This window comes from Sarcophilus harrisii, chromosome 4, assembly GCF_902635505.1.
Source record: "Sarcophilus harrisii chromosome 4, mSarHar1.11, whole genome shotgun sequence".
Classification (NCBI taxonomy): Eukaryota; Metazoa; Chordata; class Mammalia; order Dasyuromorphia; family Dasyuridae; genus Sarcophilus; species Sarcophilus harrisii.
Genome location: NC_045429.1, coordinates 279,076,663 through 279,147,507, shown reverse-complemented (window position 1 = coordinate 279,147,507; position 70,845 = coordinate 279,076,663). Strand labels below are relative to the sequence as shown.

Sequence of the window (70,845 nt, the reverse complement as noted above, 5' to 3'; positions counted from 1 at the left end):
CAACATGAAGAATATGGTAAGCTGAGGAAGACCCTTCATCCATTTAGAATGCAAAACTCCCAAGGAGACTAATGAGGATGACAGATATTCTCCTCAGGGGCTGCAAGGTGCTGGGGGATAATACAATTAATGACTTAGAATCTATATATGTATAATTAATATATTGCTTGTCTTTTCAGTGGGAGTGGGAGAAAGCAGAAAGGAGGGAGAGAATTGGAATTCAAAATTTTAAAAGAAAAGTGCTAAAAATAGCAAATTAAAATATTAAAAATTTAATAAATTAAAATATCTAAAAATCAAAAACACAATAAAAGCTAAACTCCAGCCTTAGATCTGCTGCTTATTAGCTATATTACTTTGAATAAGTCTTTTAACCTCATGAGCCTGAATTTCCAGCTGTAAAATGGGGATAAGACTTTTGGCCTGGCCTAAGTCACAGGGTTTGGGTTGCATACATGGCAGAGGGGGTCGAACTGGAGTCAGGAAGATTTGAGTACAAACTTGGCCTCAGCTACTTACAAACTGCATGACCATAGGCAAGTTATTTAAGCACTGTTTGCCTCAGTTTCCCCATCTGTAAAATGAAGATAAGAATAATATCTACCTCTCAAGTTTGTTGTGGGGATCAAATGAGATAATAATTATTGCACAATGTCTGATACATAGTAGGTGCTCTGTAAATGTTATCTATTGTTAGCTATTACTATGGATAAATGGACTTGTTGCTTGGGGACTTGAAGGCAGATTATTTCTACTGATTATAAGGCCTGTGACTCAGGCAAACTGTTCTGTGTTCTGAGTCATGCAGGAGGCTTTTTTCCTAGTCACTCATCTGAGAAGTAACTTCTCCTCTCTGGGTCTCAGTTTTTTTCATTTGCAAAATGATCTCTCAGGATTGTGAATCTGACAGTGAAGAACACACACCACTATGAGCCTTGGGGAGTCTCTTCGGCCTAGCCTCTGTGGAGTTCATGAACACAGAGGGTGATGGAGAGGGGCAGTTCCACTTCCAGTGGAATAGAAGGAATCCCAGACTAGAAGTCAAGAAACATGAGTTCTTCCAGGGACATGCTATGAGATCTTGGATAATTCTCTGGGTCTGGTTTTTTCACTTTTAAAATAACAACTACGAGTTCCCTAAGGCCATTTCCTGTTCTGATGTTATTTGGTTCTCTGGACCTTACAGGCCTGTTGTGAGAGATGTACTTTGTAAAATAAAGCAATATGGAATTGTGATGTGCTATGGTCCTCTCTTTGATGGACCATGGAGTTGGAACCACGGCCTGTTGGGTAGATTTGAATCTTCAGGGACCCAAAGATATTGGAGAAATCTTTGCTAGACTTTAGTGAAGTTGTGTTGGACTCCTTGTTGGCTCTATTTTGGGCTTCTCTTGGCAAAGATACTGGAATGATTTGCCATTTCCTTCTCCAGCTCATTTTTCAAATGAGGAAACTGAGATGAACAGAGTTAGTGACTTGCCCAGGATCACTATAACTAGTAAGTGTATAAGGCCAGATTGAACTCATGAAGATGACTCTTCCTGAGTCCAGGCCTGACCTTCTATCCACTAAGTTACCTAGTTGCCTCCTGTTGTTAGTACTCTCCCATCACCCCCAAAATTCACCTTATAATTTTTATATTTGCATCATTTGTATGTATTTTGTATGGAATTATCTGTGAACATCTTTCCCTGGTAGAATGTAAGCTTCTTGCTTGCCACTTAATTTTTGAATATCTTTAAATCTCTAGTGCCTAAACATAGCCCATATTTAATAAATGATTAATTAATTGCATAATAGGAGGTAAGTACAAAAAATGGAGGGCAGCTAGGTGGCTCACTGCATAGGCCAGGCATAGGGGGAAAAAAACCCTCATCTTCCTGAGCTCAAATCCAGCCTCAGGCACTTACTAGCTGTTTGATCTTGGGCAAGTCACCTCACCCTGTTTGCCTCAGTTTCCTCATCTGTAAAATAAACTGGAGAAGGAAATGGTAAATCATTCCACTATCTTTGTCGAGAAAATCTCAAAAGGGGTCATGAAGAGTAGAATATAACTGAAAAACTACTGAACTGAACAACAAAATGGAAACCAAAATTCTAATTCCCAGAACAGATCTCTCAACCCGCTGTCCAAATTGAACTGTGTGCTAGGATTAAGAAACGGGTGTTCAATATGGATCCCTTTCCCCCATCCCCCAAAATAATAATTTAGTAACTAGATTAAATAGTATTGTCAATTGGACTATGTGCCTTGTAAATGTATTTCTATACACAGAAAATTTGAACAACTTGAAAGACTCAAGGACATTCAGTTAGGAAAAATACTATACATCAATCTATGCATAAATGGCAGCTTATTTCTTGAGCCACTCACTGTCTAGTTTGTTTTTGTAGAAAATCTGATATTGATTGGTTCACAGAGGAATGGTTGCTTTAACAAAACAGAATGAATAATACAATACAGCATTTTGCCAAAAAAACAATTGTAGCATTGCTTACACATGTGTACTAATACCAGTTTTTGTATGGGGGAGAGGGGTCTGGTATATTTTGCAGTTCTTGAAAATGTACTGGTCTTTACCTGTCAATAAATAAAATGTCTTTTGTTTCAAAAACAAACAAACAAAACAGATGTTCCTTACCTAGGGCCAAGGACAGTCCTGGGCAAAGTTGTGAAGAACAGGAAATATGTTTTCATACCTTTCTTTCTACCTCTTTTAACTCTAACTTTGTCCTCTGGATTTTCTCCTTCCCCTCCCCTCTCCCCCTCTTCTATCTCCTGCCCAAAGTCACTCCATGCTAGCCACAATGGGCTTGGAATATCTAAAAGAAAGGTAATGTATATGTGTGTAAGACATGTAATTTATTTTGTCTATAGAAGGTATACCGGATACCCAGTAAAATGTCAGTTTTTTGAGCCCAGGAACCATTGCATATTTATTTCTCTTTTAATTCCCCAGTGCCTGACCCAAAGTAGGCTCTTAATAAACACTTGTTTAGTTGAATTGCATGCTGGTTAAGTCCTTGCTAAGTCCTTGCTACCTGCAAATTGTTATTATTTAGTTGGGAAGAAGACTGGTTTTGGAGGCAAAAAGATCTGGGTTTGCATTCTGCCCAGATTTTCTACTTTCTGTCTGGGGTGGAGGGTGAGAGGTGTCCAGGGTCGGAGAGAGGGGAGCTTGGGCAGTTATTTCCCCTCTTTCCCCCTCAATCTTCTCATCTATTAAGATCAGGATGCTAATGATGTTTGCACTAATGACCTTCTAAGATTATTGTGAGGATCAAAAAAATAATATTTGGGAAAGACTGTGTCAATGGCAATGATAGTTAAGAACTGATTAAGAAGAAATATGGTATTAGGGCTCCCAGTGAAGTTTGCATTTTAATAAAAGGTTCTGGGAAACCCAAATGTCTTAACTTTCAAAGTAATGACTCTTTAATGGTGGGATTTCAGGCAGAGGGGACAAGCATTTGGTAGAGAATGGATGCCATCCCGTAGAGTCCCATCTTCCTTTCTCCACACTCCTTTCCTCAGAGGGTTCCAGATCCCTTCTCAGCAATTCCCTGAAAACATGTCTGACTCTCTGACTGCTTGGTCAGTGGCCAGAGCAGCGGGAGATGGCTCCACGAGGGTGGAGTTGAGGACAAGGAGCCAGAAGAACCATTTTCCAGGACCATCAGGCGAAGCCAGAGGATCGTGGAGCTTAATTGGATCCAGTTTTCCCAGAGCTCTGGGCTGGGAGGTCTTATTAATTCCTTTACTGGCTCAGTTGAATCCACCCACTCCCTGACCAGCTGCAGTCAATCTGGCCTCTTCCAGTTCCTCAGTCTGGCCTTCAATACAAGCACAATGGACAGTTACTTAAAATCATGTGATTCAAAGCCTACGCAGCTTCCCCCACACCTTGAAACAAACCACAGCTGTAAAGTGTTAATAGCACAGAATTTAAACTCAGGGAACATGGATTTGAATCCTATTTCTGCTTCTTATTACCTGTGTGAACTTAAGCAAATTATTTCTCCTTTTGGGACTTATTTAGTTTTCTGAAAATTAGGCACTGGACAAAGACCCATTTCAGTTTCAAAACCTCTGATCCTGTATTCCTAGAGTCCCTATTCCCATTTTATTTCCCCCATCTGCTGTTATAGGGGCTAAAATTCCACCATTACAGAGTAATTTCTTTGGATTTTTAAGGCTTTTCCATGTTCCCATGCCCTAGGGGATTAGCTAACATTGAATTGGGCAAGATGTTTGCAGGAGTAACATGAGATAGGTTCTTACAGCAATAAAGGAGAGGCTTGTGAAGGACCAGGATAGAAAGGAAAAGAAACCGATGGTAAGTGGGAAAGCAGAAACACAATTAGTTTGGCTTTTTGCTCTGAAATGGGAAGTGGGGAAATTTGGGAGAGGAGGGAAGAAGTACCATGGTTATTCCCAGGGAACAAGGATGGGATGTTCAGTTAATTACCTTGTATAACCACAAGATGGTGCAGTGACTGCATACTACCCACGAGGAAAAAAAAATCCCAAGAGCCTGGAGTTTTTAGGAATTTTTGGATGATCCTTGGTAACTCTGGAGGTCCTAGCAATGCCAAGACCACGTGAACCCACCAACGAGAGCCTGTTAGAACTATTGGCAAGCTTTCTGCACATGACAATTGATCCAAGTGCAGATCTCTATTGCTCAAGGGCCTACCCAAGTTCATATCCATTATGGGGCAAAAACACGCATAGTTCATAGTTTCCAAACTTTTTGAGTTTAAGGACCCCTTTATAACAGTGAAAAAATTCATCAGCTCCTATACAACACCAGTTGTACTATTAGTATCCACTGATTGAGAAAACACAAGACAACAAAAAACTATTATGAATTCTGTAATCCTTAAATGAATTAGTATTTATTAATCATGATAGTAAATTTAAAACATGGTAGCACATATATGTTTAAGATATACTTTAATCAATTTACAAAAGATTTATTTTCCCTCTCCCCTACTGAAGACTTTATTGGTTGAAGGAACTCCCAGTGAGAGAACTCTCTCTATCAGTAGGATCATAGATTTAAAACTGAAAGAGGATGTTATGGGAGGGTAGAGGAGGGACCATGCTGCAATTTACAATCTCTGCAAAAGTCACAAAGACCCTAGGTATCAGAAGCAGTTCCTATACCCAGGTCTTCCTGATTCTGAGGCTGGTTCCCCATCTACTAACCCACAACTTCTTTAGAAGGTTTACTTATGGATTTGCATAAGGATTCTCCTACCCTATTTGTACAACTCCTGAGCTTCTCAAAGATCCAAGGTTCACAGGTTGCGATCACTGATTTAGTAGGAAAAGCATTGTTCTGGGAATAGAAAGACATGGCTGATTGAGTGCCAGCTGTTTTACTATCTGAGCTCTGTGACTTTGAGAGAAAGTATGGCTCTGGGTAGTTAGGTATTCATAGAGCTCTGGGTCTATAGTCAGGAAGATTCATCTTTGTGAATTCAAATCCAGCCTCAGATATTTCCTGGCTATATGACCTTGATCTAGGCACTTCATTCTGTTTGCCTCAGTTTCCTCATCTGTAAAATGAATTGGAGAAGAAAATGGCAAAACACTCTGGTATCTTTGCCAAGAAAATCCCCAAAAAGGACATGAAGAATTGGACAGAATTGAACAACAATAACATGGTAGAAGAAGTAGATTATAAACTCTGGGCTAACTCTCTGGAGGACCTCAGGATCAGTCAGAGTCTGGATCAACTAAAGTCCTTGGTCTTTAGGGGGAGAAGTGAAGGAGGCAGGCAAGCTTGCCACTCGGCTTGCCAAAGATGTATCCCGGATTCTGGATTCCGGAGTCTCCAGCCACTCATCCTGCAGTCAAGTGACTCTGACCTTTCTCCCCCAGCCCTCCAATCCTTGCCACCACACATTCAGCAAGCACCAATGGTGAGGAGAGTCATCACATCACCATCTCATCTAAATATATGTATATAGATCCATTATCTCATAATGAATAGTTAATTAGTCTTAAGTGCTCTGCTGTCTGATTCAAGTACACCTTTTCAGAGTTTCAGCCCTTTACTGTCATTGGATGTTGGGAAAACCTAGGCTCATATACTCCTTCATACACTTATCAGTTTTGTGCTATAGAATAAATTACTTTTCTGTTACTCAGTTTCCCCATAAAAACATTGGGAGGAGAGATTTGACTCATTGACATCTGAAGGTCTTATGAGCACTTTCTGGACTCCATTAAGCCTCATTCACCTGTAAAATAGGAGGAACTAGATGTTTTCTAGGGTTGCTTCCACTTCTGCCATTCTTATAATCTGTGACTGGCCCCTTCTGGGGGCAGACAGATCTAACTGGTAGCCATATAGGAGGCTGTTCCAACCTCAAAGGCTAAGCCACAAGGAGGCTTCTCATCAGAAGAAGTGACTTCAGCAAAGTCCTGGAAGAGGATTAATTTTCAGCTAGACAGCTCCTTGCTGCCTCAGTGGGTGCTAAAGCATCTCCCACGTGCCAGGTGTTTCAGAGGGCATGAAGGGATGCCACCCGATGTCTGCTCTCAAGAAATTAGTGGGAAAGATAATACCCCTTCCTCCATACAGGAAGATAACAGGACTTAGGAGGATGGAGCAGTACAGCTGTATTGAGGCAGGCTCTACAGAAGTGCTTTGGGTTTCTGAGGATTGGTGGGTCACAGCTCAGAGGACCTTCATGGTAGGATGGGATTCCAATTCAATGGTTTGCCAAGCATTTATTAAACCTTCTGTGGGCAAAGTACTTCACTAGGCAGTGGAGGGGATAAAAAAGGTTTAGATTGGACACCATTCCTGCTTTCAGGTTTGTATGCAATATGTTCCTTTTTATCCCCATTCAATTTTCCCCAAAGGTCTATCATACCTAACTTTTCAAAAGTCCTATTTACCTTCTTAACTTCTTGTTTATTTATGGCTTGATTTACCTAGTTCTGATAAGAGTGAGATTGAGATCCCCAGTAGTATAGTTTTGCTTTCTATGTCTTCTTGCAACTCTCTTAACTTTTCCTCTAAGAATTTGTATGCTATACCCCTTGGTACAGATATGTTTAGTATTGATATTACTGCATTATCTTATGCTACCCTTTAGCGAGATATAGTTTCCTTCCTTATCTCTTTTAATTAGATCTATTTTTTGCTTTTGCTTGATCTGAGATCAAGATCACTATCCCTGTTTTTTTTTTTTAACTTCAGCTGAAGGTCCAGCTTTTTACCTATATTCTTCATGTATCTCTCTGCTTCAAATGTGTTTCTTGTAAATAACCTGTTATAGAATTCCAGCTTTTAATCCACCCTGGTATCTGCTTTTGTTTTATGAAAGAGTTCATCTCATTCACATTCACAGGTAAAATGACTAACTCTCTATTTCCCACTATCCTATTTTTCCAAAGTTATAGTTTTCTTTCTTCTTTTCCCCTTTCCTTCCTCACCAGTGTTTTGCTTCTGACTACCACCTCCCTCAAATTGCCCTCCCTTTTCATTCCTACTTTCAGGGAGGCTTAGTCTAAATGTAATAAATAACTCACCTTTTATCATTTACAAAGTATAACAATAGGTGGCAAAAATTAGGGAAGATCTGAACTCAGATCTTGACTGGAGAGCCAGTGTCCTTTCTACTATATAATGTACTTGTACTCTATAGGACTAGGCTATGGAGGGCTTTAAATGTTAAAACGTGCATCTTCTTTAACAGAAGGGTGGATTGGGGGTCTTTCTTAGTGCCTGATCTGTTGTAATCACAAGGCTTCCATATTCACCCATGTCCTTTGTGCCAGCAGACTTGGAGAGGCCTGGGCACCTTGGCTTTCATTTCTTTATTTTTGAAAGAAAGAACAGCTTTCCCATAGTTCTGGGGAGGCCTGGAGCCAAGCTGTCCTCAGGCAATGGGGGAAAGCTGGTTGGATTCTGCCCTGAGCCACAGCCAAGCCTGGAACCATCCTTGCTATTGAACCCAGCAGATTAAACTATTAAATCTTTTCCAGATTTACAAAGGATGTTCCAAGGTACAGTGGATAGAGTGCTGAGTTTAGAATCAGGAAAACTCATCTTCACGAGTTCAAGTCAAGCCTCAGATACTTCCTACTTATGGGACTCTGGGCAAGTCACTTAACTCTGCCTCAGTTTCCTCATCTGTAAAAATAAGTTAGAGAAGGAAATGGCAAATCACTCCAGTATCTTTGACCAGAAAAGAACACATGGAGTCACAAACATCATACATGACTAAAACGATTGAAAAATAACAAATGGTGATAATCATAATACCTATCTCCCAGGTTTGTTGTGAATTTAAAATGAGACAATATTTAGTTCTTTCCTAGCTAGAAGTCTAGTGTAGTTTTAATGATTTTATGTTAAATTATGTAAGTCTAGATAACACAGAGACCTGTACAAAACTTTATAAAGTATACCATACAATATATTATCACACTGAAATTAGTTACTGAAACATGCCTATTTATTACTGAAGGAAATTTAAACTATGGGGGTTAAGTAAGGGTTAGAAAGACATTTTATTTAAAGGTTAACAGAAGTCTAAATTTATTGAGGCACACATTCCTCCTCTGTTTCCAGATTTTTTTTTAATGTTAAAGTTGACATGTACTATATTAGTTTATGCAATCCCCATATTATAAGATGAATTCCTAAAATGAGGTTTTTTTTTGAAAGAAAAGATATATAAGTAGCCAATGAAAATTAATACCATTTTTGTGATTCACATTGATTTTACATGAGACAGATTGGGGGGTGGAGGGATAAAGTATGCTTATGTTTAGACCAATACAGCAATTCAGATCATAATCAGCTGGTAGATTTTCATTAATTCAACATTTATTAAATATCTACTGTGTATAGAAAGGGCACTGTACAGACAATGGGAGAGATATAGTCTACTAGGGGGATAGAATGCAAACCAAGCTAACTATGGTACCTCTTTTGGACCATGGCATTGGAAAGTTGCTGATGTATGGAATGATCTCTTCCTACTAAGAGAAGTGCTGACCACAGCAATATCTACTTTCTGCCAAGTGTCATATACCTTCTTTACAAAGTGCTTGAACTCTCATTTAATTCTCACAGCAGCTTGAGGGACCAGAGGGACAGAGATAATTGTCCCCATTTTGTGGATGAGAAAACCGAGACAGACTAAGGGGGTCTTGGTTGGCCCAACACTAGATCTTGGGCTTTTCCCTTTTTTCCCTATTCCTCTCTGCCCTCTCAGAAATGGGATGAGGACCTGGCTGCCTTTGCCAAAGCCTACGCCAGCAAGTGCGTGTGGGGCCACAACAAGGATCGAGGCCGCCGGGGAGAGAACCTTTTCGCCATCACAGAAGGGGAGATGGACCTGCAGCTGGCTGTGGAGCAATGGTACAATGAGCACGAGCACTACAGCCTCAGCAATGCTACCTGTGCAGAAGGACAGATGTGTGGCCACTATACCCAGGTAGGCGAGGGATGGGAGCAGGGCCAGGTCCAAGGACTCTTCAGCTTCCTCTCCTTCCCACCCCATTTTATCACCCTGAGCTCTTCCAATTCAACAGTTAATCCCATCCTCACCTCTCAAGGAAAAGTAGCTCTTGAAGTAAAGGACAGGATCGCAGAATCCCAGGCTTTAGTCTTTGCCCAAGCCTAAGCCACATTGTGGGTTTCTAGGTGGTACAATGGATAGAGAAAATCATCTTCCCGAGTTCAACTCCAGCTCAGAGTCTTACTAGCTGTGTGACCCTGGGTGAGTCACTTAACTCTGGTTGCCCCATTTCTATATCAATAAAATGACCTGGAGAAAGAAATGATCAACCACTCCAGTATATCTGCCAAGAAAACCCCAAATAGGGTCATAAAGAATTAGACATGACTAAAAAAGGACTGAACACACCCCAGACAAAGAGATGATAATTTATTCTTTAAAAAAATTTTTAGTAATGCATTTTTATTAAAATTTTTTATTTTCAAAACATGTCCAAGGATAATTTTTCAACATTGACCCTTGAAAAATTTTGTGTTCCCATTCCCCCCTCCTTCCTCCATCCTCCTTCCCAAGATGGCATGTAATCCAGTATTATGTTAAATACAGTAAAAATATATGTTAAAGATGATAATTTATTCTTTATTATTTTTGTTATAATTATTATGACTATGCTGAATGAGTCCCATAAGTAGCTTTACTTTCTGGATGGCTGAAGCTTATTCCTTTCTTTAGGTACTCTTTGACTTTCTTTTTGTTTTAATCATATAGGATATAAATTATTTCTAAAAATTGTTCTAGAAATGTAATACACTTTTTTGCTTTTTCAACAAAATAGAAAACCAAAGAACCAGGACTATGATGCTCATGTGTTTATATCCCACACTCTTGTCTTTTTTTAATGTTGGGAGCTCCATAGCCTCTGACATAGACCAGTTGGGTAAACAAAAGAGTGTCATTCAGGATATAGCTGTCCCTGACTTTGTGACACAGCTTCATCACTGCCCAGCCCTTTGGCAATGTTTATGCCTAAGAACTTCTCAGGACACACCAGGAAATCAGACTCCCCAGATATCTAGTGCTCTCACATAATGATGTCTCACTTAATTCTTTTGCTGCTCTCTCTTTCCAATCAAGAAAATCACTCTGTAATCAAAGAGCAAGAGCCAGTTTATAAACACCAACCAAATATCTCCCTTATTATCTATTGCCTTCAGAAAGCTTTGGAGAAGGAGAGTGGCTGATGACCTCGTGAAGACCATGAGAAACCGCTTCTGCCTTTTTACTCCCCCCTCCCTGACTGTAGTCAGTCAATGACTCAAGGTCATCATTACAAACATCATTTATTGTGTTGTGTTATATATGATGCAGCAATGCAGAAGGCCCTTGGCTCTGACGCTGTGCTGGGATGTTCTACTTTTATAATTCTCCTTACATTACAAGTGCGGAAGTGTCATTAATACTACTGAATCATTGGCAGCAGCTGGGACTTAGTTTTGAAGTGGGAAGAGGAGAGACCTTTTTTTGACAAAGGGAGAAAAGGAGAAAGTGCTTTAGATAAAAGTCCATTGGCTCGGTGGATAGAGTGCTGGGCTTGGAGTAAGGAAGCCTCATCTTTTAATTTCAATCTCAGACAAGATTAGACTAGCAGTTTTACTTGGGCAAGTCACTTAACCTGTTTATCTTACTCCACTGGAGAAGGAAATGGCAACTCACTCCAGTATCTTTGCCAAGAAAACTCCATGATCAGTATGGTGCATGGGGTCACAAGAATTGGACATGACTGAACAACTCTCATGGGCTCCCACAGGGACCTTACATATTTCCAGGTCTCTAGCAAATTGACCATGTCTCCAGGTTGATTTTTAGGTTGTATTCCTTGACCTTCAGGCTTGCTCTCACCTGCTCTTGTCAGAAAGAAAGACCTTTTGTTCTGGCTTCTTTCAGGTGGTCTGGGCAAAAACAGAGAGGATTGGCTGCGGCTCTCAGTTCTGTGAGAAGCTTGAGGGAGTGACGGAGACTAATATTCATGTGCTGGTCTGCAACTATGAGCCTCCGTGAGTGCCCATCAGAGACTGTGGAAGGGATGGAGCTGAAAGAGGGAGAAGGAAGGGAGAGGGTGGCAGTCCAATTTGACCGAGGTTGGAGGGGAAAGTGAACTTGCTCAAGATCACACAGACCAGTGGGTGTCAGAGCCAAGTATGCCAACTCTCAGACTTGAGTATTTCCCACTTTCTCAGATTGCCTCCTGGGGTGGTTGGAAGGTGGGGGTGGGAAGGAGGAAGGAGAGAATTAATTAGGTTCCCTTTTCCATCTCCCCCTCTTTTCTTCTCCCAGAGGAAATGTGAAGGGCCAGAAGCCCTATCTGGAGGGGCCACAGTGTTCCCAATGTCAGGAGGGCTACGAGTGTAAGCACCTACTCTGTCGTAAGTAGTGGTGGGGCTAGAAGGGAAGATCTGGGGGGTAGATATCTTTTGTCAGTCAAGGAGTATTTAGAGAGTGCGTTTTGGTCCTGCCCAGTAGCCCTGGTCTTAACTGGAATTCTGTAGGCTAACAAAGAAGCTTCCTTCCACTTTACCCTCAGGAGAAACCTCAGATAAAAATGAAGATCTGATGGATCCTCTGCCCTTGGTCTTGGAGCTCACAATGAAGTGAGAGGTAGAGGAGATGAGGAAGCCTGAGAAAGTGTGACTGTACTTGAAGAGGTTCTGGGTGTGGTTAGAGAGAGAGAAAGCTAGAAAGGCAGAAATATGGGTGGAAAGGGAAGAAGAAAGGTGGTGGTGATGTAGCATGGAAAAGGGGGAAGTGGCTGATGTATGTTGGTTAGGAGGTACAATGACATTGAGATCCAGAAATGTCACAAAGTTGGAAGTTGGAAGCAGGCCAGCCCATACAGAAAAGAAGTTACATTATTATAATAATACACTCAAATGTCTACTAGCCTCCTCTTGAAGATCTATCTCTAAGCAGAAAGGTCCATCTTGCTGCCTCCCTAGCAGTCTGTTCCACTTCTGGACAAATCTAATGGGATTTGTTACTGACAAGTCTCAATTGTCCTCTTTGCAACTTTTACCCACTGTTCCCAATTCTCAAACAGAACGTGATGTCAAGTCCTTTTCCCTCATAAATATTTGGGAGACTTCCATTTTGCAAACATGTCCAGTTATTTCAATTAGTCCTTAGATGCACATCTTTCTAGTACATGCATTACATCTTTGCTAAAGTAGATAAAGGATTGAGGACCACTCAGACTGTTGTTAATGTTCTGCTCTGTCCATTTCTTTTCAGAACCGATCATAAGCCCAGAGGAGGCGGGGGTCTCCCCCTTTTTACCAACTACAACCCTGACAAGCCCTATGGCAAGTGAGACCTCGCCCAAATTGCCCACCTCTATGGCAAGTGAGACCTCGCCCAACTTGGCGACTGAGGTTCCTTCTTCTTTGGCAACCCAAACTTCAACCTCCCTGAGTGAGGGGACCTCCCTCTCCCCTAGGCTAAGTATTGAAGCCACCCTGAAATCATCAGAAATAGAGGCCAGCAAGACCGAGCCAGACAGAGACGAGCCCACCCAAGACAGACCTCAAGAGTTGCTTCCTTCCTCCTCCTCCTCCTCCTCCTCTTCTGAGACTCTGGCTACCACTTTCTTGGCTAAAGGTGAGCCAGAAGAGGTTCCAGGCACTGTGTGGCCAATAAAGCACAGCTCCAACAGTGTCCCCCCTGACTTCCCCCAAACTGGTGGGGCCAATGCCATCGGGGGACGCACCCTGGCCCTGCAGTCTTTGGAAGGTAAGACCCCCAGCTTCAGTCCTGCCTGATCAGGTCTCCAGGATCTTCATTCTCCTAGCCCTGCATCCCTAAGTCTGATGCCAAGGAATGGGGGTGGGACATCCCTGACCTCTGATATCTCTGCATTGTAACAGAAGCACTCCTAGCCCCCCTTTTCTCTGTTGTTGGCTCCTGGGGGCCTCCTGTGTATATTCCCTGGGGTTGGAAATATGTTTGGTGGAAGACTGATGGGGTGGGGAAGGGGCACAGCAGGAAATCTGCTGGGACTGAGCTTTCTCTCTCTCTTCTCTGGACACAGATGAGGTGACAGATATCTGGAATGCCTCCAGTCGTTCTGAGTTTTCTTACTTTGGGCTACTCAGCTGCCTAGTCCTGAGATACTTCTTCTGAGCGAGTCATCCTTTGTACAGTCCCACGCCCATACTCAAGTGTACATTTATGCAACCAAAAGGCTTTGTCTTCCCCCTGGCAGGAGAGCAGATGACTGGATGGAAGAATGGATGCCCTGATATGGGTCTGGACATACTCTGGATCTACCACCAAGGAATGTAGGGTCCTACATGTCCACTGATGTGTTCACACTGCCCCTCTCTTCAGCTGTATCCCTTCCTTGCACACATAACCCTTCAGGAGGCTCTACAAGGAGGTTTCCCCAAGGCCCCAACAGTAGTATATGGAGGCCATGAAACAAGTACATGCTCTAAGAACCACTGAATTCTCTTAATGGAAGTGACCTCAAGTCGTCATCTCCTTCACCTTTAAAAATACAGACTTAGTACATGTCCAGGGGAGGTGCCATGTCACCAAGAGCTCTGCTGCTGCCAGAATGGCTATGACTCTTCCTGCCCTGCAAGGCCCTCCAGAGATCAGAGATTTGCCCAGACCCTTTGTGCCCTTCCCTCTGCCCCTTTTTCATCCGGGGGTTCTCAGAGAGGTGATGTTTGCTTCTCTAGAATGAAGATGGATCTATCTGGTGAATGTTCTACCATATACCCAATGAGGCAAGACCTCAGTGTCTTTGCCAAACCCAAAAGGAATGGGAGATTCGGGGCAGAGAGCTGGGGGAGTGGGGTCGAGTTATTTGGGTCCATTAAGGTTTTCAGACTCCTGGTTACCTATAAGTATTGATCCTGATGACAACTCCTCAGCCTGATTCTACCCAGATATATTTCTGGTGTGTGATGCTGCAGGGATCTCTCCCTCATCTTTTGGAATGAGAATTATGTTAAGATGAAGGACAAGCTTCTCCCGGAGCCACAGAATTGGCAGGGACTCTGGAGAAAGCAGTCTCAAAGTCCTGAATAAAGTTTGGTCTGAAATAACTTTCCCTGAATGAGTGGTAGGGGTTGAAAAGGGAGGATATGGGTAGTGGCGCCAGACCTTGGAACAAAAATGAAGGATTCAGGCCATAGTGCTTCCATTGTCTAGTCTCAAGAAAAATTAAAATAGCATTGCCTTCTCTTCCCTATACTCACCTCAGACTACACCCCCCACACAGACCCATCACTACTCTATAAACCCTCTTTTTCATTAACTACTTCCCTTCCTTCAGATATTCTACTGTATTTTCTCTCTGTCAGTCTTTATTCCTCCCCTGAAAATTCCTCTCATTGGCTAGGTGGCACACTAGATAGTACTTTGGGCCTGGAGTTAAGAAGCCCTGATCTCGGATAATTACTAGTTGTGTGACCCTGAGAAAGATACTCAATCTATTTGCCAAAGTTTCCTCAGCTGTAAGATGTGGCCAATAGCATCTGCCTCCCGGGATTGTGAGGCTGTAAAGCCCCTAGTTCAGTGCCTGAGATATAGAGGCACCTAATGAATGCTTGTTCCCTTTCCATCCCCCAGCACCATCCTCTCTCTTGTTCCTCCTGATCTCCCTATTCCCCCCAGAGACCTTAGCATCCTAAACCCAGGATTGGCTTTACAGTGGCATGTGGAGGGGGTGAGAGGAATAGCACCAAAAAGCCCACGTGATCCCAAACATCACATCTATCACGTCCTGTTGCCTTAAATTCACAACTCAGCCAAACCATGTTTTCCAGGGGGCAGAGTGGGAGACAATCGGTTTACAATGGAGATATCGTGGTATAAGCCCATCACAGGGCTAGGACTAGAGAACAGATTCTAGCCATCATTTGGCAATTTGCCTTCCTGTGGCCCCTGTAGAAGGCAATGTTATGAGAAGGATGTTTGGCTGTCATTGAGGGATAATGCTTGGTCTACTACTAATTAGCAGTCACCTTGGATAGATCTAATCTGGGTCCCATCTTAAGGTCCTTCTTGTCCCGAAAAGGAGGAAGAGGGCAGACGGTTCCTGGTGGTCATCCAGCCCCAGCTGTGCCTCTGCCTTCTGAATCATAGAATCAACTCCTCATCGCCCATATGAGACCCAGAGATTAGCCTGGGGTCACATAGCTAGTGTCTAAGGTAGGATTAGAACTCTGGTGGTCTTGGCTCTGAGTTCTGTACTCTACATCCCCTCCCCTGCCCCCCTGCCTCCTAGCAATGGTGACACAATACAGTATGAAGAGCTTGAGAAACCTTTCATGTTGGAGAAAAAACTAAAGAAACTGAAGTTTTAAGAGTTTACTTCTATGGGGATTAACAGACACTGGGGAATCAAGGCCATGCAAGCTTGGCCACTTACTTTCAAACAGAAACTACTGATAGAAAGGGAAATTCAGAGGAACCATCCCAAATGGGAAAGGCCGTGCCATCAGAGTCCAGGCTGTTTGCATGGTCTTTTCCATCCCCACCAGTATGTCCAAAACCTCATTAGTTTTTCCCTGAACCTCCTAACCAGGGCCCCCCCTCTCTCATATTCTGTGGTCCCCTTTATACCAGTCCTTGCCAGTGAGAGACAGATCTTGACAGCCTTCCAAACAGTGTAGGTACCAGTCATTGGGCCTCCTTTCCACATGCTGTCCCTCTGCTTCAATGCCAATGAAACACCTGACTGACACTGTGGGCAGCTGCAGTTGCTGCTAGACAGTCATGATCTACCATCCCAACCTGCCTCCAGACAATTTTTATTGGTACCTGCCCAGTATACACATAAGAGTCATATTCAAAGAAGTTAAACTGGGCTTAGGACTATTGTGATAATTCCCCTTATGTTATTCCTGCTTCCAAATCTGCCTCTGTAATCCTCCCTTCACATAGGTGCCAAAATGTTTTTTCTAGAACAGAAGACAGAATCCTGTGGTTTCCTTGACCAAGAATCTTCAATGGCTCTCCATTCATTCTACTATAAAATGTAAACTCCCCTGTCTCATTCAAAGCACCAAACTTTTCAAGACATTTCATTTTGTTAGACAATATTCACTCTACCTTTTAGCCAGACTGGCCTTCTTGCTATTTCCTCAACTTGATACTCAGCATCCCACCTCCAATTCCCTTGTACAAGCTGAATTCCATGTTTGCAATGTTGTTCTTCAATTTTCCATTTACCTTCTGAACCATTTTGCTTCTTTCAAGTCTTAGCTCAGCCATCATCTTCACTGGGAAACCGTCCCTGCTTCTCCTACTTCTTAGTGTTCTTTTCCTCCTTAAGCTGTTACCTAATTATGTGAAAGTTTTCTGTAGGTAGGTACTGTTTTTTCCTGTTTTTCTTTGTATTCCCAGCCCATTGCCTTGTCCATAATAGGACTTTAAAAATGAATATTCAATAAAGTTGTAGTGGAAAGATCCTTGGATTAAGATTCAGAGCACTTTTCCCCTCCCTGGACCTTATTTTCTTCCTCTGTAATATAGGTCAGAGGAGATATAGGACCCTTTTAAATCTAAATTCTATGAGTCTCCTCTGTAAAAAAAAAAAAAAAAAAAAGGGATAATGCTTGCACATCCCATTGTTCTTGAGAGGACAGAACAAGGAAGTGTACTTGAAGACCTGAAGTATAACCAAGAGGAAATTGTTGTTGCTTCTGCTGCCACTATTATCACCATCCCCACCTGAAGATGAGAATGTATGTGTGTGAGTTATGTAAATTGTCAAGGTGTAGGCAGATGTGGACATGATTTATCATGATTATGTTTCCACTACAAGGTTTACAACCAGCCTGGCAGACTTTTCTCATTTCTTCCCCTCTTTCCCTTCCTCACTTCCTCCCCAAGGGAAGTATACCTAGTACAAACCAGAACACCTGTAGCTGTCCTTCAGGAAGCAGAGACTTTCCAATATAGGAAGTGAATAAGGAGCCAGGAAATGAATAAGGAGCCGGGAAGCTGAGCCAGAGCAGTCAGCAGTCAGAGTGGGAAAAGAATAGTTGAACCCCTGACTGAAACTCCCCTTTATCATTGCTTTCCTTATCACTTCTTTCATTCCTCCAAGCTAGTCTATGGCAAATCACAAAGAATCTCTTCCAATTAACAAAGGTCTTGTTTCATGATGCTTTAGGTGCCAGACAGGTGCTAGGCAACCTGTAGAGTGCTACAGGTTGGAGCCCAGGGCAAACTTCATGGTCTCTTGCAATATTTTCCATAAGTTATGTGGCGATTCTCACCCCCAAGTCCCCTTAGAAAATCAAACTCATACCATTTATAGTTGTTTACTAGTGGAAAATTTCAAACAATTTTTCACTCTTCTCAACTTATTTCAATTTGTCTAAAGTTTAAGTTTTTTTCTTTTTGGAAACCAAGCAATTTTAATTACACAAAATAAATGTTGAGAAATATAAACAGATGATACATAAACATTTTAGTATATTTAGCTTTTATACAAAGATTAACTTCATGTTTACACAGGATAAGTTCAAGCAGTAAGGAGTAGTAGGATAGTCTCTATGTGATTCTGTGTGTGTCAGGAGTCAGTGCTGCCCCAGAGTGATGGTGATTCATTGTCAGTGGGAACAATTTTGCTTTGTTATCCTCAGTTTGGGTGGTTGGGGTGTCAAGATAATGGAGTAAAGCCAGGAACTGCTTAAGCTCTCCCAGTTTCCCTCTAAAACTGCATGAAAGCAAGCCTCTGAACAGAGTCTGATGGAATAGAGTCTGATGGAATGAAACCACTCTCCAATTCAAGATAGATTAGAAGGACTTCAAGAAAGATCAGTCTCATTGGAGTGAAAGGGGTGTTTAGCTCAGCTCAGAGACTGGTATAGACAGTAAGAGAGTCTTAAATATAACAGATCAGCAACTAAGACCCTCAGTCCTGGCTCAGTAGTGGAGTGAACCAGTGGGGCAGTCCCCAGTACCAGCTTAAAAAGCAAATTTATCCCAGAACCAGAGCTCAACCATAAAAGTAAAACAAAGAGGAAATACAAAAAGAAAAAGAAAGAAAAGGAAAGGAGCAAAAATCAGAAAAGAACTTTGATCACAAAAAGCTACTATGGTGACAGGGAAGACCAAAATACCAATTCAGATGAGGACAAAATGTCCACAGAGGAAATCTTGAAGAGTGATATTATTTGGTTTCAAACCCAAAGAGGCTTCTTGGAAATGCTTATAAAAGACTTTAAAAGGCAAATAGGAGAGGTAGAAATAAAAATGAGAAAAGAAATGAGAGGTATGCCAGAGAAAGTCAACAGCTTGGAAAAGGAAGGCAATTCCTTAAAAAATTATAATTGGCCAAATGCAAAAAAAAAAAAAAAAAAAAGCCACTGAAGAAAATGACACCTTCAAAAGAAGGATTAATCAAATCCAAAAAGAGATACAAAAGCTAACTGAAGAAAATCATACATTAAAAATTAGGATTGGGCAAATGGAAGCTTATGACTCTATGAGACATCAAGAACTTATTAAATAGACTAAAAAGAATGAAAAAATGGAAGAAAATGTAAAATACTTCATTGGAAAAACAACCACAAAGTCTGATGGAATGAAACCACTCTCCAATTCAAGATAGATTGGAAGGACTTCAAGAAAGGTCAGTCTCATTGGGATTAAAGGGGTGTTCAGCTTAGCTGGAAAATAGATCCAGGAGAGACAATTTAAAAATTATTGGTCTCCCTGAAAGCCCTGTCCAAGAAAAGAGCCTGGATAATATTCTTCACCTATTCTGCTCTGATATACTTACAACAGAGGAGAAAATAGCCATTGAAACATTGTTGCAAAACTCCAGAGCTATAATTTCAAAGAAAAAATATAACAAACTATCAGACAAAAATAACTCAAGTTTTAAGAAGCAACAATCAGGACTATCCAGGATCTGGCAGTGTCTACAATAAAGTATTGGAGAACCCTCCATTCCAGAAGGCAAAGGACCTAGTGTTACAACCAAGAATTAACTACCCAGAGAGACTGAGCATCATCCTTCAGCGAGGAGTTGGATCTTCAGTGAAGTAAGAGACTTTCAATCATTTCAATTGAAAAAAAAAACCCCATCTTAAACAGAAAATTTGGATTTGAAACACAGGATTCAAAAAAATATATAGAAAGGTAAACGGGGGTGGGTGGGTGGGGGGGAACATATATAATTTAAAGGTTAAACTGTTGATATCCCTAGATAGGAAAATGATATCTGTTACTCTTGAGAACTGTATCTGTTATTGGGGCAGTTAGAGGGGGCATCACATGGACAGAGAGTGTGCCTGTGAATGGACTCTAATGATCAAAGAAAAAGCTATTAAGGAGTGGAAAAGGGACTGGTATTGGGAGAAGATGAAAGCAGAGGTATTGTGGGACAAAATATATCACATGAAGAGGCACAAAAGACTTACTACAATAGAGGGAATGAAGGGAGGCAAATGAGCATTGTCTGAAGCTTAATCTCATCAGTTTTGGCTCAAAGAGGGAATAACTTAATCATTTAGCTGGATATAGAAATGTATTTTACCCTATTAGAAAGAGGAAAGAAAAGTGAAGGGCTAGATAGAAGAGAGAGCAGAAACATGAGGTGATAAGGGTAAGAGAAGGGAGGAGGAGTGATAGAAGATAGGACAGGTAGAGAGTAGAGTGGGTTAATAACAAAGTATTCTTAAAGGGTGGAAAGAGAGAACACAATATGTTCAGGGGAGAAACTAAAATGGAGGAAAATACAGAGCTGGTAATCATAACTGTGAATCTGAATGGGATGAACTATCCCACAAAACAGAAGCAAATAGCAGAGTTTACAAGAAACAATTTGAAACAGAAATACATATAAAGTAAAAGTTTAGAGCAGAATTTATTATACTTTAGCTGAAGCAAAAAAGACAGAGGGAGAAATCCTGATCTCAGATAAAGCAAAAGTAAAGATAGATCTAAATAAAAGAGATAAGGAAGGAAACTACATCTTGTTAAAGGGTACTGTAAACAATGAAGTAGTAAAGATACTAAATATATATGTACCAAGTATAGAGCATCCAAATTCTTAGAGAAGATATTAAGGCAGTTACAGGAAGAAATAGACAGCAAAACTTTATTAATGGGGAACCTCAAACTTCTCTCAGAATCAGACAAATCTAACCTCAAAATAAACAAAAAAGAAACTAGGGAAGTTAATAGATGTAATGGGCTGAGGCTTGAGTTGATGAACTGAGATCCCAAGCACGTGAGGCTAAATAGTAATTGGACCATACTCTATTAATATATATGCTTGAAGAAAGAATGGCCCCGCCCACTCTCTGTGCAAGTCCTGATGTGTCTACAGGAAATGACCATTTTGGTGGGTGGAGGCAGAGGGGCAGGAAGAGAGGTGGAGAGAGACTGCTGGCTGGGTGCTGCTCTGGTGGCTTCTGTTCTCGTGGCTTCTGGTCTGTCTGGCTTCTTGACGCAGCTGCTGATGTTGCTAATCTCTCTTTTACCTCCAATCCTTCTTCACCTCTACTGAGAATAAAGATTGAAGATTTTCCCTTAACCTGAATTCCTGACTCAGGCTGATTTTAAAATACGCGGTCATAACAAATAGAATCCCAGAAAACTTCAGAATGATAGATCTCTGGAGAAAACTGAATAGGGACAGAATGGAATACATCTTTTTCTACAGCAGTACATGGCACCTGGGCAAAAAAGACCTTATATTAGGTCATAAAAACCTCACAATCAAATGCAGAAAGGAAAAATAGCAAATGATTCCTTTTCACACCATGATGCAATAAAAATTATTTTCAATAAAGGGCCAGGAAAAAACAGAATAGAAACCAATTGGAAATTAAATAATCTACATCTAAATAATGAGTAGGTCAAACAATAAATCACAGAAACAATCAATAATTTCATCCAAGAAAATGATAATAATGAGACAACATACCATACTCGTGGGATACAGCCAAAGCAGTTCTTAGGAGAAATTTTATATCTGTAAATAGTTACATGAAAAAAATAGTGAAAGAGAAGATGAATTAATTAGACATGAAACTAAAAAACTGAGAAAAAGAACAAATTAAAAACACTCAATTAAATACCAGATTAGAAATTCTGAAACTCAAAGAAGAGACTAATCAAATTGAAACTAAGAAAACTAAGAGTTGGTTTTATGAAAAAACCCAATAAAATAGATAAATCTTTGGTTAATTTGATTAGAAAAAGGAAAGCATCAAACATCAAAAGGGTAAACTTACCACCAATGAAAAAGAAATTAAAGCAATAATCAGGAGTTATTTTGCCCAACTGTATGCTAGCAAGTCTGATAATCTGATCAAAATGAATGAATATTTACAAAAATATATATTGCCCAGATTAACAGAAGAGGAAATAAATCATTTAAATAATCCCATTTTTAGAAAAATAAATTGAACAATTCATCAATGAGCTCCCTAAAAAAAATCTCCAGGACCAGATAGATTCACAAGTGAATTCTACCAGATGTTTAAAGAGCAACTAATTCTAAATACTATGTAAACTATTTGGAAAAAATAGGTAAAGAACAAGGCCTGCCAAATTCCTTCTATGACACAAATAGGGTACTGATATCTAAACCAGGAGAAGCCAAAACAGCAAAAAAAAAAAAACAAAAAAAAAAACTACAGATCAATATCCCTAATGAATATTGATGCGAAATTTTAAAATAAAATACTTGCAAAGAGATTACAACAATTTATCAGCAGGATAATATACTATGACCAAGTGGGATTTATACCAGGAATGCAGGGCTGGTTCAGTATCAGGAAAACTATTGCCATAATTGACCATATCAATAACAAAGCCACAGAAATCATATGGTAATGTCAATAGATGCAGAAAAAGCTTCTGACAAAATACCATACCCATCCCTATTAAAAAACACTAGACAGCATAGGTAAATGGGATGCACTGAGTGAAAACCTCTCATAAGAATATGGCCTACACTTATATCTTAATTATAATTTGAAACTTTGCAATAACAAATTGCACTATAGCCAAAAGCCACAGATGTTCGCTTATCTCAGATAAACATACATTTCCCTCCAATTTCCCCCACCCTTTTCATTACAAATAACATTCTGTTCCTAATATGGTAAAGAGTGTGTCATTGGCTAGAATTCTTTGTCTCTGAGTAGATTTTCACATTTTAGAATGTAAGCCTGGACTTCCTGCCAATGGGAGAAAAGATCAGAAGGAGCTTCTGTATTAGGGTCTAAATAGGTATAAATCCTATGTTTTGCAGCTTGTGCTTTGTAGTCCTATACCAACACTACTGTCATCAAGAGCTGCCCTTTCTCTGGAAATTGCAGTAAGTCCTTTTTGCTTTTCTACTTTGAAAGTCTCTGATTTTAATTTGGGTAAGGGTCACACCACTTTGAGAGCTCATCCAGGATATTTCCTATTCATAAGAGTGCTCTTCCTAATGGATTCCTTGGGCAGGCAACCACTATAGATTTCAGAGGAAATGTCTTCTGGCAAAAGTGGTAGTGTCTCCCTCTCTTCACTCAGTGAGGCAACAATTAACTCTATATGTGAATTCAAAAGAGCTGTTTAATATTGAGGAGAGTGAGTTGGCAGCCTTGTGTTTTCAGACTTTGGGACAATTTGTATTAAAGGAAGAGGAAAAGAAGCCAGAGAAACCCCCATCCTTAGGACCCCCTCCTGGCAATGCCTCCTCCTCATGCCCTTTGGCTAGCCACTACTCCTATGCTTGAGGCTCTGATTCTCCCTTCCTCATAAGAGGTGCAAGGATGGAAGCTTGATTTATTTAAAACCACCATCTATTTCCTCTTCTCACGGCCCTCTTTGGAGGAAACTTAAGCAAATATCTAGAGATCAAGAGAACTTTCTGCTCCCAACAAAGACTAATTTGTTCTCATTTAGTGAGGTCCCACTCACCAAGGGAGTGATTGGGTTTGTGAATTCTCCCCTAAGTAGCATGGAGATGAAAAACTCAAAAAAAACCAAAAAACAAAAAAAACGAAAAAAGAAATGCATATCCTTTTAGAAGATCCATCTGGGTTAGCAGAACAGTCTGACCAATTCCTTGGTTCTAACATCTACATTTGGCCAGCAAATAATGTCAGTTTTAGGGATCCTCTTCACAGGAGCAGATTAGGAAAGCTGTAATGTGGGCCTGGGATGATGCCCATCTAGTTGCACAGGGAGGCCCCAGTGGAGAACAAAAATTCTCCCTTCAGGATTCCAATTGGAATCAGTACATTCCAGCTGGTAGAGAAAGTATGAGGGACCTAGCACAAATGAGTGTTCAAGATATTGGAAGCGTAGTCCCTAGAAGTCAAAATATAAATAAAGTAACAGAAATTAGGCTCCATTTTGCGCGTCCCCTCTCTCTTGCCCTTATCTCTTTTCTTCCAGGGTCCACACACTCTGCCTCGCGGGCCGAGGCAAATTATGACTTTAAGTCTGCTCTTCCTATAGTTTGAGAGACTGTAACATGATTTAGTATTCCTTTCCCTTTTTTTCTTTTTCTCAGTTTCTCTGGCTACATGTACCTTCTGGGCCATTTCTAATCATTTATCCAATAATGCATTAATGTCCCAGTTTTCCCACATCCCCTCTAACATTTATCATTATCTTTTCCTGTCATTTTAGTTGATCTGAGAGGTATATGGATCTAGTACTACAGGACGAGAGGGAAAGATTTCTGAAACCAGTAAGTGGTCTAGTGTTATACTGTTTATAAGAATACAAGTTATTCTCCCATTTTCAAATGGTAAAAAGATATGAACAATTTTCAGGTGATAAAATTAAATCATATGAAAATAAAGTTCTAAATCACTATTGATTAGAGAAACGCAAATTAAAACAACTATGAAAGACTTGGGTTTCTCAGTGCATCAATGATTCCAGGCCATCCCAATAACTTAGAATAGAAAGTGCACCCTGCATCCACAGAAAGAACTATGGAGATTAACTATAAATTCAACCCATATTAGGTTCATTTCTTTTTCTGTTTTTTTATTTCTCTCTCACGGTTATTCTCTTTTGTTCTATTTTTCTCTTCCAATATGATTCATAAAGAAATATGTATTTTAAAAGTTAATATACATGTTGAACCAGAAAAACATAAAACAATCAATTTGGATGACTGGAAATTCATTTTGATATTAAAAATTGGAGTACTTTATGTCAGAGTTGCATTGAATAGGATCCAATTTTTTGGTAATTGCCTCCCTTTCCACAATTTCTTCTTCCTGAATGAAAAGAGTATTATACCCTTCCTTCCCAAGGTAGAAACTTCCCTCCACTTGGTTTGGGAAACTGAACACATCTGAAACCAGCTGTCCAGAATTGGAGGATTGTTATGTTCTTGTTTTCTCTAAAATATGATGGTTCTCTGGGTGCAGGTTTCTTGGGGAAGTTTCTGGAGGCAGCCTTAGTTTCCATTCCAAGTAATAATCACCTCAAATATAGCCAGGAGTTAAAATCTAGTCTTTTATTGTCTCTTCCAAAATAGTTTTCTTAGAAGCCTATCTCCCTCCTTGGTTCCAAGAGCTCTTGCAGCTTGTCTGCCAGCTTCAGCCTCCAGCTCTCTCTGAATCTTGGTTCTACTCCTCTGAATCCTTTGTTCTGCCCAACTGCAGTCTCTAGTTTGTCAATCTCCCGAACTGAACTCATTTCATTAACTCAGCTCCTTTTATGCTCTTTTAGAGGTATAAACTCAAAGGTTGACTCCTCCTCTGAGAGTGGGATTATGGGAGGTGTGAATTCACAAAGTTACATAGGTAACTTTGTGAATCTCCCTTACTTGTGAACTCCAATATTTGAGCTCTAATGTGTAAACTCTCTTAAAGGTGTGAGCTCTAATGTGTGACCTCTAATGTGTAAACTCTTAAAGATGTAAACTTAAACATTGTTTCTATCAACTCTAATGACTTAATACCTTGTAAGGATTCTAACAGGGGGTGATTGGTCAAAGAAGGGAAAGTAGAAGCATCTCAGGAGGGCTGCTAGGTGGAAGGTTCCTCCTTCCTCTTCCCCAACTCATTTTCCATTCCCTAAAGCATTGTTTCAGCAGTGGCTGGTCTTAAGCATGATCCCAAAATTCAGAATTACTTCTGTTCTCTCTGTGGGTCCAATTCATCACTATCTCCATCCATATTGTCTGTACCTTCCTGCTAAGGGTAATTGTCCTCATTCACTATTTCTACCTCCTTTCAAGAGCTCAAAATTATATATTATACTCACATTTCAGTCTAGTTACTATATTCACATTTAGTGCCAGTTTCTATGGACTTGACTGTAACCCAACTTTTGGTCTCCTTTAGACATTCCTCATCCATTCACTTTTTATTAATTAAAATTATTGGTTCTTAAAAAAAAAAATCAGATACCGTTCCCATTGTATCCCCCTTCTTCCCCTTTCTCGGAGAGTCATCCTTTGTAATACAGAGGAAATAAAAAGCCCAGCAAATTTAATCACTACGTTAATGTTCCACAGACCTAATGTCTTCCTGGGGGCTAAGCTTAATGATTATAATCACGCACCCGCGTGCGCGCGCACACACACACACACACACACACACACACATATAATTAATTATTAACTATAATATATGACATGTAACCTTTAATGTTCCACAGAACTAATGATATATATATATATATATACACACACACTTGTATATATATGCATATATGTGTGTGTGATTATGCTTACAATTTTGCAGCATTTAATTAAAATCTTACAGTCTTTCCGTGGTGGAATACAGAGAGGTAAACAACACAGTCATAAAGTTACAATTTCGGCTGATCTGTCTTAAGGATTTTGGGCACCCCCTTCTGGATCACGCAGATCCGGGAATCTCCGGCTTGAGCACTCAGTACTAGGAAGCGAAAGTGAAACCTCAGCTCTGGTGGGGACTGAGGCAGAAAGGAAACGGATAAAGGAGACTGGGGACTCAGAGCAATCCCTGGAGCCTAACGCTGCTCAGTAACCAGACTTTGCGGGGAGCTCCGCTTCAGCAGCAACCCGGAATCCGTGCTGCAAGCAGGCAAGTCCTCTCAAAGGAAACCCGGTGAAGTTAACTGGGAAGATGGGGAGGGAGACCATATTTGGAGGTTTTAAAGGTGCCCTCCTCCCCTTCATCGTCACCATATGTTCGGGGATTTCTCTGCCCTTCCCTTCCAAGAAGCAGCACCAATCCCTAAGCCCCGGGAAAGTGGAAAGAGCTCTAGCGGTGGGAAACTCCCACCTGAACCCCCTGGCCTGCCCTGGACTCTCCGTGTGATCGTGGGCAAGACGCTTCATTTCTCTGAGCCTCGGTTACCGCAGAAACGGTAGAAATGGTGGGGTTGGACTAAATGGTACTTATCCAGGACAGCCCTAATTCCTATGAGCCCATGACTGGGAACCTACTGATGAGTTTGGGGTTGAGTTGGGGCTCCTCTGGAAAGGAGGGAAGAGATCTTGGGTGGTCCTGATTGGAAGTGTATCCTTATATTATATCCTTAATATATTATCTTAATAATAATGGTGGTGGTAATGATAATCTTTCTGATTCTTTTACAGACACCAACATGCAGCTCTCTACTCTTGGGTCCTGGGCTCTTCTCCTCCTGACTGACCTGATCCTGCTTTGGGTGTTGCAGAGACTTCTGGGAGTCCTATTCCCTCCAGGGCTCCTTAGTCTCTGGCTGGAAGGAGCTTTTAGGATGGGGGTCCTATGGGAGTTGCTAAGTTTACTTGGGGGACTTGGGAAGGTGGGCAAACTACTGCCTGCCTTGTGTCTGAGCACCCCCTTGTTCCTATCTCTGAGGGCTCTGGTTCCAGGAGTCTTGAGTGCTCCCCCTGTGCTCCTAGCCTCAGCACCCTGGGCCTGGAGGCTGATAGCTTATGGAGGAGGGGCTCTGGGCTGGGCTGTGTGGAAAGTGCTGAGTCCTTCTGAAGCCCCTCACTCAGCACAGGAGAAGGAGCAAGGCCCAGAGAACAAAGCCATGATGTGGAGGCTGCTGAGACTGTCCTGGCCTGACTTCCCCTTCCTTGTTGCTGCTTTCTTTTTCTTGGCTGCTGCAGTCATAGGTAAATGGACAAGGTGGGAGTGTGTGCATTTGGGATGGGGGAAGCAGAAGTCTAAGGGAACATGGAAAAGGGTCCTTGTGTTGCTCCTTTCTCATGCTGATCATGCCCCACTCCAGGTGAGATGTTCATCCCCCACTACACGGGACGTGTGATTGACATCCTGGGCCAGGACTTTGACCCTGATGCCTTTGCCACTGCCATCTTCTTCATGTGCCTCTTCTCCCTTGGAAGGTTAGTGACTGGGAGTGGGAGGAGGTTGGAAAATCATATAACCTTTGGGAACCTGCCAGTCACTGTCTGTGAGACCTTGAGGCAATTATTTCATATTTCTAGGTCTTAGTTTCCTAATCAATAAAATAAAAAAGGTTTGGAACAGATGAGAACAATTCCAAAATCCTATGATTCTGAGGGGATTTCTTATAACCCAAATCCTTTGGGATACCTGTTGGTCAGTTGCTCCTAGATGCAGAATCTGCCCTTCTGAAGTGTAGAGAAAACATCTCTCCCCAAAGACTTGGATCTAGGAATGCTACTTCTTTAGCTGCAAGGACCCCACCTCTACCCCTTCCTCAGGGAACTCTCATTCTAATGAGGAAATACATTTTCCATTTTTGGGAAATTATTTTTCTGTTGATGCAGATGAACTAATTTATTGTCCAAAAACTATGACTAATGGGGAAAATAGGTCCTACATTTGACAAAAGGTTCAGCAACATGTGAAGGTATTCTTTTAGCATTTTTTTTTATTCAGAAGTATTTATTTAGCAACAGAGACTGTGTGAAAAGTTCTTTGTCCTAGTAGTCTCCTGCCTTCTCTGCCTCAAGAGGAGAAGTATGGCACATAATTGGTCTCAGGAACCTTTCTGGCTTTTATAGATATACAGAGTTTCATTTCCTTGTCACATACATTGTGGTAGTCATTGTATATATTATTTTCTTGGTTCTCTTTATTTCATCTTGTATCAATTTATTAAAAAATTTTCGTATGTATCTCAGAATTCCTTTTGTTTCAATTACATATGTGTAGTCATGATAACATATTTCCATATTACCTGTGTTGCAAAGAAAAACACAAACAAAATGAAAACAAAACTAAAGAAACTTTTTTTAAAATAGCTTTTTATTTACAAGTTATATGTATGGGTAACTTTACAGCATTAACAATTGCCAAACCTTTTGTTCCAATTTTTCCCCTCCTTCCCCCACCCCCTCCCCTAGATGGCAGGATGACCAGTAGATGTTAAATATATTAAAGTATAAATTAGATACACAATAAGTATACATGACCAAACTGTTATTTTGCTGTACAAAAAGAATCGGACTCTGAAATATTGTACAATTAGCCTGTGAAGGAAATCCAAAATGCAGGCAGGCAAAAATATAGGGATTGGGAATTCAGTGTAATGGTTCTTAGTCATCTCCCAGAGTTCTTTTGCTGTCTGTAGCTGGTTCAGTTCATTACTGCTCCATTGGAATTGATTTGGTTCATCTCATTGCTGAGGATGGCCAGGTCCATCAGAATTGATCATCATATAATATTGTTGTTGAAGTATATAATGACTTCTGGCCTTTCTCGTTTCACTCAGCATCACTTTGTGCAAGTTTCCCCAGGCCTAAGAAAGTTTTTTTTTTTTAAAGAATGATTCAATCTGTATAGAGTTCATCTGTTTTCTCTCTGGGGGTGGACAGCATCTTTCATTCTGAGTCTTCGGAATTTTCTTGGATTATTGTCTTGATCAGAGTAGCTAAGTCTTTCACAGATGATTTGTCCTGATGATTTGTCAGATGATTGTTGTTGTTGAGTACAGTATATAATATATTTAGTATATTCTGTTTATATGTATGTGTGTATATATATAGTATATTCAAGTCTTCTCAGACTTGATGGTTTCAGAAAAACCATCTTGCTCATCATTTCTCATAGCACCAATGCCACAATCATATCATGACAATCATTTGTCCCAATTTGTTCAATCATTTCCCCAATTGATGGGCTTCCCCTTGATTTCCAAAAAGAGCTTCTCTAAATATTTTTGTATAAGTAGGGTCTTTTTCCTTTTCTTTGATCTCTTTGGGATACAGCTCTAGTAGTGCTATTGCTGGATCAAAGGTTATAACTACAGTTTTACACCTTTTTGTTTATAGTTCCAAATTATTCTCCAAAATGTCTAGACTAGTTCATAACTCTACTGACTGCAATAGTTTCCAATTTTTCCACATCCCTTCTAGCATTTTTCATTTTCTTTTACTCTGTTGTTATTCAATTTTCCTCCATTCCATTTTTTCTCCTGTATTTTCTCTCACTCCTTGATAGTGTTTTCTTTCTCCTAATATGTCCTTAGGTTCCCTCAATGTCCTCCCAACCCCAGCCTTTACTTAGTTTCTTCCCTTTCTAATTTCTTGTCTGGTAAGATAAATTATATATTCAACTTATTGTGTATATTATTGCCTCTTTGAGCCAATACTGATGAGAGTAAGGTTCAAGTGATACCCATCACCCACTGTCCCATCATCCCCTCATTTTAATAGATCTTTTGCTCTTCATGTGAAATCATTTTTACATTTTACCACTCTCTTTATTCTGCACTCAGTGACCTTCTTTTTTATATCCCTTAATTATTTTTATATCATTTCTTCAAATTCACCTTTTACTTGTACCCTTTGTCTATGTATATTTCTTTTAGCTTTACTATTAGTGGTATAATTTTTGAGAATCACAAGTGTCATCTTCCCATGTAGGGATATAAATAGTTCAAGATTCATTGAATCCTTAATATTTTCTTTCCCCCTTTTCTTTTGTTCAGTTTCTCTTGGGTCTTGATACTGGAGATCATATTTCTTGTTCAATTCTGGTCTTCTCCTTTAAGAGCTTGAAATTCTTCTATCTCATTCAATGTTCATTTTTTTCCCTTTAAATATTATGCTTAATTTCACCAGATAGCGGATTCTTGGTTATAGTCCTTATTCCTTTGCCTTCGGATGCATCACGTTCTGTGACCTTTAATGTTGTACCTGCTAAGTCAGTAAATCCTGTTTGTGGATTCCTGTTATTGAATCATTTCTTTTTGGCCACTTACACTGATTTTCCCTAAAACTTTGTAGTTTTGTAATTTATCTATAATACTCCATTGAGTTTTTATTTTGGAGTCACCCGAAGGTGACTGGCTGATTCTTTCAAAGCCTGTTTTGCCCTCTGATTCCAGGATATCAGGGAAATTTTCCTTGATAATTTCTTGAAAGATGATGTCCAGGTTCTCCTTTCAATTATGCCTATTAGGAAGAATCATGATTTTGACACTGTCTCTCTTTGATCTATTTGCTAGGTCAGTTTTTTCCATCGTGGCATTTTATATTTTTTTCTATTTTTTCATTGTTTTGAATCTGATTAATTCTTGTTGTCTGAGAGTCATTTGCTACTACTTGCCCAAATCTAAATTTTAAGGAGGTATTTTCCCCAATTCCTTTTCCATTTGACCAATTATAATTTTTACGGAGTTGTTTTCTTTGTTGGACTTTTGTATCTCCTTTTTCATTTGGCTAATTCTATTTTTTCTCCAAGTTGTTGCCTTTTTTTCTTAATTCTTTCATTTAACTAATTTCCCCCCCAATTTTTCTTCTACCTCTTTTTCTTGATTTAAAAATCCATTTTGTAGTCTTCCAAGAGAACTTTTTGAGCCTGAGACCTCATATTCCCTTGTGAGAATTCAAATATAGGCAATCATTCATTTCTGAGTTGGTGTTCTTATCTTCCCTGTTGCCATAATAGTTTTTTATGGTCAGGGTTGGGTTTTGTTTTGTTTTTCAGTTCATTTTTAAAAGTTTGAGCTCTGCTTCTAAGGCACAAGGAACACAGTCTCAAGCTTCTTTGCTGGAGGACTGGGGTCTCGTCACTAACTTTTTTCCACACTGAAAATCATTAGTTTCTGCTATTGAACCATCTGAGAATGCCAAGGACTTTGGATGCAAGGATGTTTGTTCTTGAGTCTTCATTAGATATAGCACAGGGGCAGTTGTCAGGCTGTATCTCTAGAAGCGTACCCAGGATAACCCCTGAGGGCACTGCCCTGTAAGCATAGCAAAGCTTTTGTGAATGGAAACGGTAGCAATGGGGTGGTGTTTTGAGTTGCCTCGAATATACATACTACTATTTCTCTCTCCCTCCCTCCTTCTCTCTCTCTCTCCTTCCCTCTTTCCCTTCTTTCCTCTTCTGCCTCCCTTCCTTCCTCTCTCCCTCCCTCTCTCTCTCTCCCCTGCTGCCTCAGCACGGATAACTTCACTCTGATGACAGTTGTTTCTGTCCCCCTTTCTTCAGCTAATCCCTCCCCAAAAGATGGTCAGGAGGGTTGACCTGGAAGCAGGATTGGTGGTCATGGGTCTGATACCAATTACACGACTTCTGCACTTGTCTGCTCAGTCATTGAGCCAATTTTGCCAGCTGTGATGAGGAAAAGGATCCCTATTTCCATGATTTCTCTTTTCCTTGGCTCTAGGAGCTGGGTTGGAAGCTGGTGTGGCGGTTGAGAGATAATGCTTTTCTTAAGGCTCTTAGTTTAATTGTTCATGCTATGGTGTTCTTGCTGCTTTAGATGCTTTCCCAACTTATCAGCCTGTCCAAAAGCCAGCCACCTCAAGACAAAATTTTTTTTCTGACTACTTTGACCAGCCTCTTAAGTCCCTTCATTACATCTTATCTATTCCATGAATCCTTGAACTACTTTGTATATGGTTTGTATTGTATCTTAAGTTTTTGCAAGTTCACAAATAAGGACTTATTAGTCCTTGAAGCTAGGCAAAACTTCTCTCTGGTGGTAACATGATCCTTTCAGAAGAGAGAAGAAAGTCCTTATTGGGCTTGGGTATCAATTCTGGGGAATTTTTTATGATAGTGTGTAGGTGTTGATGTGAAAAGGCTGAGCTATTACTCAGAGAATAATCTAATGCTGTCATTTGACTGCTTATAGGAGGGGAAAAGCCTAAACTCTGTACAAGTGATCTCTGGGTAGGATTTCAATTTCTCAAATACGACTAAAGTGAAAGGATAGTACTTAGAATTGCATGTCTTCTTAGCTCTATCAACCAGGCTAATTTTGTGGTGGGATTTGAACTGAGGTTAGTTAATGGAAACTCCATCCTATTCTGTTCTTTTTAAAATTAGATTTTTGTTGTTGTTGTTGTTTGTTCTTATTTTATTTTATTTTTTTTAATTTTTAATAGCTTTTTATTTACAAGTTATATGCATGGGTAATTTTTTTGTTGTTGTTTTAAGCATCTCAGGAAAGACTGAGACACACCTAGGTGGTAGGTAGAGTGAGCATGGAGTCAAAAAGACCTGAGTTCAAATGCAGCTTCATATTTTACCAGATCTACGACCTTGGGCAAGGTGCTTAAGCTCTGATTGCTTCAGTTTCCTCAACTGCAAATGGCGGTAATAATAGTATTTTCTTCCCACGATTGTTTTGAGGACGAAATGATATGATACCTGTTTTAAAAAACACTTAAAACAGTTCCTGATATGTATTAAGTGCTATATAAATACTCAAATATTCTGCATCTTTCTGAACAGGAAGAGGAGCTTGATTTCCCTGTGTGGATAGGGAGGAATCCTTAGGAACATCCTAGGAATCAACCAACTCTAGATCTCAGAAAGCACCAGGAAAACAGGCAGATTGAGAATGTAGGCAAGATAATTAGATAAGTTGGATGGGTGGAGGAGGCAGAGTCCTTATTCTCTAGCTCATCATGCCAAGCCTTTTACTTCTCCTTTAGCCCCAACAGCCTATAGTGGAAAGCTAAACACAGCACAGGTCCTCAGTGCGTCTGTGGAACTGAATTTCTCCTGCACTTGCTCTTCCATTTGGGTTTTCTCCTGTCATGTCTCCCCTCTTGCTCCATCCATCTATTCTGCTATCTCTTTCTTCTGGCAGCATTTTCCCTCTATTTCCCTCTCCTGTGTCCTCTTTATGTCTCTCCCTCACCTGTATCCTTCCATGGACTTTCCCCTCTCTTTCTCACCCATTCTTCCCAGAAGTGCACATGGTGACTTTTCCCATATGTATTTCTCTCCCTGCTTTTGTCTTTCTTTATCCCCTCAGCTCATTCTCTGCTGGCTGCCGAGGAGGCCTCTTCACCCTCATCTTCTCCAGAATCAACCTGCGTATTCGGCGCCTCCTCTTTTCCTCCCTGCTACGCCAGGACCTCAGCTTCTTCCAGGAGACCAAGACAGGTGGGTCCAGAGCCTGGATCTTTGGACCTTCTGGGGCATCTTTACCCCTCAGGGTCCCTTTCATGCCTTACCCCCATCCCATAGCTGAATATTCCTTGAACTGGATTCTGTCAGGGGGACTGTGGTGAACTAATCTCTCCCTGAAGTGGAGGAGAGGAGACGATTCTTTGAGTTTGAAGGACCCTGAGGGTGTGCTGCTCTAGCTGTGATTTCTGGGTCTGTCCTGTTCTGGAGCACAGTCTTACTCTTTCTCTCCAGGGGAGTTAAACTCTCGCCTGTCTTCGGACACCAATTTGATGAGCCGCTGGCTCCCCTTAAATGCCAACGTGTTCCTTCGGAGCCTGGTAAAGGTCATAGGACTGTATGGCTTCATGTTCAGTCTCTCGCCTCGACTGACTCTTCTCTCCCTGCTTGAGCTGCCCTTCTCAATGGTTGCTGAGAAGGTCTACAATGCCCGACATCAGGTATATGTGGACAGGATTATGGAAGGGGCAGGTGCTGGTGGTTTGGGCTGCAGCAGCCCTTGGGAGAAAGGCTGGCGAAGGAGAGAGCTGGGTTTGAGGCGGTAAGGATGGTTCCAATATGGGAGCTTGAATCTTGAGGTGTGTGGAGGGGCCCTCCTATGCCTTTGCCTCACTTGTCTTTGCTGATTCCTCCTCCCCAGGATGTGCTGCAGCAGATCCAGGATGCGAAGGCAGAGGCTGGACAGGTCGTGCGGGAGGCAGTGGGAAACCTGAAAACTGTGAGGAGTTTTGGAGCAGAGGGAGATGAGGTTCAGCGCTATGAGGAAGCCTTGGAGCACAAGCGCCAGCTGGAGTGGCGCCGAGACTGGGAGCGGGCAGCGTATCTGCTCTTAGTGCGGGTGAGCCAGACCTAACAGCTCAGTGGAACATGGCCAAGGGGGCTCAGGGACAGTAAGTACATCCCTTGGTAATGATGCGGCCAGTCTCTGATCTCTGACCCACTTCACTTCCTGACACTAATCACCACTCTCTCCCACTGCTGCTCTCTGCTTGGAGTAAGAGAAGGATTAGAGTGGGAGAAGGGTCCTCTGGTGAGTGACCAGCCCCTTCTCATCCCACTTTCCTTTCCTCCCTTAGGGACTTCAGCTGGGGATGCAGGTGTTGATGCTGCAATGTGGGCTAAGGCAGATTCTGGCAGGGGAGCTCACCAGGGGGGGCCTCCTCTCCTTCCTGCTCTATCAGGGGGATGTGGGGAGATCTGTGCAGGTAAGGTAAAGGGTTCTCCTGCCATCTTTATTTCAGGTTCAGACTTCACTGGGTGTAGGATGCCAAGTTTTGAAAGACTGGTTTTCCATATATTGAATTCTATGTTTGTAGCGAAGCCCAGTTGTCTCTGTACCTCTAATATGTCTATGTCAATATCTCTAAGGTTTCATTGGCTCAAGTCTATTGAACATCCTCCTTCATATTTTTCTAGAATCTGGTGTACATCTGTGGGGACATGATGAGCAATGTGGGCGCAGCGGAGAAAGTTTTCAGATACCTGGATCGTGAGCCACGCTTAGCTCCTCCTGGGACCCTGGCCCCTCCTCTTCAGGGCCTCGTGGAATTCAAAGATGTTTCCTTTGCCTATCCTACCCACCCAACCAAGCCTGTCCTCCAGGTGTGTGAAATTGGGAGGAAACCCAGACATCCACTTTTGTAGCCCTCAGCGCAAATTTCTATGTGACAGGAGTGGTGGGGCTGAACCTGGCTTTTAAACTTAATTTTCCTGAGTCACAAGATGATGATTACCTCATGATGAGGAAGGAAGTCTTTTTCACCTTTTTTCTCATTGATTATTGTCTCCTTTTCTCTTCCTCTTCAGAGAGTGACATTCACTTTGCACCCTGGGACGGTGACAGCCCTGGTAGGGCCCAATGGAGCTGGGAAGAGTTCAGTGGCTGCATTGCTACAGAATCTTTATCAGCCCACAGAGGGCCAGGTGCTGTTGGATGGGGAACCCTTGTTCCGATACCAGCACCAGTATTTGCACTCACAGGTGACCAGGGATGAGGAGAAAAGGGAAATGAAGTTGAAGAAAGAAACACTGGGAGAAGTAGAAATGGGCAGGGCAGGGCAAGAGGAAAAGAAATTTCTTCTCCTGAAGACCTGTGGAGTAGGGAGGATTCCTTTGATCCCTGCCCTGAGTTGGGCTCACCTGGTGTTCCCTTCCCACACAGGTGTCTGTGGTTGGTCAGGAGCCTGTGCTGTTCTCAGGGTCTGTGAGGGACAACATTGCCTATGGCCTGGATAGCTGTGAGGATGATGAGGTGAGGGCCGCTGCCAGGGCAGCCTGTGCTGATGGATTCATCGCCAATATGGAACATGGACTGGATACAGGTACCTTCACCAATCTACATGATCGTGATGAAGATACATGATTTGTAGATAAAAGGGAATGCGATCAATCTGTGATGAGGTAATCAGGTATCACTGAGTATACTAACTCTAAAGCTGGTATTCCCCATGTTTTCTTCTTCCCTCATTTCTATGAAAGTAGTTGGGGTATGCTCCCCAGGCTCTTTGCTCAGGAGACCATGTGGTTTGTGTGAAATGTGATGTCACCTCTCCCTGGATGGCAACATTGTGCACACATCCCCAGGACTCTCTTAGTCTGATCTGAGGGGAAATGGCAGAGGAAAGAATGGGGACAAAAGAGTCTTTCCCTTGTACTGTCTCTGAGGAAAGCTATATTCTCTGCCTTTACAGCTGTGGGGGAAAAGGGAAGCCAGGTGTCTGCAGGACAGAAGCAATGTCTGGCCATTGCTCGGGCCCTGGTGCGGAATCCCCGTGTCCTCATCTTGGATGAGGCCACTAGTGCCCTGGACATGGAGTGTGAGCAGGAGGTAAGGGCGAGGAGCTGGGGAGAAGGCACATGAGGGCAGAGCCTGAGCTACAGGGCTGTAAGAAATGGGCAGAAATGATAGGGACAGTGTGGGGCTGGGATGATGGGAGAGAGCCTGCCTGGGCCAAGAGTCTGCTGGATTTGGGACGAGTATGGATCCTGAGAATAAAGAAAAGGGTGGGGAATTGTGGGTATTTGTCTTCTCAGTTCTTCACATCCAGCTTGACAGAACAGATACTGGATACTGGTGGTAGTGATGGCTCTCCATGACTCCTTCCCTTTTTTCTTTCCAATCACTCCTGCCCTACCCACTGAGAGGCTACATTTCCTTTATTATCTTAGGTGCAGTAAGCAGTGCTGAGGCAGGCTGCAGGTTTGTGAGTTTGTTTCTCTAAGGACCACTTTTCTCACCCTCAGCTTCAGGAGAAGATGCTGCAGGGAGGTCGGACAGTGCTGGTGATTGCACATCGGCTGCAGACGGTGCAGGCTGCTGACCACATCCTGGTGCTGGATCAAGGGCAGGTGGTGGAGCAGGGGACCCACACTGGGCTCATGGCTCAGAGAGGTCTCTATCATCGCCTGGTACAGCGACATCTTGAAACCTGATTCCCTGGAAAAAGTGTGTGTGTGTGTGTGTGTGTGTGTGTGTGTGTGTGTGTGTGTGTGTGTGTGTTATATGGAGTTTGAATTTGGGTTTGTGTCAAGTTATCAGATTCAAGGCAATCCTTGCTCTGAGTATCACTAGTTTTTCCTGTGTAGGAGCCACTGCATCTAGGGAGATAATGGGATCTTGGAAAGGAGCTATCCCTGAGCTATCCCTTTCAAGACACTTTGTTGCTTTCCTGCTACTGTTCTGAATCCTGTATACTTGTGAATATCAGTCAATAAATTAATTTTTTAAGGATGAACATAATGGTGAGGAAGAGAGAACTAATTTGATGTCTTTTTTGTTGGGCTCTATACACTTTTGGAGAGGTCAGAGCTGGTCTTGCTTGAACTTAGCTGTTTTTATTCTAGGTCCTCAGGGCCACTTCAGGATAAGTTCCTGCAAGCTTTTAGTTATTTCCATGTGGGCTTATCCAGATCAAAAATTGTTGTTGCCCTTGAACTTAGCAGTGCAATTTCCTGACATGGAATTGAATCTTAGCCCTATAGACAAAATACAATTAGAGAAATAAAAATGCAAGAACTTCTTGGAAGTGAACCTAGTAGCAGCAGATCTCAAACTATACTACAAATCTGTAATAATCAAAAATGAATTTATAATCTCATTTAAAATAATTGTAGACAATAAAAAATTTTGGGGAGTCTACCTGCCTAAACTGTTTGATCCAGCAGGAAATCATAAAAGAGGGAAAAGGACCCATATGTGCAAAAATGTCTGTAGCAGCTCTTTTTGTAGTGGGAAATAACTGGAAATTGGGAGGATACCCATTAGTTGGGGAATGACAGAATAAGTTCTAGTATATGAATAAAATGAAATGTTATTGCTCTATAAGAAATAAGGAGGAGGATGATTTCAGGATAGTTTGGAAAAACACATGAACTGATGCTTGAGTGAAGTGAGAAGAACTAGGAGAAGATTGTACACATTAACAATAAGATTTTGTGATAATCAACTGTAAGATTTGGTTCTTTTCATTAAAGCAATGATTCAAACCAATTCCAATAGATTTGGAATGGAAAATACCATCTGCATCCAGAGAGAAAACTATGGAAACTGAATTTGGATCAAAGCATAGAATTTTCACCTTTTTTGTTATTTGCTTGCTTGGGTGTGGTGTCCTCTTCTTTAAAATATAATGGTTCTCTCTGAGCAGGTTTCTTGGGGAGGTTTTCTGGAGGCAGCCTTAGTTTCAGTTCCAAGTAATAATCACTCCAAATACAGCCAGCTGATAAAATCCAAATGTTTATTTCTTATCTCTTTGCATGAGCCCGGTTAGCTTTTTTAGAGGCCTATCTCTCTGCTTGGTTCCAAGAGGTCTTGCAACTTGTCTTTTGCCTCTGTTTTCTTCAGCCTCCAGCCAGCACAAAGGTGGAAGAAGAAATGAATCTGACTCCACCCTGAGAGTGGGCTTGTGGGCTTCCTCCCTGAGTGCTCTGTGTCTAACCCTGAGAGCTTCTTGCTTATATGAGTTCTCTAAAGGTGTGAACACAAGCATTGTTTCTATCAGTTCCACTTAGTACCTTGTTTCAAGTTGTGGCCCATAACATCTCATAGGATCAGATCAATCATACTTAACCATGCTAAATTAAATAATCATTGTCTCTCTCAACTCTAATGAGTTAACACTTTATAAGGATTCCAACACTTGAGTTTGTGTGTGTGTGTGTGTATTTTGCATTTTTTCTTGTGTTTTTTTTCCCTTTTGAGCTGATTTTTCTTGTACAATATGATAAATTGGAAATATCTTTAAAAGAATTGCCCATAATTAACCTAGATCAGATTGATTATTGTCTTGGGGTGGAGGGAGGTTATGGAAGGAGAAAGAAAAATTTGGAACACAAAGTTTTACAAAAAAAATTATGTTGAAAACTATCTTTGTATATATTTGGAAAAAGAAAATAGTACTGAAAAAATAAAAGTAACAAAAAATAATTGTATTAGAAAAGTGATTTTGTACTAGTTATATCAGAGGTACAGATTATTATTATATAGAAACAATTAACAGTATAGTAGGGTGTTTGATAAACCTAAGGACTCAGCTTACTGCATACTGGAATGAGAATTAAGTTTTCAGCAAACACTGGGAAGCAGTCTAGCAGAAACTAGGTATAGACCAACACCTCAGTCTATATAATAAAACAAGATCCAAATGAGTCCACGGAATAAACATAAAGAATGAACTGAGCAAGGAAGAAATTACTTTTCCATAGAAAGGGGATGGGTTTCTGATTAAATAAAGAATAAAAGGTTAAGTAGGCAAATTTTATTACATGTAGTTAAAAAATTTTTGCAGCTAAAAATAAAAAAAAGAAGGTGGTAACTGGAGGAAATGATCAGAGGATATGAATGAATAATTTTATCAAGTCTTATGAAAAACACTCCTAATTATTACTCATTAGAAAAATTAAAATTAAAGCAACTCCATTGTTCCACTGCCCACATATAAAACTGGCAAAGATGACAGAAAAGAAAAATGAAAAATATTGCAGGGGTTGCAAAGTAGGCACAGGAATGCACTGCTGATGTATCTGGATGCTATACAGACACTCTAGAACATTATTTGGAAATATGATTTAGAAAAAAAATTAATAGACTATTATGCATACCCTTTGAACCAGCTACACCCCTCCTTGACTTATTCTCTAAAGAGTTCAAAGAAAGAGGAAAAGATCTTTTCTGTACAAAACCTCTCTTTAAATAGTAAGTAATAGTAATAGTAATAGCAAGAACTTGAAATGGAAGAGATGCCCATCAATTGGGGAATAGTTGAAAAATGATGATGCTAATATAATCGAATACTCTATTATAATTACAATGTATTAATATATACATATACGGCTATAGTGGCAACATAATTACAATGCATCAAAATGCGTTCCTGACAGATAAAACTTAGATGAACCGATTCCCTAGTCGCACAGGGAGGGGGGCAGAAAGGGAGGCAGACCCAGGGCTCCTGGAACCCGACTCCCCAGATGTTGGCTTCAGGCTTCCCCGCTGTACCTCTCGGACAGTTATTGTTCCTTGGCCCTTTTTAAGCAGCCGGAGAAAGGAGGTGGAGCTGAGGACCAGAAGCGGAGAAAGGAGGCGTTTCTGATTTAACGGAACATTTGTCTGATTTCGAGTTTGTCTCCCGCATGGGCCTCAGCCAATGAGACTCCGAGACGCCGAAACGTCACTGGTTACCGACCGGTCTGGTTGGGGAAGGTTCCTATTCTAGGAAAAAGAAACTCAGGCTTTCCTTTAAACCCGGGGACTGCCCAAGTTCGTGCCCAGTTCTGTGACCACAGCCTGACCCGAGATCCCGCGGGTGCTGGAATTTTCTTATTCTTGAGCTGGCGGAGATAGGGATGGGAGGAAAAGTGTAGAGAAGGGGGACTTAACCATCTTTGGGTCCTAGTCTGATGATGCTATTTTAATTGAACAAATAAAATACATAGAATTCTAAGATCTATATACATATAAAGATATGATTTCCCACCACTCCATGAAATTCATCTCTTCTTCCCCAACTCAGTTAACTTTTTAAGGCTGATTTTTTTTTTTTTTTTTTTTTTTTTTGCTTAGGCGATTGGGGTTAAGTGACTTGCTTAGGGTCACACAGCCAGAAAGTGTTAAGTGTCTGAGGACAAATTTGAACTCAGGTCCTCTTGACTTCAGGGTTGGTGCTCTATCCACTGCGCCCCCTAGCTGCCCCCAAAAGGTTGAATTGAATTAAAAAAAATTTAAAAGACTTTACTGCTGTTGTTTATATTAGTACAGGTCGATGACTTCACTGATAAAGATTATATTATTATAAAAGACAAATCCATTGCTGAAATTACAAGGGCTTCACAGAAGAATCAAATGAACCAAATAGTAATACCATAAGCTATTGGTTCTCTATTCATCACATTTAAAGGAAGATTCTAAAGGGAAAGCAACATGGCTTAATTAAAAGCATCTAAGGGAATGGGATGTATGACAAGGGGAGGGCACCAGCGCATCCTAATGAGCCCTCAACCCAGGGTCCAGAAGTAGTAAGTAAGGTTAGCCCCTTTAACCTAGTAACACTAGGAAAGGACAAAACCTCCAAAGTTGAATTGTAAAGGGACAGGGAAAGGATAAAATCAAGATTGTTGCCAGTGTAGAAGCAAGATTTACCCAAATTCTAACCAGGTATGCCAGGCCAGCAAATATGTTACTCTGGATAGAGTCAATCCTCCAAGACCCTTCACAGCTGTGGATCAAAGCATCTGAAGGAGCCTCAGGGCAGTCTTTGCTGACACAGGTGTTGTGGACTGGGAATGAGATAAATTGGAAACAGAGGGAAGAGGAAAGAGTTCACACAACACAATGGCCTCTCCGTCAGAGGGGTCAGAGAACAGCAACTGCCTCTCAGTCTCCTTGTATCATCCTCTCACAAGAGGAGATCCATTCTGGATTGGATCTCCAGAAGTCACTGTCAGGTGGTTCCCATGTAGTCCAACATATGGTGCCCCTTGTTTGGCGCCAAAATGTAGTGTTCTGATTGATTTTCTGGAAATCATGGAGCAGCCTTCATTTCAGTTTAGTAATCACCACAAGAATAGCCAGGGATAAAGTCCAAATTCTTTATTATCTCTTTGCCTGGGTCTGTGCAGCTTTCTGGAGAACCTTTCACCCAGCCTTGGTCTCAGTAGGGGAAGTGCAGGAGGCCAGCTACCAAGGTGGTATGAGATGAAGTGAGTGAATGGGGCTGAGTTTATATGCTCTACACTGAGTATAAATCAATCATTATATCACTAGGAAACCATTATTTGTTGTAAGATTAAATCAACCATACTGAACTTAGAGAACTATTAATCACCATGCTAAACTAGATAACCATTGTCCTATCAGTTCCACTGACTTAACACCTTGGAAGAATCCTTCTTTTAAGTACAGAGTTCTGGCCATAACATTGCCCTCCAGAGGGACTTAATGCATATGAGCTACCATGTTAGAAGTGCATACCCATAATGTTCTCCTTAGAACTTGAGGTACTAGCCCTTCTCTAAGGACTCCATCTATGAGTATGAGTGCAAATTTGAGCAATAACCTAGAGATGATTGTGGGGAGCCGGCACTAATCTACAGCCACATAGGGCCAACCTTGAATAGGTTGAATCTCCTAATCGCATCATACCAAAGACTTCCTGAATAGGAATCTCCTAATCACATCCTAACTTTGAATAGGCAGATATCTAGGCATCCCCTAATCACCTCATAGAGCTTCCTGCCACCAGAAACATCTGAGCAGCTCATCCTTGGGCGGGATACCAACCCTTTGTCTAGGACCCCCACCCTGTACTGTGTTTGAACAACCCTGCCTTCTTTTCTACTGCTATATATATCTGTACTATTGCACCCATTAAAATGAGGCTTGATCAGATGGATTTGACTTGCCTCCATTTTGCGCGTCCCCTCTCTCTTGCCCTTATCTCTTTTCTTCCAGGGTCCACACTCTGCCTCGCGGGCCAAGGCAGATGATAATACACATAAAGCCATGACTAATACTTGATTTGTGGGTATGAAGGAGTAGTGGTGATAGTGGAAGGGGACCTAAGGTATGAGCCATTGAAATGATTTCCTGGTTACCTAAAGTCATAAAAAAGACAAGTCCACAAGGTGTCACTGTACCTTAGACTTGTTGAATGTTCTACTGCTAGGTAAGAGATCATACTATATTGAACAGATATGTTTCTATATGGAAACAGGGGCAGGAGTTGAGATGGTTAGGGGGATGGTTACCTTGGGTGTGAATAACAATGATTTAGCAAGATCAGCAGTTAGAAAACATTCTCACCCTAACTGTGATAAATATTTTCTTAGAGAGAAGGTCTAGAGGGACCATACCTTGGATATTGATAATAACTTTTGAGAAGTTAGATTGCCATCCTAAGAAAAATGAAAACTGGATCTTTATACTCAGGAACTAGAGTCAGAGCTCTTCATTTTTAATGACTAACTCCTGAAAACAGAGATGGATTACAGTACAAGTGAAAAGGGTGAGGCTGATAGGGGATGAAGAGTAAATATGGTCTCTTACCTTGATTGGTGGTTGTGCTCAATAATATGTTAAATTGTTTTGGGATCAGCACTACCAGGAAAGAGAATCAGAAGAGTGGAAGCAAGAACTGGGAATCTGTCTCAGTAGTTTGAAGTTTTTATATGCAGGCTAATAGATAGAGGGTAACAAAAGGATGCAGGATTCCTGGGTTTGGATGAGATAATTTAGTTTTTGATTCTATATATGCACATGTGTATGCAGACATGGGTATACGTATGTATATCTAAGATACATTAGAATTTGGGAGCTGTTGGATGGAGATCTCACTAAGGGGAGCACTGAGCCTGGCCTCTGTAACATTGAGTCCCTAGATGTAAATGGCTGAAACTCTGAATAGGTGCACTGGAATCAGACAACTGAGTACTTAAGGCTAATTACCTATTGGACAATGCTCTATTAGCATATGCTTGGAAAATGATCCTTCTCCATGCTGGCTCAATCTTTTGGTGTATAGAGATAATTGTAAGAGGGATTAAACGGTGGTGTAAGACAAGCCAGAATCACTTTGGAGGAGGATGAGGAGAAGAGAGGTTAGTGGAGAGTTTGTTGCAGTTTTGTAGATCCCCTTCACTTTTCCCCCTAAAGACCAAGGACTTTTGCTTATCCTGACTCCGGCTGATTCTGAGGCCTCCAGGGAGCTAACCCGGATTTCACACCTACAGTCTCTGACTTCTCTCTGAAGAAGACTTTTAAGGTCTCCGTATCTGTACTGACCCTTCTTTTTCTTCCTTGGCCTGGTTTCTTCCCAAAAAGTTGTCTTCTCTGGTGAGTGGCCCTTCTGAAATGCCATCCTTAATGCTCATTCCAAAATGAAATTCTCACCTCATTCCCCCTCACTGTGACATTATCCCTACAGACCTTTTTCTAACAATATTTTTATTCTTTTGTAGACTACACTCCTCTCTTGGGGTCCAATTATCCTGAAGTTAACTCCCATCTCTATGTCTGTCTTTTGATTTACCCCTCATTCTCTTGGTTGGTGACACTAAGACTAAAGAAATATTCCTAGGATTGTGCCAATCACCCAGGAACAGGGTTTGTTGTAGAGTTCACCCTCTGAGAACCTAAAACTGATCCCCATCATCCAAGCAGATCCTACAGAACTTAGGAGCTCTCAGGACATTTGACAAGGATTTTCTTTGAGGGAAGAGAGAAAATATAGAATTTACTTTTAGTGTTTTTTTTTTAGAGAAGATCTAGAATATTAAATTATGTCATCAATCTGGGTGCTTTCCGCCTAGAGATAGTGTTATTTCTAAGACAAACTTCTTTTTTTTTTAATTATAATAACTTTTTTATGGACAGAACCCATGCCAGGGTAATTTTTTACAACATTGTCCCTTGCACTCACTTTTGTTCCGATTTTTCCCCTCTCCCTCCACCCTCTCCCCCAGATAGCAAGCAGTCCTATACATGTTAAAGAGGTTACAGTATATCTTAGATACAATATATGTGTGCAGAACCAAACAGTTCTCTTGTTGCACAGGGAGAATTGGATTCAGAAAGTAGAAATAACCCAGGAAGAAAAACAAAAATGCAAACAGTTTACATTAAGACAAACTTCTTAACAGTGGACCCCTCACTATCTTCCTTCTCTTTCTACTGCAAGTAGGAACTTCTCATAAAGGCTGACATTCTGTAGCCTTGACTCAATGGATAGAGTGCTGTACCTGGTATCAAGACTTGAGTTCAAATGTGACCTCAGACATGAGCTACAGGAGCCTGGGCATTCACTTGACATGCATCTGTCTCAGTTTTCTTATCTGCAAAATGGGACTAATTTAAAGTGGAACCACTTCCCACTTTAAAAAGAGAAAAGCCTGACTTTTTCCCCCCCTGTAGATGTCAGTTCTGGCCAAACTGAGACTATAAAAATAAAGTTAGCCAATTAAAATGATAGAACCACTAAAGTAACATCTTAACAGATTCTCAAGGTTTTAACAGCAATGATTTTGGCAACTAGTAAGTTTAAGATTACAAGAAAAACTCCAGGAATTTTTCCCATTCTAAAAGAAGAGAATGGGGGAAAAAAACCTAGCTAAATAGCAACTTTTTGCTAATTCTTCCTTGACTCCTATCTTATCCGTTTGGGACATTGGGAAAGGAAAATATGGTTCACTTTACATAAAGGCTGAACTAGCAACCCAGAAGGTTTATTAAGGGACTCTCTTCACAATGCTGATCACTCAACATGCCCTACTCCCCAGAGTCCTAAGTGGTAGGGACTGCAAACAAGATCAATATAAAATGATGTCCCTCTCTTAACCCCTCTCATTTCAAGATCTTAGGAAAAGACAATGTTGAAGAACGGTAGGGAAACTCAAATTCTGCCCCATTTGTAGGAATTCCCACAGCTGTGAGAATTCCACACACCTTGCCCAAGCAGCTCTCTACCCCAGCTTGGGGGGTGGTGGAATGGGGGTCAGGCCCCATGGTCAGCACTCCCTGAGCCCTTATATCTGAAACTATCATCAAAGGGATATCCTGGCACCACCTACCTCAGCCTTCAGCAGGTTCTGTCCAGCAATTTCCTGGGAAGAATCCGGGTTCCCCTGGCAGCACCAAGCATGGCAGTGTGAGGTGAGAAAGCCATTCTCTGAAATTTGTAAGCCCATTATTCTCTGTTTCAGTTGCAGAACTGTATTAGCTATGTGATTTATGTCAAATTATTTTCTTTGCCCAGTTTTCTGATTTGTAAAGAAATAATGGTTGTTGTTATGAAGATCATATGATTGCAAAAGTGCTTAGCATAAAGCAAGTGTTAAATGAATGTTAACTGTTTTATTGAATATAATGGCTTCATATTTGATAACTTTAAATGGGTTTTTAGATGTGACCAATATACAGTGCCAAAGTTGTGATAAATGGGATGTGTGTATGTGTGTGTGTGTGTGTGTGTGTGTGTGTGTGTGTAAAGTAATTTGGAAGCAAATTCAACTACACTAAGATTACCACTCCTGAGCTGTCCAGGACTAGGAGGATAGTAAATAATAGAGAGTATCTTTCCTTTCTTCCCCTTCCTTCCTTCCTTGACTGCAGCAGGGATACACAGATGGAGGAGTGAGAGAAAGAGAAAGGAAATATACACAGTTCAGTGAAAATTATTATTTGAGATATGGTAGTAAAAAACAATTTTACTTTTAAAATTTTTTTCAAAAAAGTTTTGGTTTATTTTTAATACACATTATTTTATAAATTATGTTGGGAGAGAAAAATCAAGAGCAAAAGGGAAAAATTATGGGAGCAATAAAAACAATAGAAAAAAAAGTGAACATAGCATGTGTTGATTTACATTCAGTCTCCTTAGTTCTTTCTCTGGTTGCAGATAGCATTTTCTGTCCAGAGTCTTTTGGGATTGCTTTGGATCAACCCATTGAACAGGTCTTCCAGTCAAAAGTTCCTACAGCCTTTGGCATTTTCACACCCTCTCCATAGTTTTGATCTCAGAGAACTTCAAGACAAATATTCCCTGTCCTTTAGATTGTAAACTCCTTGTGGAGGTGGGATCACTTAATTTGTTATATTTGTAACCCCAGAGCCCTCAACATAGTGTCTAGTACATAAATTTATACTTGATAGATGCTTGCTGATTGACTTGGGAGAAGGATCTGTTGTCTCATCTCATCTTTTTTTCCCTTTCCGTTTATCAGTTACTGCACACTTCAGTGGAGCTTAATAAATATTTATTGAATTCAACTGAATCTCCAGGGACATGGCAAGCCTTCTGGGAAAACAGGACTGGAAAAACTCTTTTCTAAGGGTTAGATTAACTATGACCCAGCTGGGAGGAGAAAGGGAAGTGTGTGTGTAAAATCCCCACTTCTCTTCGAAACGTGAGAAATCTGTGCTTGTTGGGTCGTTTCAGTCTCATCGGATTTTTTGTGACCTCGTTTGGGGTTTTCTTGGCAAGATACTGAAAGTGCTTTGCCATTTCCTTCTCCCACTCATTTTTAGAGTTGAGGAATTGAGGCATTTAAGTGACAAGTCCAAGGACCCAATGCTGGTGTCTGAGGCTGTATCTATTCACTGCGCCCCGTAACGCCTTATGAGGTAATCTATCTCCTCTCAAGTAAGGTGGGGGAGAAACCCACTCCGAAGTAATCGGGGCTCTACACACCCCACCCCATAATGAGGTGACTCTAGGCGCGGCCCCACACTGGGGACCCCCATCCAGGTTCCTTCTCATTGAGGTCAGACTCAAACTCTGGAGTTTCCCTTGGACTCCCGCTTAAGGGAACACGTCGGGAGTGGTTTCTTCCCTATTCCCCCTACGGGTCGCCACATTAAGGTCCCTCAAGAAAAGCTCCGTTTGACTGAGACTCTTCCTAGCCCCGCAGTCCCCTACGGTTTCCAGTTCCCACCGCCGGTTGGGCGGCTGCTACTAGCCATCCCGGGGCTGCTCTGGTTCGCCTGCAGCTGCCGCCCCGCCCCCAGCGGATGTTTTTTTTCCAACTACATTTCTTGTTTCCCAACAGCTCTCCTTTACCCCGGTCTACGATTGCGCATGCGCCAAAGGATCCAGGGTGGGGCTGTTGGGGTTGTGGTGACCTTGCATCCTCCTACAGGGCTGTTGAGTTATGTGCTTGTGGTATGTAGAAGCCGGAGGCTGGAGAGAGAGTGTCTGGTAGAGGTCCTTTTCTCAGAATTTCCGGTCGGCGTTGAATTCTTTGTTTGGCTGGCTGCGAGACTTTGGAAGCATGGTTGCTATTCAGCCTCAGTGGAGCTCAGTTTCCTCATCTGTAAAAGGGAAAGCTGTTGCTTTTCATGGAGGCTGAGAGGGACCCTTTATAAAACAATATCAGGATCTTGGAGAATAGCTGTGTAGCATTTGCCAATTACTGAAGTGTATAAATGGTAACTCTGAAAGTTTAACAATTGGTTCTCCCAAACGGGTCCTAGCTGACTTCAGCGTATCCCTGGCTACACTCCTCACCGATGTGCAGTTTTACTGTAATAATTTCATCTACTTTTTCATCGAACTTCATCCTTTTTTGCAAAAGTTGGATTGAATCCCCAAATTTTCCTGTCCTCACTGCGAGGGCTTGAGTCAGTAACTGATGGATGCACTGAATTGACTTTCCAGATATGGCATAATAATTGAAAGTAGGACCAAGAAAAAGAGGGTTTGGTTTTTTTTTTTTTTTTTTTTTTTTTTTTTTTTTTGGTTGTTGTCGTTTTTGTTTTTAGAATAAGACAGACATAATATTTGTACAATGCCCTTAGCACACAGTTCCTGGCACATAGCTGACACTATATAAATGCCTATTCCCTTCTCTTTTCCCCTCACATCCCTAAAATGCTGAGATCTCTTCCTATTTCCAGACATTTTGATGATGCTCTCACCCAAATGAGAACATTGTGTTTGGTACAACTCTAGATCTTGTAGATAACAAGCTGCTATATCCTGAGCTATGAAAAGAAATGTGAATGTTCTGTTTTGTTGTTGTTGTTTTCCCTTCCATCTCATCTGGTGACCAGCAATTTAGCAAACTACAGAGAAGGGCTAGCCCTAGCCCTCTATGCTCTATTTAAAAATGTAAAAAAAATCATTCTTAGATAAACAGACTGCTAAAATTTGACCCATGGGTTATAGTCTATGGAATTAATTAATCACTGTAATCTGGTTTCCTATATAAAAGGGGAAAGTTAGTGATTGATCATTAGTGGTAGTACCCTCCGGTACTGGAGTGTTGCTATACAAATCATTGATTAACTGGCAAATATATATTAGTGCCTACTATGTGACAATCTCCATGCCATGTGCTGAAGATGCAGAGACAAAATAGCCTTTGTCTTTAAGGAGCTTACAACATATGTACATGCCATATATAATACACATATACATTTTGTCTATATACAATACACCCATGCAACATACATAATATATGTGTACACACATGCATGTTGCATGTATGCACAGATACATAAAACAATAAGCATCTATATACATATGATGTGTGTTGTATTTATGTATACACATATGTTGCACATGTATATACATGGTAGGGAGGGTTGCTGCTGCTACTACTATTGCTGAGTCGTTTCAGTTCTGGCTGATTCCTTGTGACCCTGTTTAGGGTTTTCTTGGCATAGATACTAGAGTAGTTTGCCATTTCCTTCTCCAGTTAATTTTACAGATAAGGAAACTGAGGCAAACAGGGTGTAAGTGACTTGCTCAGAGTCACACAACTAGTAAGTCTGAGGCCAGATTTGAATTCAAAAACAAGAGTCTTCCTGACTCACAAGTATATATGCAAATATACATATACATTAGGTAGATATGTTGTATATATGTGTATGTGTGTATAAATACACATACACACACACAGTCTGACAGTTTTCAAAGTGATAGTACCTTGTCTCTATTCTGAAACAACTTTGGATACATTTTTTGTATATACACATATTTGTTGCATGTGTGTACATATATGCATGTATACACAATATATGCACAGATGCACATGTGTATAAAGTAAGGACAATATGTATCTATTATGATATCATAATTGTGAAAAAGCTAATAAGACTATGGCAACCTATTAACTATTTGAAGTTAGGGAAAGTTAAGAATTAAGAATGATTCTAAATTGCAAACCCAGGTGACTAAAAGAATAGTAGTAACTCTGACACAGATAGAGAAGCTTGGTATATACTTTCCCCTTCTATGGTGATGCAAAACTGGAGCTCTTGTAAGAGCCTAGGAGTTTTATGGGAGCTCCATGGGAGCTGGGAGTTACCAGCAGAGAGAGTGTAGAGAGAGAAGAGAAGGCCCAGGGGATAGCTTTGTCATACATGCACAAAGAGAGCATGAGCTATGGATGATGATTCAGCAAAGCAGACTGAGGAGTATTAGATGGAGGAGGATCGAGAGAAACAAATCTGAGATGTCAAGGAGACTCAGAAAGGAGAGAATATCACCCAATTCTTGTATCATCTGAATAGTGCTACCTATTACCCCACCACCAGGTGGTCTGAAACCGTAGGTCTCTTTGTTACTAAGATCTTTGATGGAAACCTAACTCAAGACCCATAGGAGCTACAACAGTATTTTTCTATTTTCAATCCTTTCTTAACCTCTACTGTTTATAAAGAGACTTTTTTGGAGGCAGAGCCAAAATAGCAGAGAGGAGCCAGGAAATTGCCTTAGATCTCCTCAGTTTTCTTCATAAATAACTCTAAATTAAGCCTTTAAACAGATTCTGGAGTGATGGCATCAACAAAAATTAAAACTGAAGCAGTTGTCCAACTTAAGATAACACAAAAAGACTCCAGGAAAGATCTGTCTCACTTGGATAGACTGAGAGCTGGGACTAGTGCAGGCTTGGTAAGAGGAATCTAGTGGGAGGCTCTTAGGTACCGCAAAGATCAGCAGAAGCCACTGGCTCAGCCAGCCACTGGCTCAGAAGGTTAGCTGTGAGAACTCCAACCCCAGCGTAAAAGGCAAATTGCAAGCTCCTGCACAATAGGTCAAGCCAATCCAGCACAGTAGAAAAGCTGCCAGTATGTCCAATCCCAGTGTGATAAGCCAGTGAGAGGTCCCTGTCTCCCTGGAAAAGAAGCTTGGGACAGTGTCCTCTGTGCCCTAGAGGCAGAACTCAACTTTTAAAAATGAGCAAAAAAGCAAAAAGAGCCCTGACCATGAAGTGGAAAAGCACCCCAAATGGGACCGTGAGAAACATAATCTAAATCTTTGTAGTTAGAAGTCTATTACTAGTTCTTCACTCCCTAATGCAGATGGTATTTTTAACAACCCAGATGTACTGTCCTGAGAGTCCTGAGACCTTGACAACCTGATAAGCTTAAAGAAATACTGCTTGCTGCTGCCTGAGAATGACCCCCTTAGAGTGATAACTTTTTGCCTCCTGTTTAGAATAGAAATTCCTTTATTATGACAAATGTATCAAGAAACATTTTGATGTCTTTCTCTTCTTTCTATAAATATATGGCCCAGAGGCCACTCATTACTGACCTCTCCAGTCTTGGTGTTGGGGTTCAGTCACTAGCTAGCAATAAACACTCTTAAAACTTCATTATTTTGGCTGCCCTGTTTTTCTCTTGCCTGGGCATTTCATTTGGAGGATCTCAGGTTCAAAAGATTCTCTTGAAAGTGCTCAAAAAGGATTTCAAAAATCAAGTAAGAGAGGTAGAAGAAAAAATGAGGAAAGAAATAAAAATTATGCAGGAGAATTATGAAAAAGTCAACAGCTTGCCAAAAAAAAAGGCACAAACATATATTGAAGAAAACAACTTCTTAAAAATAGATTTAGCCAAATGGAAAACATTCAATGAATCAAAGAACTCCTTTAAAAGTAGAAATGGCCAAGTGGAAAAGGTGGTAAAAAGTTAACTCCCCAAAATGAATTCATTAAAAATTAGAATTGGACAAGTATAAGCGAATGACTCACTGAGATATCAAGAACCAAATCAAACAAAATTTTAAAAATTAAAAAATACATGAAAATATAAAATACCTCAAACAACCAACCTGGAAAATATATCCAGGAAAGATAATATAAGAATTAATGGACCATTTGAAAGCCATGATCAGAAAAAGAGACTGGACAGCATTTTTCAAGAAATCATCAAGGAAAACTGCCCTGATATCCTAGAACCAGAAAGTAAAATAGTTATTTAAAAAATCCTTTGATTACCCCCTGAAAGAGAGCCCAAAATGAAAACTCCAAGGAATATTGTAACTAAATTCCAGAATTAACAGGTCAAGTTTTAAATACTGCAAGTAGCCAGAAGGAAATAATTCAGATATTGAGGAGCCACAGTCAGGATTTCCCACGACCCAGCAGCTTCCATTGCTGTATCAGAGTATCAGAGAGCCTGAAATATGATATGCAAAGAAACTACAACCAAGAATCAACTACCCAGCAAAATTTAGCATAATCTTTCTTTTTTCATTCTTCTTTCCTTCCTTCTTCCCTCCCTCCCTCCCTCTCTGTCTCTTCCTCTCTTTTCTTCTCTCCCTTTCTCCCTCCTTCTTTCTTTTCCTCTCCTTTCCTCTCCCTCCCTCCTTTTCTCTCTCTCTGTCTCATTCTTCCTTCCTTCCTTGTTTTTTATCATTTTCTTCTTATTGTTCCAAATACATGCAAAGATAGTTTTGAACATTCACTTTTGCAAAACCTTGTGTTCCAAAATTTTCTCCCTGCCTTCCCCCCTTCTCCCTCTCCTAGACAGTACGCCATCCAAGATAGGTTAAACACATGCAATTCAGGTGAAAAAATTAAAGTCATCTATAGTCATATGAAAAAAAATGCTCTAAATCATTATTGATTAGAGAAATGCAAATTAAAATGACTTGAGATACCACTTCCTACCCTTCAGATTGGCTAAGATGAAAGGGAAAGATAATGGTAAATGTGGGAGAGGATGTGGGAAAACTGGGACACTAATGCTTTGGCGGTGGTGTTGTGAATTGATTCAACTATTCTGGAGGGCAATTTGGAGCTATTCCCAAAAGGTTATAAAACTGTAAAACCCTTTGATCTAGCAGTGCCACTACTAGGTCTGCATCCCAAAGAGATCATAATGAGGAAAGAAATAAAAATTATGCAGGAGAATTATGAAAAAAAGTCAACAGCTTCCAAAAAAAAAAAAGCACAAACATATATTGAAGAAAACAACTTCTTAAAAATAGATTTAGCCAAAAGGCTACATGTGCAAAAATATTTGTAGCAGTTATTTTTATGATAGCAAGGAACTAGAAACTGAGCAGATGCCCATCAATTGGAGAATGGCTGAATAAGATATGAAAAATGAATGTAACAGAATATTGTTCCTTGAGAAAGGATGAGCAGGATGATTTCAGAAAAGCCTGGAAAGACTTAAATGAACTGATGCTGAGTGAAGCAAGTAGAATCAGGAGAATATTATACCTACCATAATAGCAAGATTTATGTGATGATCAGCTATGATACACTTATCTCTTCTTAGCATTACAGTGATCCAAGACAGTTTCAATAGACTCGCATAGAAAATACTATCTGCATTCAAAGACAATGCATATTGAAGCATGATGTTTTCATCTTCTTGTAGTTTTTCTATTTTGTTCTGGTTTTTCTTTTACAACATAACTAATATGAAAATATGTTTTGAATGATTGTACATATATAATCTATATCATTTTACTTGCTGTCTTGGGGAGGTGGTAGATTGAGGAGGAAGAAGAAAAATGTTTGGAACTCAAAATCTTACAAAAATGAATGTTAAAAGATTACATGTAATTGGAAAAAATAAAATGCTATTTAAATTTTTTTTTAAAAAGTGATTTTTAAAAATTAATATTTAAAAATTTTTCAGTTTCAAATTCTCTTCTATATTCTACCACTTCCCATACCCAATAAAAAAGCAAGAAATGAAATATTCAGTATACATAGGAAGTTGTATAAAACATTTCCATATTAGGGATGTTTCAAAACCAAAGCAAAAACCCAAGAAAAATAAAAGAAAAAATATACTCCAATCTGCAATTTAGTTCACTACTGGAAATGGATACCATATTTCTTCAATGTGTCCTTTGGAATTGTGTTACTGTTAATAGTTATTTAGTTTTTTATAGTTGATTATCTTTGCAACATTGCTATTACTATGGAATTGTTTTCCTGGTCCTGGTTACTTCACTTTATATCAGTTCATTTAAGTCTTAGCAGGTTTGAAAATACTTCATACTTTCAGGATATTCGTATTCCATCATATTAACACATATATAATAACTTGTTCAGCCATTTGATAGCCATCCTTCAGGTTGTAATTTTTTGCTACTTCAAAAAGAGCTGCTATAAATTAATTAAAAATAAAAATAAACAAATATAAATAAAATAAATAATCATATTGATCCTTTTCTTTTTTCTTTGATCTCTTTGGGATAGAGCTGGTAGTAGTATATCTGGGTCAAAGGATTTGCACAATTACATAGCTTTGGGGGTATCATTCCAAATTGTTCTTCAAAATGTTTAGACCAATTCATAGCTTTACCAACTTTGCATTAGTGTATCTTTTTTCCCTCATTGGTGATAAGGAATATCTAAGTGGAAATATCCAGGAGACAGTTGGTAAAGCAAGACTAGAATTCTAAAAGGAGATAACGATTGATTCAATTATTCTGGAAAGCAATTTGGATCTGTGTCCCCAAAGTTACTAATCTGTATCCTTGGCCATAGGAAAAGCCCATGTCCCAAAAAGATCGGTGAAAGGTGAAAAGGACATACATGTAAAAACATATTTATAATAGCTCTTTTTTTTTAAATTATAGATTTTTATTTACAAGTTATATGCATGGGTAATTTTATAGCATTAACGATTGCCAAACCTTTTGTCCAATTTTTCTCCTTCTTCCCCCATCCCCTCCCCCCGCTGGCAGGTTGACCAATACATGTTAAATATGTTAAAGTATAAATTAAATACAATATAAGTATACATGTCCTAACAGTTATTTTGCTGTACAAAAAAGAATCGGACTTTGAAATAGTGTACTATTAGCCTGTGAAGGAAATCAAAAATGCAGGAGGATATAGTAGCTCTTTTTCTAGCAGCTAAAATTTGGAAATTATTGGGGTATCCCTTTTATTGGGAATGGCTAAACAAATTTGGATATGTGAATGTTATGGAATATTATTTTGCCATAGGAAATTACAAAATGATTAATTTTACAGAAAACTGAAGAACTCTATGAATCGATGCAAGGTGAAGTGACAGAACTAGAATAATTTATATAATGATGAAAATGATGTATGTTTTAGGTACTGTGCTAAGAGCGTTATATACATTATTTCATTTCATTCTTACAACAATCTTGGGAAGTGGGTGCTATTATTATCTCATTTTACAATTCAGGAAAATGAAGTAGGTTAAGTGACTTCCTCAGGATGCACAGTTAATAAATGTCTGAGGTCAGATTTAAGTCTTCCCAGCTCCTTTCCAGTACTCCATTTACTGTGCCATCTTGCTACCTTTAGGCAGGTGGGCAGCCTAATTTTAGCTGGCTAGATATAATAATCATTGAACAAGATCAAAGTTGCTAGCCCTGTGGAAATTCTTGGGAAGGAGTTCTACATCAAATAAGAACATGGAGAAGCTGTTAGTTGGTAGGAAAATCTTTGTAGCAAATATTTCTGACAAATATCCATTGTCTAAGATTTTTAGGGAAATTGCTACAAATAATTAAGAATAAGGGCTAATCCTCAATACATAAATGGTCCAAGAATATGGCAACCAGTGAGGGAATTGATATGAGAAATAACACCCCAAATCACTAATACTAGTAGAAATGTAAATTTAAACAACTTTGAAGTTTTACTTCCTAGTCATCATATTGGCAAAGAAGACAAAAGTAGGAAATGATCAAAATTTGAGGAGTTGTAGACAAAACAAGCACACCAATGTCCATTGGTGGAGCTAGAAATCAGTTCAACTTCTGGAAACCAATTTAGCATTATATTTTTCCAGTATATAAGAAACTATATAAACCTTTTGATCTATCTATCAGTAGGTAGATTAACAAGCATTTATTAAAGCTTTTATGCCAGAGATTATACTAAACACTGGGGTTTCAAACAAAAAAAGAAAAATGCTGTTAGATAGATAATATTTATGAAAGCACTTATCTGAGTGGAAAAAGTGCCAATCTCAGGTAGTCTGGAGGTGGAAAGGTAGAAAGGTTGAATGCTAGGATGGTTTTGATAGTAACTCTTTAGGTCAAGCAGGGGCCATTGTCCACACAAAGAGGAAGAAAGAAAAAGAAAGAAAGGGAGGGAGGAAGGGGGAGGGAGGGAGGGAGGAAGGAAGGAAGGAAGGAAGGAAGGAAGGAAGGAAGGAAGGAAGGAAGGAAGGAAGGAAGGAAGGAAGAAAGGAAGGGTGAGGGATGTAGAAGACCCTTACCCAAAATGACTACTTAGAGATCATTCAGTAAAAAGCAGAAAAGTTGTTTATTGAAAATTTCCGAACTACTGATAATATAAAATATTTAGGAATCTATCTGCCAAGGGAAAATCAGAAACTTTATGAGCAAAATTACAGACCACTTTTCACACAAATTAAGTCTGATCTAACCAATTGGAAAAATATTAAATGCTCTTGGATAGGGCGAGCAAATATAATAAAGATGACAATATTACCTAAACTAATCTATTTATTTAGCGCTATACCAATCAGACTCCCAAAAACTATTTTAATGACCTAGAAAAATAACAACAAAGTTCATATGGAAAACAAAAGGTCAAGAATTTCAAGGGAATTAATAAAAAAAAATCAAATGATGGTGGCTTAGCTGTACCAGATCTAAAACTATACTATAGAGCAGCAGTTACCAAAACTATTTGGTATTGGCTAAGGAATAGATTAGTTGATCAGTGGAATAGATTAGGTTCAAGGGATAAAACAGTCAACAAATATAGCAACCTAGTCTTGGACAAACCCAAAGATCCCAGCTTTTGGGATAAGAACTTACTGTTTGACAAAAATTGCTGGGAAAATTGGAAACTAATATGGCAGAAACTAGGCATTGATCCATACTTAACGCCGTACACCAAGATAAGGTCAAAATGGGTTCATGACCTAGGCATAAAGAATGAAATTATTAATAAATTAGAGGAACATAGGATAGTTTACCTCTCAGACCTGTGGAAGGGGAAGGTTTTTATGACCAAAGCAGAACTAGAGATCATTACTGATCACAAAATAGAAAATTTGATTATACCAAACTGAAAAGTTTTGTACAAACAAAACTAATGCAGACAAGATTAGAAGGAAGCAATAAACTGGGAAAATATTTTTACAGTCAAAGGTTCTGATAAAGGCCTCATTTCCAAAATATATAGAGAATTAACTCTAATTTATAAAAATCAAGCCATTCTCCAATTGAAAAATGGTCAAAGGATATGAACAGACAATTCTCAGATGAAGAAATTGAAACTATTTCTAGTCATATGAAAAGATGCTCCAAGTCATTATTAATCAGAGAAATGCAAATTAATACAACTCTAAGATACCACTACACACCTGTCAGATTGGCTAAGATGACAGGAAAAAATAATGATGATTGTTGGAGGGGATGCGGGAAAACTGGGACATTGATTCATTGTTGGTGGAGTTGTGAACAATCCAACCATTTTGGAGAGTAGTTTGGAACTATGCTCAAAAGTTATCAAACTGTGCATACCCTTTGATCCAGAGTGTTACTACTGGGATTATATCCCAAAGAGATTATAAAGAAGGGAAAGGGACCTGTATGTGCACGAATGTTTGTGGCAGCCCTTTTGTAGTGGCTAGAAACTGGAAACTGAATGGATGTCCATCAGTTGGAGAATGGCTGAATAAATTGTGGTATATGAAAATTATGGAATATTACTGTTCTGTAAGAAATGACCAACAGGATGATTTCAGAAAGGCCTGGAGAGACTTACACGAAGTGATGCTAAGTGAAATGAGCAGGACCAGGAGATCATTATATACTTCAACAACAATACTAGATGATGACCAGTCCTGATGGATCAGGCCATCCTCAGCAACGAGATCAACCAAATCATTTCTAATGGAGCAGTAATGAACTGAACTAGCTATACCCAGAAAAAGAACTCTGGGAGATGACTAAAAACCATTACATTGAATTCCCAGTCCCTATATTTATGCACACCTGCATCTTTGATTTCCTTCACAAGCTAATTGTACAATAATTCAGAGTCTGATTCTTTTTGTACAGCAAAATAATGTTTTGGTCATGTATACTTATTGTGTATCTAAGTTATATTTTAATATATTTAACATCTACTGGTCATCCTGCCATTTAGGGAGGGGGGGGGTAAGAGGTGAAAAATTGGAACAAGAGGTTTGGCAATTGTTAATGCTGTAAAGTTACCCATGTATATATCCTGTAAATTAAAGGCTATTAAATAAAAAAAAAGGAAAAAAAAAAGAAAAAAAAAAAAAAAGAAAATCTCCGGAGGATGAGATGTCCCACACGAGACAAAAAAGAGAAAGGTTGTGGTAGGAGGGCTAAAGAAGTAATAAAGATACATAGCTTTTATACAAGAGATTACATCACAAGTAAGATAGCATTGAGAATGGGGTGGGGGGAGGCATCTAATTGGTTGTTGCTATCCAGAGAGATTGGAATGGAAGGCTTCTGTTTCCCTGAAACCTCCTGATTTCTAAGAAGCAGAAAATTATTAGCAGATTCAGCTAATAGACTAAATATCGATAAATGTCAAATACTGATAAATGTCATCAGCTCAGGTTAAGTAAATATGTTTATAGTTGACCAAGGCTCAAGTAAATATGAGCCTGCACATATTATACAGGTCCATAGGGGAAACAGAAATAATGAAAATAAAATACAGAAAAAGAATTCATATACTCCTATGAGTTCTTCACTTTATCTCTCTCTATTCCATAGAAGGAAAGAAGGAAGAAAGGAAGGGAGAAAGGAGAGGAGAGGAGAGGAGAGGAGAGGAGAGGAGAGGAGAGGGGAGGGGAGGGGAGGGGAGGGGAGGGAAGATCAAAATGACTTCAGTTTCAGTTTTGTTTTTATTTGGTTGCTTTCTCTAGCTGCCATTGGATGGCAGGTCTGCAACTTGTTACGAACTGACTTGGTTATTTCCTGCTTACTACTCTAACATGGAGCCTCTAGTTCTCTAATATGGAACCTTTGAAGCTCTCCTTTTTGTTGATGGCTGTGGCCCTGCCGGAGATCAAGGCAGGTGAGTAAAGAATGTTGTTATCGTTCAGTCGTTTTGCAGTTGTATCTGACTCTTCATGACCCTATTTGAGGTTTTTTGGGGAAAAGATTCGGGAGTAGTTTGCCATTTCCTTCTCCAGCTCGTTTTACAGACGAATACGTTTAATAGTATTAAACTGATGCTTGGTGATTGGGCAGATTGACCAGAGGCTGCTTCTTGTGGGAAACGGGTTTTTTTCTCATCCCCATAACCCATTTTGAGCTCTACGGAAAGATTTCTAATCCTCAGGTTCGGTTTATTCTAACCAGGGGGAGGTGATGTGATAGTGGAAGAAAGTGGGCGGAGAGTGAGTTACTTCGGGGCTAAGTACCTAGCTGTGTGTTTGTGTGTGTGTGTGTGTGGGGGGGGGGGGTATGTGTGTGTGTGTACCTACATGTACTTCCTGTCTCTTAATTTGGGAATGTTTAGAACAAGTATTTGAAGTAGAGGTGATGGATTGAAGGCTTGGGGAAGTTGGGGGCAAAGCTAGCAGAGTCGAGAAGGAGTCTGGTATCGAAAGGGGAACCGTAAGCCTAGGAAGGAAGATCCCAAGAGAGATTGGGGGACGGAGGTGGATGGGGGAAAGGAGGACTGGGGAAAAGGGTATGATTAGGAGGATTGGGAAGAAGAGTACAGGAGAGGGATGAAAAAGATGGAATCATATTTGGGGGCTAAAAAGGGGGTTTACAGAAAACAGAAATTTTGGAACTCAGGGTACTTGTGAGTAGTTTTGAAAATTTAGATGTAGGGGCAGCTAGGGGGCGTAGTAGATAGAGCAGCAATTCTGAAGTCAGGAGGACCTGAGTTCAATCTAGTCTCAGGCACTTAACACTTTCTAGCTGTGTGACCTTGGCCAAGTCACTTAACTTAATTGCCTCAGCAAAAAAAAAAAAAAAAAATTCTGGACCATATAAGGGAGGGAATAGGGTGTTCAAAAAAGGCAATGGCTTCAATCTGGTAGTGGGAGAAGTTTCAGGGGAGCCGAGAGAGATTGGATAGGGTAAGGTAGAAGAAATGAAGGAGAAGGTGGCAGCGGTGGAGGCGGCTGCAAGGATTCCTCGCTGGAATGAGTTTTCCGCCTTTGCTACTGAGGCCGGACCCGGATCCCTGGGCCTGGGAGGACAATCATGGTTATGGTCTTTGTCCTTAGGAGTTCATTCTCTGAGGTATTTCCAAACTTCCATGTCTCAGCCCGGGCTCACAAAGCCGAGGTTCATTTCGGTGGGCTATGTGGACGATCAGGCGTTCGTTCGCTTCGACAGCGACAGCGCAGGTCTGAGGGAGGAGCCCATGGTGATGTGGTTGGACAAGAGTAACCAGAATTACTGGGAGAGGAACTCGCGTGTCATCTGGGAGACTGCACGCACTTTCCAAGTGGGCCTGCAGAATCTGCAGTTCTATTACAATCAGAGCGAGGGAGGTGAGTGAGGCAGGGCGCGGGATCTCTGGTTATGGCCACCCAGGTATGGTCTTCAGACGGGGAGATGGTGGGGTAGGTAGGAGATGGATCGGGAGGGGCATGCACGCTCCCAAAGGCCACCTCTCAGATCAGCCTCTTAAAGTTGGGAGAGGATTGGGTCCGATTGCCTGTGTAAGCGGACTGACTAAATATTCTGGGTCTGGCCCAAAGCTCACACATATCAGCGCCTGGTCGGCTGCGAGGTGACTTACGACTGGATCTTCCTGAGGGGTTTTGAGCAATTCGCTTACAATGGGCACGACTATATATCCCTGGATCTGACAACTCTGAGTTGGACCGTGGCAGAGCCTACGGCTCTTAACTCCAAGCTCAAGTGGGAGGCGGAGCGCAGCATCGCCCAGAGACAGAAAGAGTATCTGGAGGAAAAGTGCGTTTACTGGCTGCGCAAGTACCTGGAGTACGGGAAGGAGAAATTGCTCCGAGCAGGTACAGCTTGTTTGGGTTCTGGCTAAGCCTACCCTCTACCTCTTACATCCCCTAGAGATGGAGGAGGGGGCGAGGTTGGAGCCTGAATTCTTCTTGTCGGCCTCTTGTAAGAGGGATCTTGCCCAGCAGCTGCATGGGGATGGGGATGGAGATTGGGATGAATCACAGAGTGTGTGAGCCCGATGTTAGCTTGCCCCATGAGCCTGTGAGACCTTTAACTCTATTCTTTAGGTCATTCCATGGGACTCGGAATCTGTAGAATTGAAGAAGTTGGAGATGAAGGCCGTATCTATAGAAATAATAAATCAATCTAGCCTCAATTTAGATTGTTTGAGGCTTGGCTTAGGGTGCAAAGAAGAAGTCACAGAAGAACTGCTGCCTCAGGGAGAGAAATAATTTCCCGACAAGGAAGAATTTGTCCCCTTCATTACAATTTCAATCTAGGTTGAGGTGGACAGCCCACCTTCACTTCAGCTCTTATCCCACATGTCTCTATGTCTCATTATTCCTCTTCTCTCCCTCCCCCTAAAATTTCTGACTCAGGAATTCTACACCGTCTTGGTCCCAACTTGCATATAAACAAAGGAGGCATGGGACCAGGTATCCCTCTCTCTGAAATGGGACCAGTTACAATTTTTTGTTTCCCTCACAGCTTCAGGAGCTTTGTGTTCTTCAAATGTACAGTATAATTTTTGTTACCCTATAGTAGACCCTAGCCTTTGAAAAAGGGAGTCCCTTGTAACCTTTCCTCTAATCTTTCTTCTGTAGCTCCTCCCTCTGTTCGAATTACCCATCGTACCCATCCTGATGGTAAGGTGACCCTTCAGTGTCGGTCCCAGGACTTTTACCCTGCTGAGATCTCTCTGACTTGGCTAAGAGATGGGGAAGAACAGCACCAGGACACAGAGTTCATCGAGACCAGGCCTGCTGGAGATGGGACCTTCCAGAAGTGGGTGGCTGTGGAGGTGACCTCGGGCCAGGAAGGGAACTATATCTGCCGAGTTCAGCACGAGGGGCTGCCTGAGCCCCTCACCCTGAAATGGGGTAAGGACCGTGAGGAGGGACTGGGGAAAGGCCATTCCCACCTCCCAGAAGGAGCAGAGGGAGAGGGAGCTGCAGGGAGAGTTAGGGAAGGGTCAGTGAATCTCAGGCCAGAGAGAGATCCCGGCCTTTCAACTCCCTTTTCCATTTCAGAGCCAGAGTCCTCATCCCCCTGGATCATTGTGGGGGTCCTTGCTGCTGTCTTCCTCCTCAATGCAGTCATTGCTGGAGCTGTGGTCTGGAGGAAGAAGACTTCAGGTGGGCAGGACTGGAAGAGGGTCATTGGGCACAGGCACTATGGAGGTCCCAGCTTCCCCTGACCTCTCCTCTTGTCTGTCTCTTTCCAAGTTCTCTACTTGCCAGCTAAGAGACTGTTAGCTGGGCCCTAAGTTCTAGATGAATAAACCTGGAAGTGGAAGACACTTTCTGGAGGACGCCTTGTAGTGGTATAACAGGCTGGCTGAGTGGGGAACCTGCTTCAGACTTAGATCAGAAATTAACACAGGGATCTCTGTCACTGGGTCAGACCAGAATAGGAACCTACTGATGCAGGACTGGGAGTTGGAAAGTGCCCTTCCCTGGTGCCTCTTTTCCTTTTTCCTCTGAGATCTAGATATTGAACTGGAGGGGGGGAATGGAGGGATCGTGTCAATTGTCATTTATTGTGTCTGCAGGACAGCTCAGGGAACTTCTGGGGCCTTAGTGTGGTCTCCTCTCCTGGACTGTGGAATTTGTTTTTCTTTTCTAGGTGGAAAAGGAGGGGACTATGTTCAGGCTGCAGGTAAGTGAAAGGTTAAAGTAGAAGGGAGGAAGAAGGGCCCAACCCATGGTATCTTTGGGACTTGGGAAATGAGAAGCCAGAGAAGAGATTTACTGAGTATCCACACATTTGGGTCCCTTTGCTTTCACATCCCCTGGTTCTGGAATATGTGTCCCTGACTGGGTTGTTTTCCTCTTTTGTCTCCAGGCAATGATAGTGCACAGGGATCAGATGTCTCTCTGACAGCCAAAGGTGAGACTCTGGGGCTGGTGTGAAGGGGACAAATGGTTGGTGAGAGTGAAGAGAGGCTGGAGGTGAATTTGAGGATGCTCCTTAATCTGCCTTTCTTTTTTCAGCTTGAGAGAATTGCCATGTGTGGATCTGAGAAAGACAACAAGGATATTCACATCCTAATTCTTGTCTTGTTCCTGTTGACCTTTGCCTTCCCTCCCCAGATTGGCCCCTGTGATCATCACTATACTCTACTGAGCAAATTTAGAGAAGCATCTCTAATGCCCTCAATCTATTATCTAAGGCCTCCCATACCTTCCTTCCTTCTTTCTACCTGTTTCAGTTTTTAGGCAGTAAAACTAGCAGTAAAAGCCAAAAGACTTTGGAAATGATCTTTCCTTAACATATTTTTTTAAAAAATTATTTATCTATTTTTAATACTCATTGCTTTATGAATCAAATTGAGAGAGAAAAATCAGAAAAAAGAGAACAAACATGGGAGAAAAAAAACAGAAGAAATGAATGTAGCATGTGTTGATTTATATTCAATCCCCATAGTTCTTTTTTGTGGATCCAGATGGAATTTTCTGTCCAAAATCTATTGGGATTGCCTTGGATCTCCTTAACTTCTGATGTTTCACTAAACTCATATTTTTCTTCCTGGAACAATTTGCATTGTGAATGATTTTCCTTGATTCTTCAACTTTTCTCTACAATTTCAATTGACCTTTGTGTTTTGGTGGGGGTTTGGGGGAATGGAATGACAATGTGGAGATATTCTGGCCATTTGAAGGAGAAAATAAAGCTTTAAGACTTAAGAATTCTTTGATTTGCTCTGCTGTGTCTGTGAATGCAGGTGTGACTTGGGACATAGACAAAATAGTCTGGGGGAGAAGTAGTTTATTGTAAATTGTGAGGGTATAGAGGTTTGCCTGATTTAGTCTGATCAGGTACAGGTGTTGATACAGTGTATTCTGACTTGTTCTAGGGCTTCAGATAGTGTCCAGGCTACATATTCTTCCTATAAACAGAAAGGGCCACAATAGAGAAAGAAAATTATAGACCAACTATCCTAGAAATATTGATGCAAAAATCATGAATAAAATATTAAGAGATTACAGCCACTTATTACAGGATAATACTTATGATGGAGTAAGAGTTCTACTAGGAATCCAGAACTGGTTCAGTATCAGAAAAACTAACTGCATTATTAATCAAACTAACAGAAATCATATTCTTATCTCAATGGATGCAGAAAAGGTATTTAACAAAATCCAGCACCCATTCCTACTGAAAACAACATAGACAATAGGAATAATGGAATCTTTCTTAAAATGATCAGTAACATCTATTCAAAACCACCAGCAAGCATCATATGTAATGGGGATAAACTAGAACGATTCTCAGGGAAATTACTGGTCAAACAAGGTTGCCCAATATCACAATTATTATTCAATATTATATTAGGAATGTTAGCTTTAGCAACAAGAGGAAAAAAAAGAAATTAAAGAGAAAAAAAAGGAAATTAAGAGATGATAAAGATGGTATATTTAGAAAATCCTAGAGAAGCAACTAAAAACCTGGTAGAAAAAATTCACAACTTTAGCAAGGTTGCAGGATACAAAATAAATCCACATAAATCATCAGCATTTCTATACGTTACCAACAAAGTCCAGCAGCAAGAGATACAAAGAGAAATTTCATTTAAAATAACTGTAGATAATATAAAATATTTAGGAGTCTATTTGCCAAGAGGAAGTCAGGAACTATCTGAAGACAATTGCAAAACACTTTCTCTACAAATAAAGTCAGATCTACTAAATTGGAAAAATATCAAATGCTCATGGGCAGCACTTGATTATACTAATAAAAATGATAATACTGCCTAAATCTACTTATTCAAACTCCCAAGAAATTATTTTATGGAGTTAGAAAAAATAATAAAGTTTATCTGGAAGAACAAAAGATCAAGAATTTCAAGGTAATTAATAAAAAAGTGCAAATGAAGCTGGCCTAGTTGTACTAGACCTAAAACTTTATTATAAAGCAGCAATCATCAAAACTATTTGGTACTGGATAAGAAGTAGAGTAGTTGATGCATTGTTGGTGGAGTTGTGAATGAATCCAACCATTCTGGAGAGCAACCTGGAATTCTGCCCCAAAAGTTATCAAACTGTGCATATCCTTTGATCCAACAGTGCTACTACTGGGCTTATACCCCAAAGAGATACTAAAGAAGAGGAAGGGACCTGTATGTGCCAAAATGTAGCAGCCCTGTTTGTGGTGGTTAGAAACTGGAAAATGAATGGATGCCCATCAATTAGAGAATGGTTGGGTAAATTGTGGTATATGAATGTTATGGAATATTATTGTTCTGTAAGAAATGACCAGCAGGATGAATACAGAGAGGCTTGGAGAGACCTACATGAACTGATGCTGAGTGAAATGAGCAGAACCAGGAGATTATTGTACACAGCAACAGCAAGATTATACAATGATCAATTCTGATGGACGTGGCTCTTCTAAACAATGAGATGATTCAGGCCAATTCCAATTGTTCAGTGATGAAGAGAGCCATCTATACCCACAGAGAACTGTAGGAACTGAATATGTATCACGACATAGTATTTTTACTTTTTTGTTGTGGTTTGCTTACATTTTTTTCTTTCTCATTTTTTCCCTTTTTGATTTGATTCTTTTTGTGCAGCATGATAATTATTGAAATATGTAAAGAATTGTACATGTTTAACAGATATTAAATTACTTGTCTGGGGAGGAAATAGGGTGGAAGGGAGGAAAAACATTTGGAACACGAGATTTTGCAAGGATGTATGTTGAAAATTATCCATACATATATTTTGAAAATAAAAAAGCTTTAGTAAAAAATAATATTTTGAAAAAAAAAGACATAAAAAAAGAAAGAAATGCTAGTTTGTGTGCATATCCTGTCATCCAGCAGTGTCTCTACTGAGTCTGTATCCCAAAGAGAATTTAAAAATGGGACAAGGACGCACACATGCAAAAATATTTGTAGCAGCCCTTTTTGTAGTGGCAAGGAATTGGAAAGTGAGTGGATGGCTATTAATTGGAGAGTTTTTGAGTAATTTTAAAAAGGAGAATAAAAGGAAATTTGTGAGGTGGGGGAGGTAGGGGTCCATGACTATTAAGATGACCTCTAACTCTAATCTTGTGATTAATTCTTATAATAAGATATTGAGTACTACTAACAACTGAAAAATGTCTAGAAATAAACTAAGAATTTAGGGGGAACTGTTCAACTAAGTGTCAAAGTAGCTAGGTGCCAGGCCTGGAGTCAGGAAGATTTCAAATCTGGCCACAGACACTAGCTGTGTGTCATGAATTGTGTTTGTCAAACACAATTAAAAAACAATGACAAATGCTTGTCTTAAGCAAGAAGAATTCATATGCTTTTGTTGTTCAGTTGTGGCACCATATCCATCGCCCTGCTTAGCCACCTGATGTATGCTTTGGGTCCAAGACTATTTCTCCCCCTCCTCCCTCTTCTGTTTGAATGACTGAGGAGAGAAAATGGCATGTTCACTTGTAAACATGGATGCTGATGTTTGGGACTGATAATTCAGAATCATAGACTTAAGATTCTTAGGTATCCACTCCAGTTCCTATCTGAACAACAATCCCTTCTACATCTTAACCAAGACTTATCTAGTCTCTACTCTTTGCTACAAGTTGATCTATAGATTTTTCAACCCCTGAGATGCCCTTAATTCTCTGTAGGGAAAATTTCTTCCTAATTTCTAAGAGGAAGAAAGGGTCACACAGAGCTAAAATGGGAAGGCCAGCAGAAGACAGAGGAAGTTGGGGAAAAGGCTGAGTTCTGGGACCTTATTTCTTGGTAACTCTCTGGTTCAAGCTGGAATTACAAAAAGTGTGTATTCCTGGTTGATGGGAAGGAGGGAAACTCAAGTGCTACAAACAGTGAAACTCCATTCTTTGAATAACGCAGAAAGATGAAAGGTCCCTGAAGCTGGGGATTTCCTTTGTGTCAGTTTTGATTTTGGTCTTCTAATCTGTGTGTGTTCATTCTGCCCATTTACCAATTGCTTTTTTGGTCTTATATTGACTATTGGATGGCAGAGCCTTGTGAAGCCAATCAGAAGTTAAGCATTCATCCATTAACCCAGAGTAAATTGATTTCAGCCACCTTGTGCTTCTGCTTTTTGACCAGGGGACCTGATATGCTTTCTTTTGTTGGGGACTCTGGCCCTGATAAAGACCTGGGTGGGAAAGTAGAGAATGGTATTAAATGGCCACCTAGAGATTAGATAGAAATTCTAGGGGATGGATATGTAGGTGGGAAAGACCTCTACTAATAGCTCCTCCAGCACCACTCCAGAGTTACTTTCCAGCAAACACCTTAATCTCAAGTAAAGTGAAAACCAGAAGATGTGGTTGGCAAGTAGGGTAATCAGGGGACAGAACATTGGAAAAGTCACTTAAATCTGTTTGACTCAGTTTCCTAATCTGTAAAAATGAATTGGAGAAGCAAATGACAAACCACTCCATTATCTTTGCCGAAAAAATCCCAAATGGGGTCCCAGGTTCTCCATTCATAAGGTATTTTTCCACTTTGGCTTCCTGGCCCAGGGAGCCACAATTTTTCTCTGTGGTAGCCCACAAGTAGAAGATCCGCAGTTAGAACACTTCAACAATGACAACACAAGTCAAGATGGAGTCTTGGGTGCTGTGAATGGACAAAGTGGATTGAGACTACTGGGAACAGGAAATGTGGAAATCCAGAAAGGCAGAAAAATTGGGGGGGAAATGAAAGACACAAGGAAATCTTGAAAAGAGAATCAACAATTTGGGAAAGGAGGGGCAAAATCTTTATGACGGCATTTGTTTAAAGTGAAAAAGAATTGGAAGTAGAGAGAATGCCCATGAACTGAGGAATCTCTGAACAAGTTGTGGTACATGACTGTGATTGAATTCTATTGTTTTATAAGATATGACAAGCAAGAAGGTCTCAGGAAAACCTGAAGACTTATATGAACCAATGCAAAATGAAGTGAGCAGATCCAGGAGACTGTGAACATATTGTATGATGAATAATTTAGCTATTCTCAGGAATACAGTGAACCAAGAGAAATCTGAAGATCTATAATGAAAAATACCACCTACATCCAGAGAAAGAAGTGATAGAATATAGACTGATGTATACTTTTAGGTAAAACTGACCATGGAGTGTGATGACCACGTATTTTAAAATCAGCCGGAGTCAGGAATTCAGGTTAAGGGAAAATCTTCAATCTTTATTCTCAGTAGAGGTGAAGAAGGATCAGAGGTAGAGGGGGATCGGAGGTAAAGGGGAACTCTGTCAAGAAGCTAGCCAGACCAGAAGCCACGAGACCAGAAGCCACCAGAGCAGAACCCAGCCAGCAGTCTCTCTCTGCCTCTCTTCCTGCCCCTCTGCCTCCACCCACCAAAATTGTCATTTCCTATACAACACATCAGCACTTGCACAGAGAGTGGGCGGGGGGCCATTCTTTCTCCAAGCATAGATATTAATAGAGTATGGTCCAATTACTATTTAGCCTCATATGCTTGGGACCTCAGTGCATCAACTCAAGCCTCAGCCCATTACAATGGAGAGAGCTACTGGGGAGTAAGAGGAGCTCCATCCTCTGGGTCCTTGATAAACCCAGAGCTGCCCCTTCCCCACTTCTTGAATGGTGGCAGTGAATACAGATTATTGGCAACCACCCTAACTTCTTCCTGCTCATCTTCCATAAGCCCTCAATCCATGGGGAAAGTCCCCCAGTCTCCAAGCACAAGTCCTGTAGAAAGAGCCATGTATAGGAGCATCATTAGACTAGGAAACTTCTCCCGTCTGCCTCCCACCCTCACCCCCAGAGCTGTCTGTTCCCCTGGGAAGCAGTCAGTATGCTTACTGATGACTTTCAGACAGATCCTCTCCCCCAGCTCCACTGCAAAATCTAATTTACTCAGGATACAATTATTGCAGACTTAGTTCTCCTCTGTTCATACAGAATTACTCTTCAGAGATAGTTTCCATTACTCCAATCCTGGCCTTGTCTCTCAGTGGCAGGATTCTCAGTGGCAATTACAATCCCAAGAAGGACAAACATGAAACGAATTGGAAACCTCTTCTCATAGAAACTAATGCCCACCCCACACTCATACTTCTATATAGTGTGGTAATGGCCAGAAAATTCACATGTTGCCTCCCAGCTCTCTAGTTCAGTCAGATCTCCTACTTTTGAACTTCTTCTTCCCTCTTTGCTCCTGTCAGAAATACCCATTTCCATTGCTATGCATATTTCTTGGGTCTGGAAAAGTGCCCATCATTTTGACATCCTCCAGTCCCCAAGAATGGTTCCTTGAATCTACTTTGGGATGCGAGTCCTGAAGTCCAGACCCGGCAGCCCTTTCTGCCTCCTTCTCCAATCCCTGCTTCCTGCCCATTTCCAGTAGGAAGGCCCCAGCCCTCAGTTAATCAATTGGGTTTAGAGCTTGATTTGCCTAGTGGTTGGTGAAGTTTAAAAATCTATGAATGGGAAGGTTGTGGGGGCCAGAAGAGATAGTCGAGAATCAAAGAAACACAGGAAAAGGAACTCAGATTGGCTCTGGATTCCTCCCCTATGTTCAGGCTTCAGTGCGCTTCCAGTGCTTGGTTCTTTTGGCTTATGGATCAAAAGAAGCAGCTCAACTTTCTGTTTCTTTTTCCCAGAAATATCTTCATTTCTTGCTAATAGAGCAGGCTGCCACAGTTCGCTCTTTGCAATGGCTGTCCACCAGATGGGGACAAATTCCAGGCTCTTGCTTGGGATTCAGGAAATGCCACCTCCAGGACACATTTTTTTTTTTTTTTTTTTAAACTAAAGCTTTTTATTCACAAAGCATATGCATGGGTAATTTTTCCAACACTGACCCTTGCAAAGCCTTGTGTTCCAAATTTTCCCCTCCTTCCCCCCGCCCCCTTCCCTAGCTGGCAGGTAGTCCAGCACATGTTAAATATGTTGAAATACATGTTAGATCCAATATATGTATACATATTTATACAGTTATCTTGTTGCACAAGAAAAATCAAATCAAAAAGAAAGAAAAATAAAAACTGAGAAAACAAAATGCAAGTAAATAACAACAGAGAAAGAAAATGCTATGTTGTTCCAACTCAACTCCCACAGTTCTCTCTAGGTATAGATGGCTCTCTTCATCACTGAGCAAGTAGAACTGGTTTGAATCATCTCATTGTTGAAGAGAGCCACATCCATCAGAATTAATTGTTGTATAATCTTGTAGTTGCCGTGTATAATGATCTTATGGCTCTGTTCATTTCATTTAGCATCAGTTCATGTAGGTCTCCAGGATACGTATTCTTTTTTTTTTTTTTTTTTGAGCAAAATTGTGACTGTACTCATGTTTTGTTTTGTTTTGTTTTGTTTTTATTTACAAGATATATGCATGGATAATTTTTCAGCATTGACCCTTGCAAAACCTTTTGTTCCAATTTTTCCCCTCCTTCTCCCCCTCCCCCAGATGGCAGATTGACCAATACATGTTAAATATGTTAAAGTATAAGTTAAATACTATATATATATATATATATATATATATATATATATGTATATATATATACACATGTCCAAACAGTTATTTTGCTGTACAAAAACAATCGGACTCTGAAATAGTGTACAATTAACCTGTGAAGGAAATCAAGAATGCAGGCAGGCGAAAATAGAGGGACTGGGAATTCTATGAATTGGTTCATACTCATTTCCCAGAGTTCTTTCGCT

At 40.6% G+C, this 70,845-nt stretch overlaps 3 protein-coding genes across 7 annotated transcripts in view; all 3 read left to right on the top strand.

The window, feature by feature from the left end:
• Positions 1–14,597, top strand: part of PI16 (peptidase inhibitor 16) — a 14,811-nt gene extending 214 nt beyond the window's left edge. The window contains exons 1-6 of the mRNA XM_003769016.4: positions 1–16; positions 9,247–9,468; positions 11,437–11,546; positions 11,827–11,915; positions 12,778–13,275; positions 13,574–14,597. The exon at positions 1–16 is cut by the window's left edge and continues 214 nt beyond it. Of these exons, the coding sequence (XP_003769064.1) occupies positions 1–16; positions 9,247–9,468; positions 11,437–11,546; positions 11,827–11,915; positions 12,778–13,275; positions 13,574–13,665 (1,027 nt within the window). The 3' untranslated portion in view covers positions 13,666–14,597. The remainder of the gene's footprint in view (positions 17–9,246; positions 9,469–11,436; positions 11,547–11,826; positions 11,916–12,777; positions 13,276–13,573) is intronic.
• Positions 14,598–22,676: 8,079 nt separating this feature from the next.
• On the top strand, positions 22,677–38,183 carry TAP2 (transporter 2, ATP binding cassette subfamily B member). Of its 5 annotated transcripts, XM_012550248.3 has the most exons (15): positions 22,678–22,846; positions 24,154–24,214; positions 26,326–26,555; positions 26,694–26,841; positions 27,074–27,583; positions 27,700–27,814; positions 33,676–33,806; positions 34,065–34,270; positions 34,471–34,668; positions 34,907–35,035; positions 35,247–35,432; positions 35,637–35,810; positions 35,992–36,151; positions 36,521–36,657; positions 37,074–38,183. In XM_012550248.3, the coding sequence occupies exons 5-15, from the start codon at positions 27,082–27,084 to the stop codon at positions 37,260–37,262; spliced, it is 2,127 nt and encodes a 708-aa protein (XP_012405702.1). In that variant the 5' UTR covers positions 22,678–22,846; positions 24,154–24,214; positions 26,326–26,555; positions 26,694–26,841; positions 27,074–27,081; the 3' UTR covers positions 37,263–38,183. The 5 variants fall into 5 exon arrangements, with proteins under 5 accessions (XP_023359842.1, XP_012405702.1, XP_012405704.1 ...); XM_023504074.2 differs by lacking the exon at positions 34,907–35,035 and having other exon boundaries at positions 22,677–22,846; XM_012550250.3 differs by lacking the exon at positions 26,694–26,841.
• Positions 38,184–58,901: 20,718 nt separating this feature from the next.
• On the top strand, positions 58,902–63,462 carry LOC100926320 (DLA class I histocompatibility antigen, A9/A9 alpha chain). The gene is made up of 8 exons (XM_031964958.1): positions 58,902–59,093; positions 60,262–60,531; positions 60,742–61,017; positions 61,786–62,061; positions 62,212–62,316; positions 62,807–62,839; positions 63,026–63,070; positions 63,175–63,462. The coding sequence occupies exons 1-8, from the start codon at positions 59,033–59,035 to the stop codon at positions 63,177–63,179; spliced, it is 1,071 nt and encodes a 356-aa protein (XP_031820818.1). The 5' UTR covers positions 58,902–59,032; the 3' UTR covers positions 63,180–63,462.
• Positions 63,463–70,845: the final 7,383 nt, after the last annotated feature.

What these genes read in the sequence shown, in the direction of transcription:
- TAP2 (XM_012550250.3), top strand. Translation starts at nt 27,082, where the DNA reads ATGCAGCTCTCTACTCTTGGGTCCTGGGCTCTTCTCCTCCTGACTGAC. An exon ending in CGTATCTGCTCTTAGTGCGG is followed by an intron (nt 34,669 to 34,906) that starts GTGAGCCAGACC and finishes TTCCTCCCTTAG; the next exon opens with GGACTTCAGCTGGGGATGCA. An exon ending in ACATGGAGTGTGAGCAGGAG is followed by an intron (nt 36,658 to 37,073) that starts GTAAGGGCGAGG and finishes TCTCACCCTCAG; the next exon opens with CTTCAGGAGAAGATGCTGCA.
- LOC100926320 (XM_031964958.1), top strand. Translation starts at nt 59,033, where the DNA reads ATGGAACCTTTGAAGCTCTCCTTTTTGTTGATGGCTGTGGCCCTGCCG. An exon ending in TTACAATCAGAGCGAGGGAG is followed by an intron (nt 60,532 to 60,741) that starts GTGAGTGAGGCA and finishes TCTGGCCCAAAG; the next exon opens with CTCACACATATCAGCGCCTG. An exon ending in GGAGAAATTGCTCCGAGCAG is followed by an intron (nt 61,018 to 61,785) that starts GTACAGCTTGTT and finishes TTTCTTCTGTAG; the next exon opens with CTCCTCCCTCTGTTCGAATT.